Here is a 70552-nt window from a genome sequence, read left to right as displayed (position 1 = left end):
TCAGAGTACTAAAAAAAGGGTATAATTGTACGCATCATTCTTGCAATCAAATTGAAACCCTGTAAAGTTATTCTGATTGCTATCTCAAAGAAAAAAATGCAGCACTGCTTTCTTCTTCATCTCAAGTTCAAAAATAGCAGGACAGGTAACTGGTAACTCGCGCTCACCTGTGAAATACAGTCCCAACTAGCGACCTCTTGAAACACAGATTCCTTCAGAGCACACCATTGATATTTTGGGTCTGTTATATCCCACGGAAAACGCCTCTCTTCAATCATCGCGATCAGGTCACTTTCCTGGCGGCACGAGTACGACGGCAGCATGTTCACGCGAGCAACTGGCACGCTCGTATGCCGGCTCCTGCTCGGGTGGTTCTCGAGCACAAAGCCGTCAAGAAACTTCTGGAACTCGCAGCCGAGACAGTCCCTGGAACAGGACATTCCTTTTGGCTCCCTACAGAACCGCGTTCGTCGGAAGTGTACGCTTGCTCACAAGAATGCGACGGGGATCGAACGTGCTTCTCCACGGCGGCCGCACCTGCCAGCCGACGGTGGCCAGGGCAGCCTTCCCGTCTGTATGCACCCGCCTGGAAGACGCCGTACCGCAGCAGACAGCATTACCACGAAAGGAAGCGCTCTTTTTTGCACTTTGCAAACGAAGTTCCAAGCACGAAAGGCACAAAAGCGGTGAATCACCGCAAAGTGCTTGGTTTGTTCGTGCGGTGTCGCCAGGAATATCGCCCGGCCGGCGAACAGCGCCAACCGTGTCCACGAACGCTGTTTGTTTGTTGTTCCGGTTCCCGGAAGCTGTCATACCGAGGGAACACCCCAGCAACCTGTCTCGTTTCCCTGCCGTTCGTGCAGTGTGACAAGAAGTTGTGGGACAAGTTGGTTGGGCGACTTGTTGACGGCTCGCTTGCGAACATGTTTGGTTCATGTCGTTGTTGTGTTTCCGCAGTGTGACTCGGGCTGTTGTCATACCGAGGGAACACCCCAGCAACCTGTCTCGTTTCCCTGCCGTTCGTGCAGTGTGACAAGAAGTTGTGGAACGGGTTGGTTGGGCGAGCCAAAAAACTTGTCCCACTACAATAATATTAAAGTGAACTAGATAGTTCACTATAATCACATGCTGCTGTTCACCGTTATAGTGCCGTTGTCGGACTAGTATGACCTTCGTCGTCGCTGTACACTGAAAACGAGCTGAGAATTTCGAATGCGTTTGGAAAGAGTCGTGTAGCCCCGCGGGAGTCCGTCGAGTTCGAATGGCATTCCAAGTCTCGACTGCCATTCGACTCAGATGTCATTCGAAAGTACCCGTGTAGCCCTTCAACGCGCATCCCCGAACTAATTGCCCTCCTCTCAAACCGCGACGTTCCTGCTCAGTTCTCAGAATCGTGTAGAAAGTGCAGCAGGGCACCAGAAAGAGAATTGTCACTAACAGCTGATGAGAGGGAAATGGGAGAACAGCGGCGGCGACGCTGCACGGCGGGGTCGGTTGAAGTGATTGCGGGAGGCGCCTCCTTCCCCCTCCCTTCTGGGAAGAAGCCCGGACAGTCAGCGCTGTCCCCGACCGTGCAGTTAGCCTGCGGGCGCGTTCACCCCGGGTTAAAAAAATTGCTTTCCTTGCATAGAAGCTAGCGCATACCAACGCCGACTCGCTTTTCCACCCAGAACGAAGTGCAAGATTTAGCGTTTGGGAGCATCCCATTTCAGCTCCGAACTCCGCAAAAATATGGCGGCTGAGGGGGTACAGGGTTGCTACGTAAATGATAATGTGGCCTTCCCATTGAAACGGGCGGCCGCCTAAAAAAAGTAGCCTGGCCGGATACAGCGAAAAAATTACCTACGATTACGTTACTTCCTAATGCGAAATTTGAGCGCAGCTCATCAACTGTTCCAGCTTTAAAGGGGCTGCGAAACACTGCTCGGGGGGATACCGGCTATACTTCAGGTGGATTCTTAATGTCACACAGATGCTGACTTATAAAGAATCACAGGAATCGATGGACAGGAACGGGAGTTATTCAATGAAGAAATTTCAAAATACAAGCAAACAAAACGCTGCCCTCAACTCGATTTTGGCGGGGCTTCCCATTCCTATTTCGCTCTCCCAATGACGGCACCTGGCGCAACCAATCAAAACAGCCTGCCAGAGCACGTCGCGGAAGTTTGCACTCCATGGTTGCCTGCTCTCTGTAACTCGTTCTTGATGAGGCTGGCAGCGTCGTTTCCATGCCAGAGCCCCTGGTGGTGTATTTTTATTTTACTTGCTTTGCAGGCCTTTTATCTAAGACGAACAAGTTGTTTTTGTTGATCTAATAGAAAAAGCAGACAGGTGACAAAATGTGTCTCTATTTATTCACACAATTTGCAGTATATTTACTGTTTGTTCAATCATCAAGCTCGCGCGAGGTGATGTCATATCCGCTGCTAAAACTCGCCACCGTGTGGGGACACTATCAGAGCCATGAATTTGTTTTTGGGAGGACATTAAAATATTAAAAAACGGAGTATACGCGGCATTACCGACTGTAATAGCACCATTGTAACTCACTGTATGCGATCAGCAGGCAAAACAGCAACTAAGATTGTGTTTCTGGGCCCCTTTAAGGTAGATTGAGGAAAAGAATTCACCGGCGGCGACGGTAAGCTTCTGCTTCGGCGGCACGCCCCTCCGGATTCTGGCTGTGACGGCGCTGGGCCTCTGCTCTGGCAGCTCTTTTAGCAGCAGCGGCAGACGAAGGACTTCCACCGGTTGCCTCGCTCATGGCTCACAAAGAACTGGCAGAGAATATCGATATAGTCAGGCGGTTCGCAGTGGCGAACGGCGGCGGCTATGCGCTTCGGCTCGGGCGGTGCACATATCGAGATCCGCCGCCACCGATCCGGCGCTCTAACTGTTGTTGTTGCGACTGAAAGAAGGATGAAAAGGAAAGTGCACGGTAGTGATGCAAAACTACCGATAGTTGAGTCACTATTGAGCTATCGATAGTAAAAAAGACTATCGATAGTGCTATCGATAGCCGTATCGATTTGTTATATATAGTACTATCGATTCTATAAAATCAACCACGCGTACTCGCTGCATTCTAAACTTTGTTTCCCGAGTGCGTGGTATGAATGTGATGGTATGACTAACTTAGAGGACTCGCCCGTTTTCGCGCCCTACGCGTCACCGAGCTCTGCAGACGTACGTTCCCTATGTAAAGTTGCTGGTTAAAATGTTAGCGCGCGAATGTCCTAGTTACGAAGAAAGTGTATGAAAGCATTTCTGCAGCGGTTACGTCAGAAAGACGACGTCTGCAGTGCATGATAGTGTCGTGTAAGCCAGCACAAACTAGTGTTGTTTGTTATTTCATCGGATGCAGCTCCAGGTATTTTTCCCAACTGTCCCTGTGCATGTTAAAGTACCACAGCTGGTCGAAATTTACCCGGAGATCTCCACTACGGCATCCCTCATAGCTTGAGTCTCTTTGGGGCGTTAAGCCTCATGAGACCGTGAAACCAATCAGGTATCGCAAATCTTTTTGCTTATATCGCTGGCCAAGAAATGTATAATATCGATATTCTCACTATCAACAGTCTTAACATCGACAGTTTCACTATCGATAGTCTTGCTATCGATAGCAACACTATCGATAGCAATACTATCGATAATACTATCGATAATACTATGGATAGTCTATCTATAGAAGCACTATCGATAGTTTAAAAAAACGATAGTTTAAAAAAACTATCGATGCTATGGATAGCCAATTTTCCGATAGTTTTGCATCACTAGTGCACGGGCCTGCCGACTGGCTCGAGCTGAGTCACAATCGCTGCCACGTGCAGACAGCGGAGTGGAAAGAAGTCAGAAGAATTATTCAAAGAAAAGACGCGCGTCGCAACAACCCCGTCCGCCGAAGCGACGACGCCGGCTGTACCCGCTCTGATTGCCACCGCACAGGGGCGGCATTGGAGAAGGAGCGAAGAGAGGAATTAAGTAATCGGGAGATCACGGGAGATGGCGCCAGGAGCGCGCGCAACTAGAGCAGCGCGCTGACCCGGCTGCGGAGCTGGCTACGAAACTATCAAACAAAAGCAGTTGGCTAAGTCGTACTAGCGTCCACCACAAAGTCAAGCGGCGCTTCGTCGCTGCGACTGCCGCTCTGTTTGCCGCGCCCAATGTGCCGTCCGCGTTGGGTGAGCAGAATCCCAGCTCCTGCTAGGGTTCCTTGATGTCCCGAGGCACACTAGCGCATGCGGGAACGTAGCGCCCACCTGCGATGGTGTTGACAGCTTCTTGCTGCACAGAGCAGTGTGTTGCGTTGTCTCGACCTACGTCCCGCGCGTCGTACACAGAGTACAAACTTTGGCCCACCTACACTTTTGCATCCTACGCCGCCATAGGCTATCTTGCTCCGTGCCTCGAAGACTAACCAGGCGAGATCACACTGCACAGCCTCATTAGCCCCATGACCATGGCACCCTGGCGCAAGACGTCCCACCGCTCTCTGGCTGCGCTCAAGCCATTCCCGTGTGGGCACTGTCAAGCTGACGACGGCTTTTTCAAACGTCACTGCGGGCACACTGAGTGCTTTCCACAACTCTCGCTAAAGCGATTGCAACCTGTTACGTGCCTGACTAATCTAGGATAACTCAATTAACCGAGGACTTCCTTTAGATGGGGATTATTGAACGTTTATTACAGTATGGGCTACATAGGTCTGATTAGGTGGAATACATGGCTGGGTCTGCTGCAGGGTTGCCGTTGGGCATATTATAAAAGGAGCCAGAACTGAAGCTGAAAGTGGCAAAAAGTAGCCATGCCATTCATTCTTATCGCCAAATTTGTAGACAGGTAGAAAAGAAGCGATAGTATGAAGTTTTATTCATTAGAGAGTTTTAGTATTGCGGGCTTTGCGTAATTGCGTGCATAGCGGAATAGCGGGTCCCGAGTGCGCATGCGCAGAACGCTAACGGGGAAATAGCGTTAGCGTACGAACGCAATTTTCAGAGGTTAGCGTTACGGCAGTTGCGGATTTTGCGCCCTTAGCGTGAAAACATGGCGGCGTCCTTTCAAGCGAGAGCCGCCCGCTTCAGCCGATTCAGCAGCTCTTGCGATTCCGGTCGGCGTGTTTAGCGGCAACTACTGGTGTTTTTGCTTTTCGCTATGACTTACCTTGCTTCTACGATAAAGTTTAAACTGCAATTCAGCCCAGTTTTTGAGATACGCTCTTGATTCTGGAGCGCGCAAGCCTAATGGAACCTCCAGCAGCACTGCTACCGTCTGCAACGGCCCGAAACGCAGCAGAAACCTAGCAAAACCGTCTAGAACAAGACAAAAATAGATTTGGAGGTTTTTCGCGGTTTTTATGGACTTAAATTATGTAAAGTGAGTTTATATTCAATTTACAAAAGTTTTTTCAACATTAGACGTCATGTGATGGCAAATATTCTTGCTCCAATGGCTTGTAGTTAACATTGCCTTTACTAGATGGCGCCACTGTTTTACGTTTTTATTTCATTTTATTTCAATTTCTGGGTCATTTCGCAGACGAAAATGAACGCTGCACTAATAATTCGTTTAAAAAACTCGAAAATATTATACTCTGGCAAGTTAGCGGCAGTGTTGACCATTTGAGAAGGACCGTTCACATGCACGTCAAGCAGATGGCGTTTAACGTTTTCAAAACGCCATACTAAAACTCTCTGTGGGGATAAGTTGCTTGCGGCACGCTAACGTAATTTCCCATAGGTCCGCTATCCCGCTAACGCTATACTAAAACTCTCTATTAACAATGAATAACATTTTCAACCAATACAGGAAAAAGAATAAAAAACACAACAGTTTGCCCCGGGGCTTGGTTCTTAAACTACGAAGTTTACGTCGAATCTCTATGCCTCTTCAACCGCCTTTTTTACAAATCTACTCCACCTTGGGGTATTCCCCTGAAGATTGGTCCAAGAATACTATCTATCGTAGACAAGTTTTGTGCACGCGCACTGCACTTTTAATTATTTATTTCTTTATCTACTTGCAGCGTCCCTGTGGTTTGAAGACCAAGCAAAGGGGCAAACTGTTGTGCAATAAAAAGCAACAGTTTGCCCCTTTGCTTGGTCTTTAAACCGCAGGCACGCTGCAAGTAGATAAAGAATTAAATAATTAAAAGTGCAGTGCGCGTGCACATAACTTGTCTACGATAGATAGTATTCTTGGACCGAACCCGCAGTCGCGCGCTATCAATTTCAGGTCGGTCAGAAAAAAGTCATCGAACTGCTCTTCCTGTTGCTGCATTCGTGAGCGGAAGACATATCGCGAGTGCAGTTCGTTATGCTTGGGTAAGAAATGCGCGTCGAGAAGGCTTATCACATGCGTGTAGTCAAATTCTGGGTGTGGTCTTGCTCCTGTTGGTTTCCCGAAGTCCAAAGTGTTATAAATGTCACGAAGCGTGGAGCCTCCGACGGTCAAAAGAAGTGCTACTTGCCGGTCGGACGGTACGTGCTTTCGCTGTTTTGGTTGCTTTGAGGTACAGAGTGAAGCTCTGCTTGAAGGCTCTCCGTTGTTCCGCTGCGTTGGCAATGGTTTCGAATTTCGCAGGTGGCGGAATCTTCTCCATGTTGAGGCGTTGGCGGTAATTTTAAACTTCTCACGCCATGTTACGTGCCTGTCTAATCTATGATGACTCAATTAACTGAGGACTTCTTTTAGATGGGGATTATTGAACGTTTATTACAGTATGGGCTACATAGGTCTGATTAGGAGGAATACATGGCTGGGTCAGCTGCGTAGCTGTTCAAGTGGGGACGCCGCGGAATCCAGTCGTCTGCCCCTTGCCTGTAAGAGGGTGAGGAGGACGCCGGCCGGAAGGTGCGTTGCCGCTACAGCTGGCGCCATCCACCGGAGCGTCTTGTAACACAACCCATAGGCACCGCTTCCCCAGTATGTTCCCCGTTCACCGTGCAGCTTTCTTCAGGTGATCCTCGCGTCTTGCTGCGTAATCGGGCTGCGTGCGGAACCGCCTAGTTCTTTGCGTTGAAGTTCAATCCAAGTGGTGTCATGGCTTCCGCGCATACGTTGATGAGTGCCCAGAGCTCTGCATTTGGTCCTGCCAAATGGGCGCGTTAAGTTAGCCTGCTCCGAGCTCCGAGGCGGAGTACTCGAGCGCGACACCTAGGAGCTCAGTCGGAGCGCAACTTAACGGCCATTTGATTCCCGTGCACGCATGAGCGCGCCACCTGACGTTTCCACCATTTCCGTTTCCGGGCAATATTTCGCGCGCATTTTGACCATGGCAGCAGTCAAGTGCAAGTTACTTCAATTCTTGATAGACGACGACGAACTCGACGAACTTGACGCCCGTAGGCGCAGGCAGCAGCAGCGGTTTACCTTCATGCTGCAAGCTGCCCGTGTTGCCATTCAAGGTAAGATTCCACTGCTTTATCGCATTACAGAATATTAACTTTGCTCTCTTCGTATGAAGACCACAGAATCGCCGAGAGGAGCATCCGTGGCATTGAAGGATACGTACTCAACGTAGTACCTCGGTACACAGACATGCAGTTCAAGGAGCATTTCCGGATGACCCGAAGCACCTTCGAGGTAAACGACGCGATCAATTTTGTTGTGCAGCGCTAAAGAACGACACACAGAGAAGCACAGGATGGTGCTGTGCTTCACTGTGTGCCGTCCTTGAGCGCTGCAACAGCTTTTAATAACTATAAATCAACAAGCCCAGCTGACAGTTTTGCTACAATTTTGTTTCTCCACCATGGCGAATACGAGTGTATGATTTGGGTGACCGGCGTCGCGGCCAACCAATAGGAGCGGGGCAGCGAGAGCGGTTTTGAGATTATTTTGGACTGGGCGCGATCCGTAATTCGGCCCCAGTGGCTCCCTAAGCACAAGCAAGCACTAAACACGCTCGTGAGTTACTTTATGACGGTAAAAGGGCAACACTTTCTATACATTTTGTAACTGCAGTGAGCTAGTATCTTAAAATGCACTGGCCCATTTTGTTGCTGATGAAATTCATTATATCTAAGCTCATATCTTGAGCAGGAGCAGCAACCACAGGACATTCAAAACTTTGTGGTTGCCATGCAGGTGCTGCTGAGAATCACGCAAGAGTGGCTCATCATGGAGAGGGCACCTCGAATACCTCTGCAAACTAAAGTCCTGATGACATTGTGGTTGCTGGGCAACCAGGAATCGTTTCGTGGAGTGGCAGATAGATTTGGGATCAACAAGGGCTTACTGTTTTATCTAACAGATCGCATTATAGAGGTCTGGGCACGTGCTGCAAAAGAACTCATCCGTTGGCCTGCAAACCTGCAAGATGTTGCTCGGGAATTTGCCCGAAAATGGCGCTTTCCAGGAGTTGTTGGAGCTGTGGACGGATGCCACATTGCAATCAAGGCCCCCGAAAACGAACAAGATGCATACTACAACAGGAAGGAATTCCACTCAGCCATCTTGCAGGGTTGCTGCGACAGCAATATGATATTCACTAATGTACACGCAGGCAGCCCAGGACGGATGCACGATGCCAGAGTTTTCGCCACATCTGGCCTTGAAGAGGTAGTAGGCAACTTGCCGCAGAATTTTCATATTCTAGGTGATTCAGCTTATCCCCTGTCAATGGGTCTCATGCGGCCGTACAGAAACAATGGCCACTTGACAACACAGGAGGTCAAGTTCAATGAAACGCTAGGGGCGGCAAGGTCAGTAATTGAGCGAGCTTTTGCTCAGCTGAAAGGAAAGTTCCGAAGGCTTAAGTACCTTGACATGAAACCCACTGTGAGAATGAGCAACTATATTGTGGCATCATGCCTCGTTCACAACATAATCCTTCAATGCAAAGACACATTCGGTGACGACGACAGCACCATCGAGGAAGAGAGTGATAAAGATCCACCTCTTGATGATGAGGACACAGAGCCTGCGGACAGCCACGCTGCAATGAAGAGGGTTTCAATAACACGCTTTCTGTGCAGAAAGTAGTGTTAAGGTTTACAACAGGTAGGGTACTTCCAGTCCCGAAGTACTATGCATGCAAGATGCATCACACGCACAAGCTCTATGCGGTGAAATTATTTATTGTGTACATGAGTTGATCATTTTTGGCCAGAAGAACTCTCACTGGCAATAAAATGTTGAACACAGTGTCTGCATGTTTTCTCTGAATAAAAACTAAACTGGGCGGTACTGGCCTGTACCACATTCACTGACTAGTATATAAACTGAGAAATTGCACAGTATACAAACAGCAAACGCATACAAAATGAACAAAGTTTTTGCCCCAACATGACACACAAAAAGAACACCACAAAGTTCACTGCTGCTTATCCAGTGCTGCGAGGCGTTTTAGCATACCCAGTTTAAGCCTCTGCATCTTTAATTGCTGCTGGTATCTTTTTCTTTCTTCATCCTGCCATGAGTGCAAGTTCAGCAGAATTTCCTCCAATACACCAGCCGGTGTTCGACGACGCTTCGCATTTGGTTTGCTTTTCTGGTCCGGAGCACCATCATTTCATGAGTTCTTTTCGCAGTGCACAGTTTCTTCTGTTGTCGGTGGTTCATTCATGCTGCCCGGGGTGGCCACAGCTAATGCGCAGGCAGCTGAGGTGGAGGGCTGTGGGAGCTGGCTTGACGCCACTGGAGCCTGGTACTCTATGTTATTTGCAAGCAAGTCATCCATCACCTGAAAAAATGGCCACTCCTTTCTTTCTCTTCCACTCTTCTTCTTGTGCTGGCGGTGCTTGTCATACGTGCGTTTGAGACCTTTGAACTTCGTTTCACAGTCCGCAGCAGTTCGCGTGTACCCGTGCTTGCACATTTCTTCACTAATTTGTTTCCAAATGTCTTTCCTCTTTCTCTTTCTATCACTGAAGTCTTCTTTATGATTCTCATAAGATGAAATCAGGAGAAGTACCTCGGCGTGTACCCAACTTGAACTTCCTTTTGGGAGACCTACAGCATAAAGGAGAGCTACAGCTTAAGCCCCCGCATAAGAGATTAGTAACAGAGCATGAAAACCATTTCAATTCAAAGAAAAGAGGCTTTACTCACTGTTGTAGTTATGGTCGTAGTCATCACTTTCAGCAGTCCAGAGGGAAAACTGGTCCTCTGTAAAAGTCATTCAGTCATGGTGTACATCAGCCTACATCAGGACTCATTTAAGAATTGACGCTAAAAAAGTGACAAAAAAAGAGGTCTTCGTCACCCTGTGCGTCAAAAATAGTGGCAGTGAATACCTCCAATAACCGCCTGTGTGCGAGTACAGCGGAGAATTAACCCGGCAAAAAGTGAAAATTCATATCATATCACAATTTCTATCACAGTGAAAATGCAACTCATGAAATTTAAACAGATTTCATATATTATAATATTCTCTCAAGAACCCTACTGTTGCAAGCACTTTGGCAAGAACGAGCGTTTGCCTGCACCAAGTACAACGTTTGAAGGAAGTACCGATTTCATGAATTTCCGAACGCGCTTTGTACTTATTTTCGCTAAGTGCGGCGACGTACAACACATCGCGCTCGACAACGTGCCATAAACTTAGCTACAGCTTTACAATAAAGCTGGCTGCGCTACGCCAGCAACACAAGGCAAAAGCAAGAATTTAGATTTTCAACGCAAGATTCCCGCAGTTGTCGCTCGTAACTGCTCGTTTTCTGGAAACGAACAGAACACTCTTGATGGCTCAAAGAACGAAACAAGGCATTAAAAACTCATACACACCTGAGTCGTCGCATTGAGCGGTTTCCGCGTAAACATCCGACCCTGTGCCCGCCGCATCTCCGCAAAGCTCAAGTAAGTCAGGTCCTACAGTCGCAGCAGCCGTATCAAGTACGAACCCTGCAAATGCACCAACGATTAAAACAAGGTCACCGACGAACTAGCAACAGTTTACGTACGTACCTGTGTTTGTGTTCACGACGAGCACAGACCGCTCAGCCATAACTGCCGTTAACCGCGAAAGGCGCCAAAAAGGAAGTAGCACCATAGTACCCGGAAATACGTCACGTCGCCAGACGAAACCAGACCCGCGCTCCCGCACACCGTCGTCGAGGGCGGAGCGCGTAGAGCGCGCTCTGCAAACACACACCGGAAGTCAGTTGTGGTCGTTTAGCTTACTTGGAGCGCACTCTGACGACTCGAGCGCGCTCGAGTCCTTTAACTTAACGCGCCCATTAACACCAGCCCATCGGCAAACGCCAGGCCTGGCAAGATCCATCGGTCTTTCACGCCGTCGCTGATGTGGCTGAGCGTGAATCCGAGCGGCGAGTTCAAGAGCAGCATTTTTTTAAAGGGAGCGAAAAGTCTTGGTTGGTGGCACGTGACCTCTTCAGCAGTGTTCGCTACACCGCCGAAATACACGGAATTCCGCGTTTGCGAGCGTGAAATGGGCCGATCAGGCAAGAAAAAGCACTTCGTTGTTGTTGTAAACTGGAAGTGTCTGTGTACTCGATGCCTGAGCGGAAGCAGGAATTGTGTGTCCCAATTCAGTGGTTGTGGCGTGACAGACCGGCAGTAGGCCTGGATGCCGGCAGGTAATGAGCATTGTGGTTTCACCTCCCGTAATTGTCACGAATAAGCTATACGGATTCCAATAAAACGCGCTTGTTTTAACTGCCTGCGACGCGAGTTCTGGCTGTAATAAACAGCTGCTGTGTTGGCTGAGCACTGAATCGTTAGAAGATGAGGAATAATAGTAGTGGTGGTTTTATTTAAAATAATAATAAAAGGAAGTAAAAGATTTTTGCTAGCCCCGGCATCTGCCATCTCTACGGGAAGCACCTGAGCTGGGGAGCGGAAATAAAGGGATAGCAGGCAGACTGGAGAAATAAAATGGAAGAGGTGAGGAGACAGGCAGAAAGGATGTGGGGGGCGAAGGGTACAATGTACAAGTAATCCATCTACACAGTAAAATATATACAGGTCGAATGAGGAGGCCTAAATGAGTGTTTTAGGGCGACTCTTTAGGTCATTTGATCCGCCTGTTTAAAGCAGCCAGGCAGGTGAATAATATATTTTGTACATAACGCTTTTATAATGCACCGGAACGCATTGCACAACGCGATTTCAACGTGTCGCTGCCGTTTAATACGCTTTAAGACTGAGCTCCATGTACGCGAAAAAGTAAGCGACGCGACGAGGCGGCGCGGCGATGACGGCTGGCTGTCGCTCCTTCGCCCACCGGCCAAGCTCCATGCATAGCGACAACGCGAACGCGAAACGGAGACGACGATCAGTGTTGCTGGCATAATACACCGCAAAGCTGTTTGCGTTTATAACAAGAGTCACATTATTTGCAAGGATTACAATTTTGGGCAGAAAAATGTCAAATAAAACGTGTTTACAGCTTTGTCATTGTATGTCATTGCATGTCATTTTATGTTATTGTCACGGGCGCCGCCATGTTGCCTGAACGTGGGGCGCACACCTGTTTGAACCTCGCGCGCTTTCTGACCTCAAACGACGCATACTCGCTAAGCCTAGCAGCACAGTAAACACAAGCAATCTGAAAATCTGGGGTGTTTTATCGCTAAAATTTTGTGGTTGACGCAAGTTCAGAGAAAGCGAAAGCTTCGTGAGTATTTAGTTTGCCGTGAACGTGGGGCACAGCGTAGCGACAACGACGAATCGGTGGTGAAGCAAGACTCCCGGCCAGAGCCAGCGCCATCTTTGCCAGAGCCGGCAAGAGGCTCGGTAGTGACGTACCTGCCAGGTTAGCTGCTATTGGCTAATCGCGTTGGCAACTTCCGAGCGACGAGCGAAATTTTCTGTGAGTGCAGATCCGAGCGACAGGACAAGCGACACGGGTATTTCGCTTCGCGCGACGGTGCCGCTCGTCGCTTGCCGCTGTCGCGTTCGCGTTCGCGTGAGTTTTCGCGTACATGGAGTTCAGCCTTCAAATGCGATAGTATATATACGCGAACTCAAATCTGGTTTGTTTGAGCACAGGATATCCAAGATCACCTGCGCCTGGTCACAAACGTAAATATTAAGTAAATTGGGCCGAAAATTGATTTTACTGAATGCATTAAAGGCGCACGTCTATTATCGCCAAGCACATGCACCACGCGCCTGGCGACCACGCGGTATGCAGCTATTTGGAGGGGTGGAAATTTTTGCCTACAAGGAAGGGAATGCTTGGGACTAGTTTTTTTTTTCACACCTCGCCGTGTTTCTCGCCCTGTAATTCAAAGGATATATGCGGCAACAGAAATAATTCATCTCGTTGGCAGTTATGTGGTCTGGCAACCCGGAAAACGCGGCGCGATAACGCCGCTGCGTTGTAAGGTATTTGCAAATGCCGCTTCGCTCTACCGATCATCGCGTCACTTCGTACAATGCACCCGGCCGTTGGCTGCCTTAGCCGAGAACAGTGGGGAGCCGTTTGATAATGGCGAACCGTGATTCACGATAACCGCAGTTAAGTTCGGCAATCACGGTTAGGCACAACCACGGTTAGACTGCCCCTGTGAATTAAGTTCCCACTCAACCCGACCCTGTCGTGTTCGTGTAAACGCCGCTATGGTCGCATCCCGGCCCTCAGCTTTCCTGGTCACTGAAGCTTATAATACGCAAAATAAATATTCCCTCTTCCCCTTTTGTGTTCAGAACAGGGGGCGCGAAAGCGAGGAGCAGCTCGAGATCGTACATTGGTGCAAGAGAATTGTACCCTTTCAACAACTGCACTCGACTTCGAAAGCTGGCGGCAACGTGTAGGGTTTCAGGTTCACACAGATTAAGGGACATCCCCCCTCTCCTTTTCTAGCAAGAATATAATGGGGGGCGGCTGACTCACCTTCCCTCGCTTTAACCACTCCTGTTGGCAGAGCAAGAAGTGAAAACGCGGTGAACTAGGGTTTTTGGTTAACCACGGCTATACGCTGCTAACCGCGGTTATCGTAAACCGAGCTCGTCGACTTGGATTTGTGTCGTTAGCTTAGAAAATGGCGGCGTCCGAGTGCAAAAAGCGCACAAGTTGGTCCGAATTTGTCGCAGAAAATCATGTTTAAAAAGGCAGTGTGTATAGAGATACCACCCGATGGCGCAGCAACAGTGTACTGCAGCGTACTCATGGTCTACTCATGGCACTGCCTCACCCACAACCCAACTGTCTCATATTAAAAGAAAGATATATGATGGATTCCAGCGATGTGCCATAACAATGGAACTGGCGTGCTGGCAGGTCGGATCAGTCGCGCTGTATACCAGTGGCAGAGGTTTGCGTTGCACAAGGAGGATTCGTTTTAAGCATGCGTTTATATAAGGGCTTATCACTTACGAGAAGTTTAGCGCGTTTTTCTGAAGCTGGCACAGCTTCCCCGCCGCGGTGGTTCAGTGGTTACGGCGCTCGGCTGTTGACCCGAAAGACACGGGTTCCATCTCAGTCGAATTTCGATGGAGGCGAAATTCTCGAGCCCCGTGTACTGTGCGATGTCACAGCACGTTAAAGAACCCCAGTTGGTCTAAATCTCCGGAGCACTCCACTACGGCGTCCCTCATAGCCTGTGTCGCTTTGGGACGTTAAACCCCAATAAATCAATAAGCGAAGCTGGGGCAATTGCATCCGCTGTAATTATGTTGCCGTGGCGCGGTCGGCTCGCGGGTGGCGCGGCGATGTATGTACGGCGGTGGAGGCAGAGCTGTCACCGGACGGCGCCGTCAGACGGCACTCCAGACACTGCGTTGCAAGATATTTGCAAATGACTCTTCGCTCTACCTTTCGTTGTACTCAAGGGGTCGTTGGTTGCCGTAACCAAGAACGGCGGCGAGCTACAACGGCGAACCGTGGGTTAAATTCGGTAACCGCAGTTAAACTGAACATGTGGCTTTCCTGCATTCTTGCATTTCTGGAGGCTATGCGCACGCGTAGGACATTACTGGAGAAAAGGTCGTCAGTCCTGTCGGCTGGTCGATGGCATTGCACCAGATAACACTGCAAATTTCTGCTTCTGTTCCTGCTAAAAAAAAATACAAACGAGGCTACGAGAGCACCCAGTCAGAGCTATCGACTATGCGATATCAGACCCTGTATCCGAGTCTAGAAGAACCTGACAGCACCATGGCAGGCAGCACAAGACGAACTCTGTGTTGCTTATCTAGTCCCCCGAGTGATAACAGGCCGGTCGCATCGCGCATGTTAATCGTACAGACGCATAAGCATACATCCTATCGAAGGAAGCAAAAAAAAATATTCTGGGTTGTTTGTGTTGTGTTGGGTTTAATGGCACATAGGCAGCTAAGCCCATCATGCGCCAAACACGAGGTGTAGAAAAGTTTTGTGCAGATTTTTATAAAAGTAAAATGTGGTCGGTGGTGTCGAGGGCCTAAAACGTTAGCTATACTATCTAGTGATGCCAAATGAAAGACATTTTAAAAACGGTCCGTAGTAAAAGCTTTAAAAATGTTGGGAAACCTCTGCGACCACCCTTGGCTGGGCAAGGATGTCGAGGCTCCCAACGAGTCGAAAGAAAAAAGCTCAGCCTTCTTCTCAGGATTGAAAGAGTGGCTGAGGCGTGGGTAAAACTTCTGTTTGTTGTAGTAAATTGAATATATTTTATTAAATATACAATTTGTTTAAAATGCATGTTCTCTTTAAGAACTTAAAAACCTGTGATATGTCAACAAGTGCATCTTCACCTAAGAGCAAGGCTGGATGAAATTATATGTGTTCATTGTAAAAAACTGCAGAATGCTTTTTCGTAAGTGTTCCGAGTTTTTGTAGGAAAATAAAACATGTTTTACTGTTAGCTGTTAGTCGCATAATTCACACTTGAGCTTGTCTTGTTGTGTCAGTAGGAAATTATCTGTGAGCTGTGTGTGTCCTATACGAAGACGGCAGATGACCACTTCTTTGAAACGTTCCTGGTGGATGCAGGAATTCCATTAATCTAAAAATGGTTTCACAAAGTGAAGTTTGTTATTTGCTTCATTGTTCCAAGCGGATTGCCATTTTTTTCTTACTTTACGATGTACTAAGTTCATGCAGTCTCTAACGGAAATATTTACTATTTTAATTTGTTTGCCACGAGCTTGGGCGGCGCAGAAGTCATCTCTCTCGTTGCCTTTTATTCCGATATCAGTCGATACCCAGCAGAGTTTTATGTTTTTTCCTTGAGTTGTGGCTATTTATATAATGTCGTCAAATATAGGAGCGATTGTATTTGTGGAGTTTAGAGATGTAAGTATAACTTAGAGAGTCTATGTAAATAATAATGCCTGTGAGGTTCTCGTTCAATATATTTTTAACAGCTACACAGACGGTTTAACATTTGGCAGTGAAGATGGATGAACACTGTGCGAGCGTTACTATTTCACTCCAATTCCCTTGTACCACTGCGCTTCCAACATAAACATCTGTTCTTGGACTAGATCTGTATAAAAAGCTGTGAAATCACTGTATTCTTCCTCGAGTGCAAGAAATTCTTGTATTATATGTTGCGGAGTTTGTTTCTCATGAAACTGCGTAAGAGTGAAATCACAGATTGCAGGAATATTGTACCATGGAACAAGTGCATCTCGTCTAGCTCTGAGCAATTCCAGGAAATGTGTCTAGAACGCCGAGGTTGTGACACATCTCTTGAAAATGCAAGAGCAGTGGCCTGGTAGTTTGCGGTTTATTGTTAAATAGCATTCTGGGTCGTCCCTTTGTGACAAACGGTGAGTTAAATTCGGTAGCAGCAGTTAAGCGTAACCACTGTTTAACTAAACATGTGACTTTCCTGCATTTCTGCAGGCTATGCGCACGCGTAGAACGCTACTGCAGAAAAGGTCGTCAACCCTGTCGGCCGCTCGGTGGCTTTGCACCAAAAAACACTGCAAATTTCTACTTCTTTTCCTAACAAAAAAAAAAGATAAGATATAAACGATTCTACAAGGACACCCAGTCAGAGCTATCTACTATGCGATATCAGTCCTGTATCCTAGAAGTACCAACAGTATCATGACAGGCATCACAAGACGAATCCTGTGTTGCTTATTTTGTCCACCAAGTGATAACAGGCTGGTCGCATCCGCATGTTAGTCATACTGACCCATCGTCATACATCCTTTCGCGGAAGCAAACAAAAAATAGAACCTATGCATTAAGCCAAAACAGTTATGCGAATTCATTCAATTCCGCGTCATAACGAAAGCGTCGAGGTTATCTATTGTGCCGGAGCAATCTCCTTGGAGCTGGGCTCTGCACAGCATCAAGCACTGAGATTTACTCTGCACTGGCTCTCCATTGTTGGGCCCCAGCAGTCCTCTATGGTATTTCGATGGCTGTGGTATCGACCGAGCCAAAGAATGCGGGGCAGGTACCTAAAAATTGTGGACTGCACTCAGTTTTTTTTTGTCTTCCTACAGCGTATAGCCAAGCGGTTAAAACCTTGGCACACGAAGAACAGTTTACTGAATGCTGGACACTGCCTCGGTCTGCATTAGCGGTTACACCTTCTCAACTAAAACTGTTCCCTGCCGAACTAGCGCGCGCGTTTTTCCGACACTGAATTTGCAATTTTGCACATTTCTGCAGCTTTTAGTGAGGACAACCCTTTATTACAACGATCCTTTCATGTAGACTATATTTTTTTTTGTTTTTTTTTTTTTAAAACACCCGGTATATCTGCGTACTTTTCCCTTCGAAGGACCCGGGCATCCAGCCAATGGCGTCGGCCGATTCTCGTTGCCCATGCTACCGTCTAAATGTAGGAGGCGGCGCGACAGTTTAGGGAGTGGACTATCCCCTTTCACCTCCCACTACCTGCGTACATTGCCGCACCCAGGGTCGTAAGAATCGGCCAACGCCGCTGGATGGAAGGTGGGCCTTTGACGGGGAAAAGCCGCTTTGTTCTTGAGTTGTATCCGACTGCAGGTCTACTGCATGGCACAATACCGTTGAGTTACCCAACGTCCAAGTCACACTACGAAGCTTGTTTCTTTAGGTGACACACATTTTCGAACGGTTCTCTCACTTGGTTTCTCGTGCGAAAAGCCAGTGCGTCGCCATTAAGCGGCCGTGCAAAAAAAAATTACCGACGATTACGTTACTTCCTAATGCGAAATTTGAGCGCAGCAAATAAGCTGTTTCACCTTTTCGATAGATTGAGGCAAAGAAATCGAGCAACACATGTATGCGCTATCACAGAATTTTTTTTTTATTTTTCACACGTATTCCTTTAACAAAGACTGCACTAACAGTTCTTGACAGCCATGAAGGAAGCTTTGTGGTCGGAGAAATAGACTGATATATGTTCGACTTGGTACACCAATGCTTGATTCTCAAAGACGAGATCTATACAAGTGCCTCGCGAGGTTGTCACAGCCGTGGGACGCGTTACGAGTGAGAGGAACGGGATGTTCTCCCGCATAAGTGTTAGGAAATTGCTGTTTGTCTTTATGTCAACATTAAAGTCCCCCACTACTAACATCGGTGTGGATCGATGGACGGTTAATGCGAGTTGCAGGAAGTAGGCAGCTACTACCAGCAAGCCGTTGGGCAACTTTGCGGCGCACAGTTCGCCAACTTCATGTGACGTGCCAAATATTTCGACTGGTATTGCAGAGAGACCTGTGCGCAAGTAGATAGCGACTCCCGCCGCTCTGTTGTGGTCTCTGCGAGCACCACAGCAGTATAGGAAATCTATGATTTCGAGAGGCTCTTCGGGATCCATCCAGGTTTCAGCAAAGCAAAGTACAGAGGAATGGCGCAGAATGTGATCGTGGTGTACGTCCTTGGCATGTGCGGCAAGGGAGCGTACGTTAAGAATGTGGTTGTGAATGATGAATCAAGTGCTGCCAGCGAATGACGCGTCCATTGGCTGTCTGCGTGTGTTACTGATGTGTGGTTAACATGTTAAGCTTCGCCTGTAAGAGTGGAACGCGACAGCGTCTTGCAACGCTGCCAGGGAGTCCACAGAACGCCATCGCCAATTCGGCTGTACGCCTTGCTGGACGGTAAATTTATTTTTTGAGGAAAGGAAATGTATCTCTCTCTCTCGCATATCTGGGTGGACACCTGCACCTCGCTCTAAGGGAAAGGGGGAAGATGGGAGTGAACGAAGACGCCGTATTAGCTAGACGCGCCTTTGTTCATTCCAAACCATTCAGCTGGCATTACGGAGTGGCTAGCGTGCTCGTATCGCACTCCGGAGACCCTGGTTCGATTCCCCAACTTGACCAATTTTGTTCTCGGTTTTATTGATTTATGCGGTCTAACTAGAAAGGTTAATTAGGCTATTTCATATTTATATTATTGTATTTCTATCCATCGTGTTCTGTCATTAACCTGTCAATTGTTGGAACTGTCTAGGATGTTCGACACAACGTATATGAAACGAGCAACGTCTTACTGAGTGGGGAAGTGCGTGGTGGTGGAGGGAACGCGGCTTCGTACTTATGTTTTTTTTTCAGCAGCGTCTCCTTCCGCGGACGCTGTTGTCGCTGCGGCGCGCGTCTTTTCTTTTCTTCTGACCTCTTCATTCTCCTCTATATTAATTAGGCTAATTGATTAATTAAGCAATTAACTAAACTCAGTCCAACTTAGTTGCAGCATCACTATACGATCCCTTTGATTGGTTGCATGGTTACTAGCCAAAGTACAATTGGCCCCATTTGAAATTCGCGCACTGTGACGTCACGAGCATTTCGACCAATTGAAAAGCGTGACATTGGGGGCGGAGCTGGTTACGAGGCCGACGCCGACGCCGACGCCGACGCGAAACCCAGGAACGGACGCCAAAGAGCTGCGCTCTAAAATGGCTGAGGCTTAGCTTAGGTTAAGCCTAGTCAGATGCGAAGCATATTGTCGCCGAGTTGCATATCGAGCACGCCGCTTGGCTAGACGTTCTTCACGCTCTTCATCAGTCTCTGTAGCATGCCGCAACTATTGCTTCTCATTCCAACGAGCAGCCCTGGCTCCAGGAGGCATCTCTATCCCGTGTACGCCTAGCAGAGGCAGGCGCACCCCCTTGTATACCGCCGCTCCAGCATCACGTGTTCACTACAGCGCACCTAGAGGCAGAAGCAGGAAACACATTGGTCGCGACGCCTCGCGCGACGGCGCGAGCTGGGGCCCCATTCCTCCTATGTCGTTATGTCACGCATCACGTGGTCCTCCTTGGCCGCGACGCCTCGCGCGACGTCGCGAGCTGGGCCCCCGTTTCTCATCTGCTGTGACGTCACGCATCACGTGGTACGACATGGAGGTCACGAAAAGTCAATGGTAACGATACCGCCACGCTCGAGGAGCTGGGTTGGGCTATTTTAGTACCGTATTTTCCGGTGTATAAGACGCACCCTTGTATAAGACGCACCTGCCATATATACAAGCTGTCACTGAAAAAGTTCGTAGATAAGACGCACCCGTGTATAAGACGCACCCCAGTTTACCCAGTTAGGCTAGTGAGGCTTAATTAAACACGCTTGCGCGACTATCGCGAAATGCACCGTACCTGTGAGCAATTCTGAAGCAACGCTAAGTGATCGAAAAAGGCAACACTCACGCCATACCCTTCCACGTTTTAGCAAAAAAGAAAGAAAAATAGATACAGCTCCCCATATGTAGAGAACATTTTATTTCTACTTGAAACCTTCGAAGTCTTCATCTGCAGATGCGCTATCAAAAGGTTCACTCATTTCTGGAAGCAACTCGGCTGAAACATGCACTACGTACACGGAGCAATAAAAGTTGCAAAGGGTGACTAAAAAAGAACGCCGGCTTGTCTTGACAATGGCGAGAAACGCGATTGCCACCATCTTTTGGCGCTTCTCATTACTTTTGCTTGGGGCCTCCGAAACAGCCGCGAGTTTGTGATCCCGGAAGTCGTCATCCTCGCCGTTTCATGATAAAGATCACCTAGAATGTCGCGCACGGCAGTCCCGGTATTGAAGTATTAACCGTGTTACAACCGCGTTATTGGTAGTGATATTTTTTAGGTGAAAAAAGCTTGAGCATGAACCGGAGTAATCGATGAAGTCGCAAAAAAATGATGAAAAATTCGCATATAAGACGCACCCTTGTATAGGACGCACCAGCAAGATTTTCGAAAAAAAGCCGCGTCTTGTACACCGGAAAATACGGTATGCTTCGCATAAAAGTATCGTTCATGCACTTCGCTGCTCAGAGCTGCTTGAAAAATTCAGGGGGCACTTTGACTGTCTAAAGTGCGTAGAGACGAAAGCGTTTTCCGCACCACTTTGACTGCCTCTGTGGCACTGGTGGCGTCACATGTAACTGAGTACTAATTACTAAGCGACGACAAATCACTAATAATGGTTAATTACTGATTTGTGCCTGAATACTAATTAACTGCTGATTAATGACGCTTAAGCTTCGCCTTTAGGAGTGGAACGTGACAGCGTGTTGTAGCGGTGCCAAGGAGTCCACGGAGCACCACCACCCGTTCGGCACGATGCCTTGCCCTTTGAACGCTTTTTGAGGAAAGGGCGCAGTAATTCTCTGTCATCTCGGTGGACACCTGAACCGCACCGTAGAGGAAGGGAGGAAGTGGGAGTAGAAGAAGAAAGACAAAGATGGCCCGTAATGAAGAAAATGAAAATTGTCTTTGAGGAAAGGAAATTACGCAGTAACTGTCTCACATATCTCGGTGGACATCCGTCAAAATTCAGGGGGCACTTTTTTGACCTAAAGTGCGGTCACTGATGTGTGGTTAAGATGTTAAGCTTCGCCTCTGAGCCATGGAATGCGACAGCGTCTTGCAACGCTTCCAGGAGTCCATAGAACGCCATCGCCCATTCGGTTCTAGGCCTCGCTCGTCGGTAAATTGGTTTTTTTGAGGAAAGGAAAGGTATCTGTCTCTCATATCTCGGTGGACACCTAAACCTCGCCAGGAAGGAAGGGAGGAGGATGGGAGTGAGCGAAGACACCGTATTCACTAGACGCACCTTTGTTCTTCCCAAACCATCGAAAGACAAAAAAAAAAAAAAAAAAAAGCTGGCATGGCGGAGTGGATAGCATGCTCGTCTCACACTCCGAAGACCGGGGTTCGATTCCCGAGCTCGACCAGTTTCTTACTCGGTTTTATTTATTTATATTGCCTGACTAAGCTCATTCCCACTTGGCGAATCACTATACGATCCCTTCAATCGGTTGCCTGGTTACTAGCTAAAGTACAATTGGCCCCGTTTGAAATTCGCGCACTGAGACGTCACGACCGTTAACCCTAGGGTTAAAATAAATCTAAAGGAACCTTTCTTTTAAAATTTTGGACCTTCTAAAAAAAAAAACACCCGGTATATCTGCGTACGTACCATCGGGGGCAAAAGTAATAAATTCCCCCTCCAAGTTCCGACCCGTTCCGCTTTGCGTAGGGGCGCCACATGACATCGAAACGGGCCCCGAGCGGTCTCGACACCCATAGAGTTTCTTACTATTACCTAGATGGAAAAGTGACGGCCCGTCTATAGGAGTTTGCGTGGAGCTTCCTGATGACCACTTCAGCCATAGCAACATGAAGTTGCCGATGCGGACGTAAGCAACTCTTCAACCCGTAATTCAACCGGCTCTGTTTCACGGTCATGGCGGCAGCCTCAAAGCGGCCATCTACAAGCGCAGAACGAAGGGTTGGAAACTGAGGAAAATGAAGAGATAGTCAAAAATGAAGCAAGAGAATTTCAGAGTACACTTCCTCAAAATAACGTTTATTTCCCTCAAGGGAAAATACGTATACAGCAGAAAAAAAAGCGCAATCCCTTCGGCGAAGGCACCGGGACCATATAGTTCTAGGGTGACCGCCAACCTCGACGATCGCCGCATCGGTGACAACGATACTTGCATCCCGAAATGGCTCTTGAACGGATTTGACCATTCGCTCCCTTTGGCTACGATATGCAGCTAATGGGGATGTCCGGTCGCCATCGAGTTCAGCCACCGCACAGCGCCCAGCCATCGTGACGCGGCCTCGCCAACGTTGGCCACTTTTGCAAGCATAATACCGGAACAGCGGCTGGAACGCGTCCTGCTGGCTCGATCCACTGGACCTGCGGTCCCTTGCGTAGTTCCTTGTGGGCATCTGCACCCGGACCCTGCAGCCACATACAAGAGGGAGACACGAGCGTGAGGCGCTTCAGAAAAACCGGGCACACTTTAATCTCGCACCGGCATTACGGTTGGCGTTTTCATGCAATTATTCAGGCAGTCGACAAGAGCCGAAGAGGTGCTTGCTGACCGTGCAATGCAGCGGCCATTGAGGGTGTTTTGTTTGTAAAGGACGCAGTGAAATACCGTGAAAGGGTGTGCGTGCTAGAAAGAGAAGACACACAGACGAAGCAAAGTACCGTACGCTCACGTATGACTAGCGGACGTACGCTTTAGCAATGCCTGGGATAGTTTTTCCTGTGCCCCGCCGCGGTGGCCCAGTGGTTACGGCTCTCGGCTGCTGGAGCAAAAGAGAAGGGTTCTATACCGGCCGTCTATAGTGACTGAAAATAAATTTCACAGGTTCTCTTTCCTCGCACCAGAGGTGCCCCGCCAGAGATGGTTTGTTCACTTGAAGACTGAAGCGTTCCTTCGCATCAGGGGTGCCCCGCCAGAGACGGTCTCGTGATGAGTTGAGACGCAGGGGTAAGGCGAATACTTGAAGTTTTATATACAAATATTTACACCATACACAAGTTCAGGCACTGGAGATACATTAAACAGCAAAAAGATACACAACAACAAAAAGGTGGAACTGGCTAACACTAGGGGAGGCCCCTTACTCGGCATAGCCGAAGATGCATAGCACCTGACCTTAGCGCAGAACCCTTATTCCGGCCCCTGGGCCCGGTTTTAAAGACCTAAAGGCCCGGCCGACATTTGGTGGCTTCCAATCATGTTACGATGTTCACATGATTGGTTTATCGAGAGCCTGGCCAGCCCTCCAGCTTCCGTAGAGCAAAACGCCCTTTCTACAAACACAAAGCACGGTCGTGTCAAATAAAAATTACCGACGATTACGTTACTTCCTAATGCGAAATTTGAGCGCAGCAAATAAGCTGTTTCACCTTTTCGATAGATTGAGGCAAAGAAATCGAGCAACACATGTATGCGCTATCACAGAATTTTTTTTAAGCATGAAATGCTTTTAGCTCCCGTTGTCGGCAGTGTGGTGACGTCACGCCGAGACCGAGAGCCATCATCCGGGCACTGAAATCCACTCATCCCGGCTCTGAAACGAAAACATCCGGGCACCGTACGAGACTTAACGAGATTTAACGAGACTCTCTAAGCCCTCCTACGCGACCGGCATGCAAGCGCCGGTTGGTCTCCAAACGAGACAAAAAAATAACTGCTGCCAGTGCCTTCTCAATGTTTATCAAGATATCAGTGGAGCTGTGGGTTTGATAATGCACGGAATTATAATTTCCGATTTCTAATAACGCGTGCAAAAAGCACATAAATGCCACGTTACACTTCGTTCTCATACGTGATCCGGGGGAGAAGCGCTGCGTTCAAAGGGCAAGGCATCGCGCCGAACGGGTGGTGGCGTTCCTCCCTTCCTTTACGGTGCGGTTCGGGTGTCCACCGAGATGACATTAGGCCCGTAAACATTTCATGCTTACTCTACTCTCGTTTACGGGAGAGGCAGAGATTTTTTTATTTTTCACACGTATTCGCAATTTCGGCTCGGGCGGTGCACATATACAGATCCGCCGCCACCGATCTGGCTCTCTCATTGCCACCGCACAGGGGTTGCATTGGAGGAGGAGCGAAGAAAGGAATTAAGTTCGAGCCGGCGCTTTGACAACCGGAGACTCGCAGGAAGAGGGGGGAGGGGGGCGGCGTGTACACCCAGCGGCAAACGATGGGGGCAGAAGCGCGCGCAGCAAGCGGACAACACGATAAAGGGAGGAGGGAAGAGATAGCAGCGACTGACTGATGCCGATAGCGCTGGGGGGATGAAAGGGGGGCGGAGCTGGTTACGAGGCCGACGACAACGCCGACAACGCCGCGAAACCCAGGAACGGACGCCAAAGAGCTGCGCTCTAAAACAAACACAAATATACATTCGTGCCAGCACGTGCGTGAATCGGTACCGCGGGGCGGGGGACACCCGTACTTCCCGGCTCATTCGCGAGCGGCAGCGTTCCGAGAAACGAGACGCTTCGCTTTGAGCGCCCCCAGCCGCGTTCCGATAACCCCGCGTGCACTGCCGATCCCTTACACTGAAAATTGGCGATACGGAGCTACACGTTTGGAAGAATCTCCCCACAAGCAGCACAGATGCTGCAGAATTCTCCGCTGACACGGCGCACGCTTGAAATCTGGACGCCTGCTCATGCCTCCGTTGGTAATCAGACGACTCATAACCTAGCTCGAGAACTGTCCCGCCGAGCTTGTTCGTGCCGCCCGCGCTGTTTCCTTACAGCGAAATCCTGCTGCACTACAGGCTTGCAAGGCTCACATTCCCCCCAGCAGATAAAACGCTCTCCAAGCAACAGGCCAAAGCCTGGCGTAAACTTCAAATTAAAACCTACCCAAATCTCCAATTGTGTAGCTTCTATTCGGATCGATTCTACTCAGACAAAAGCAAAAATGTGATAGTAAAGCCGATCTAAATCACATGATTTAGAAGTCCCTACCCGCAGGTCACTTCATTACCGACCCAGGGAGACAGATCAAGCTCTACCAGCTATAGCTGAAGACGCCGCCGCTGCCCAAGGGATAGCGGCCGTCGATGGCTTCCGGTCGCTCCTCTGTATCCGCTGGTAATAAAGTTTCACCACCACCGTGGAACGTTTTGATTGGCGGAACATGTGCAACATTCAGCCCGTGCTCCAGGTGGCGCAGGAATGACCAAGATATCCCGCAAGCAACTCAGATGTAAGACCATCTGCGTTCCTTTGCCCGAGTCGAACACTACCGTTGAACAGCGATTTCAGAGACAAATGCACCAGCTTCATCGCTTTGTAACATTCCTGGAACGTAACCGTGGCCATCCAGCACTTACGAAATGGAAATAAATGGACAAAATGTAATCCACAATATATTGTGCATCGAAGAGTCAAAAGCCGGTCGTTTAGATAAACGCGAAGGTTGTACATCATATATTAAGGCGTACCACGTGCCATGGTGAGATACCAACAAGAACTGGGTACGATAGCAATGGAAAGCGGTACAATGTACAAAGATAAACCGCTGTGAGAGGTTCGCGAAGTGCAAGGAAGCATGGTTGCTCTCATTCCAGCTTGAAGGCACTGCGTATGAAAGGGGCTAAATGTTGTTGTTGTGACTGAGAGAAGGATGAAAATGAAATTGCACGGGCCTGCCTACTGGCTCGAGCCAAGCCACCACCGCTGCCACGTGCAGATAGAGGAAAGTTAACAGATCAGATGAAAGAGAAAAAGGAAAGAAAAGACGCGCGTCGCAGCAAAAACTGCGTCCGCCGGAGCGGACGCTGCTGAAAAAAAAATAGATAAGCTGCCGAAGCCGCGCTCGCCGAAGCGAGGACAGAGAGAAGTTTATTGCGTACGAACCAAAACAAAGAAACAATTCGGTACATGGCACACACACAGATGACAGTTATCTACAAAAGTGGTAGTCAGTGCTAAATGCAAAAACACCACAAGTTCTAGGTGACTACACGTAACAGCCCTTGGCAGAATGGCTTCTGATCTTTTTGGGAGGTGTTTTCAGGCTTGAAGTAATGCCTCCATTAAAATGAATATTACAAAACCCTCCCTCCCCTCCGCTCACACATATTCTTTATCATCGCGCATAACCAGTGCAAAAACGACAGGTGCCATATGAGAAATCAGGAAGTTTTATCTACGTGTGGTGACGATCCATTGCTGCAATCTTGAGCTCTGCCATGTCGATACCTGCTAGACTCATTTCGCCCTGCCCCCGCGGTGGCTCAGTCGTTATGGCGCTCGGCTGCTCAAAGGCCTGAAGAAGGCGGATGAGCGGCTCCTTCTCCGCCTTCTCACCAATACATTGCTGTGCCCGGCAGCGCTAAAACATTTTGACCCCTCCTTTAGCGGCAGCTGCCCACACTGTAGTGCAGTGTCTTCTGACACTTATCACATGGTGTGGGCCTGCCCCTCCAACCCCGCTATTCCCCCCATCCCCAACCCAACCCGGGAGGACTGGGAGGCGACACTGCTCGGCTGCCACGACTTACAGGCCCAACAAGCCTTAGTCGGGCGCGCCCGGGCGGCGGCAACCGCCACTGGGGTCCCATACCAGGGACCTCCACCTAGTGTTTGTAAGGATCGGTCCCTTACGGGCTGATCCAAACATACCTCCTGCTCATTCGTAATAAATGTTTTCACCACCACCACCCGAAAGACACGGGGTCGATCCCGGCCGCGGCGGCCACATTTCGATGGAGGCGAAATTCTAGAGGTCCGTGTCCTGTGCGATGTCAGTGCACGTTAAAGAACCCCAGGTGGTCGAAATTTCCGGAGCCCTCCACTACGGCGTCCCTCATTGCCTGAATCGTTTTGGGACGTTAAACCCCAATAAACCAAACCATAAAATCATTTCGCCCTGTCGGAGCTTCCACCCTTCCTTACGGCGCAGTTCAGGTGTCCACCGAGATATGCGAGACAGATAGTGCGCATTTTCTTTCCTCAAAAACCAATTTTTTTAAGTTTTCATATCTGTGGCCTGTCAAGACCATCAAAATACCTATGCCCCTCGAGGCTGCTTGTGGACACGACTGCTCACGCGTTCTTTTAGCACAAAGGGAAAAAATCTTTGCGGCGCCAACAACAACAAAAAAGGCTGAGGATTAACTTGGTTAAGCCTGGAGAATGCGAAGCATCATCGTGTCGCGTAATTTGGAGGCGCACAACCACAGCGACGGCGCGAGGTGGGCCCCCGTTTCTCCACTGTCGTGACGTCATCGTGTCACGTGGTGTGACGTCATGTATCACGTGATTTGGGGGCACACAACCACAGCGACAGCGCGAGGTCGGCCTCCGTTTCTCCACTGTCGTGACGTCATCGTGTCACGTGGTGTGACGTCATGTATCACGTGATTTGGAGGCGCATAACCACGGTGAAGGGCTGAAGTGGTAGCTAAAGTAGTATGCTTCGCATAAAAAAAAATTGGAGGCTTATCAAGGTTAAGCCCAGTGGATGTGAAGCATGTCAGCGTTTGGAGGCATCTTGACCGCATACACGCCCGGCGCAAAGACGCTGGCGCGGTTGCGGGCCCAGAGACTGACGCGACGGCGGGCGCGCGCCGCCTCATCCCTGGCGTGACATTACATATCACGTGATGCAGCGATGGTGGCGCCACCGCCACGTCGCGCGCGACGGCGCGAACCGAAGCGCCGTCGGACATCGCCAGGCGATGTCCGACGGCGCGATATGAGGCCCCATCTGCAGCCGGTGTGACGTCATCACGTGACGTCACATCATGTGCTCTCACTTCAAGGTCAATGGTGGCCACCGCCGGGAGGCGACCGACGGCGCGATATGAGGCCCCATCTGCAGCCGGTGTGACGTCATGTCACGTGACCTACTTGAAAGTCACTTGAAGGTCAATGGTGGCCACCGCCGGGCGTCGCGCGATGGCCCGAAACCTACGTTAATATGCTTCGCATAAAAAGATTACCGAAGTCACTGGGGAAATTCTAAAGTGTGATGGGCGCTGCCCGCACTGTGGAGAGATCTGCGATATCTTTCACATGGTGTGGGCATGTGCTCAGAATCCTCACCTTCCCTCCTCCCCCACCCCCACCCGAGAGGCATGGGAGACTGCCCTCCTCAACTGCTCCACACTGGAGTCCCAAAGGGCTCTGGTCAAGCGGGCGCGAGACGGGGCCTCGTCATGCGGTGTCCCGGACTAAGGATACCGACCATGCAGCAGGTTTTTTTTTTTTTAACCCTCAAGCTCTCTTTGATTAAAGTTTTTCACCACCACCACCACCCCGAACCGCTTGGCGCGTGGCGGGCTTCACGCACGAGCGGTTTTTATTGCCTTTGGCGACTACGGTCGCTATTTTTATTGTAGTGTTTCGCCTTTGGGGAAGGACATTCCCAAAGGTAGTGGAAAAGATTGGATATGGGCACGCCACAGGTGGTACAATCAGGTGGAAAAGTGGGCTGAAAGCATGCGAGACGGTGGAGGGAAATAAAGCAGCCTGTCTGTAATTGTCGCCATGTGGCGCTGGATGAGGGCGAGAAGGTACTGTGGGGTGGTGGCAGTGTCACGCGGCTGTTTGTAAAATGTCGTGATTTGGTGATTTGTAGAGAGGACCGATGGGGCTTCTTACGCAGGGTTGGGTGCCTGATCCTCCGGGGTCCGGGAGGAGTGTTCTCGGGCCAGCGCATGAACGCGCTCATTACCGGGGATCGAGGCATGCCCAGGGACCCACGACAGAGTAACCGTTCGGTCGCGATAGGTGACTGCATTTTACATGACAAGTGGCCAAAATTGCAGATGACCCAGAGCAATTATTGAATGAATAAGAGGCTGTACGTTTTAGGGGAAAAAATCTCAAGCCGGTGTGAGTAGGACATTGAATTAATTTTGACGAGGAGCCTAATGGATCAAGTGGATAGGCAAAGAATTGGAGTTGGCATAATAGGAAACGATGCCTTTCCTGTGATGCACGGCCTCTATCCTGGATGGAGGGTATGGCCAGGGGATTTCAAAGGCCCGGTTTTAAAGAAAGGTAATGACGCAGTAACTACCTCAAGTATCTCAGTGGACACCCGAACCGCGCTGTAACGGTAGGGATAAAGAAGGTAATGAAAGAATCGTCTTGTCTTGGGCTAGTTGGTTTTTCATGCTGTAGGTATTTGCAGCGCACACGAAACAAGGACGGACAGACAAGGGAAGGAAACACAGCGCTGACTTTCAACTGAGCTTTAGCGGAAAAATAAGCGACTTTTAAACAAAGAAATTTAACATGTGACTCAGAAGATGTCCAAACGTCCTACTACATGTGCTATCCAAAATCACTGACGTTTTTTATCAGGTTTTATCTAGAGTATCAGTGTGATTTTGGATGGCACATGACTAGGACGGTTTGACATCTTCCGAGTCACATGTTAAAAAAGATGCCCAGGCTTAGCTTGGTTAAGCCAAGAATGCGTTGCATATTGCGCGGTATTTTTGCGCGAGGTATTGCTTGGCGGCACTCGATTTTCTCAGCACCTTTTCCTCCATGACGTATGGATGGATGGATAGGAGCGCCCCCTTTGAAACGGGGCGGTGGCAACCGACACCATGCTCAGCCGTCGTTTTTTTCTTTCCTTTTTTTTTCATGTGTTTGGTGACGTCACGTGGTTTGGTTGGTGGCTGCCCGGCCGCCCCCAAGGGCTGAACTGAGTGATTGCAATATGCTACGCATAAAATTCTTTGTATAAATGTCGCTTATTTTTCCAATAAAGCTCAGTTGAAAGTCAGCGCTGTGTTTCATTGCCTTTTCTGTCCGTCCTTGTTTCGTGTGCGCTGCTAATACCTATATACAGTGATGAAAGAAGGAAGAGACGCCGTAGTGGAGGTCTCCCGAATAATTTAGACCACCTGGGGATCTTCACTGTGCACTGACATCGCACAACACATGGGCGCCTCTTGCATTTCGCCTCCACTGAAACGCGGCCGCCGTGGCCGTGTTCGAAGCCGGGAACTCCGGCTGAGTAGACGGAGCCCCTTAACAACTGAGCCACCGCGGCGGGTTGATCCGTAATCGTCCGTTTTCCGCTCCCTCTGCTTCAGTGCAAATCAGAATCATTATGAAATGTGCCGTACAGACCGCATTTGCATGGTCTTTGTGATGACCATGACAGCGCGATGCCCGCACATCAGCCTTATCTGGTAATTACGAAGCCATCGAGATGTCTGCACGCAACAGTTTCTAAAATCGCATCAGAAGGCCAACACACAAAGAACAAAAAAGAACGCCACGAGCGCCTGTGGTGTTCGTTTCTTTTCTTTGTGTTTTGGTCTTGACTATGAAGTCTATGAACCAACAAGCCCACAAAGCCACACTACTGATCTAAAATAACGCACAGCAAAGCCGAAGCAACAAGCGATCCTATTTACCTTACCGCCACGTCTAGCGTGTCGTGTGCAGCCGGTTGTCGTGGCCAGTGGGAGAGTGAAATCGGTAGAGAATTGAGGAGCAAAATGTTGGGGTCCGAGCTGACCAGCAAGGCCTCCCACCGCTCGGGAGAAGGAAGCTTTATCAACTCCGCCGGAGGCGGATCATCTGCGCAATTCCACAGAATGTGGTCGTAGGTGGCCCTTTCGCCCCATTTATGGCAGTTTGGGTCGTACTGGCCAGGGTACATGAGGGCAAGCACTGCCGGATTCAGAAGGAAGCGTGTTCGCAGTCGCCACCAGGTAACTTCCTGCGCTTTTGTTAACGATTTGTGGGGAGGGGGATATGAGCGCCTCTCCAGCCTAAAGTGATGGGTGATGCCATGAAATGAGATCAACCGGTCCCTCGTGTAATTCGGGGCGGAGGGCGCGCTCATTGCCCGGTCGACGAAACCTCGGGCTTGCGGGTGAGCCGCCCCGAGCGGGCTAGTGAGGTCGCCGCCAGCCATGGGCTAGCGGCCATCAAGTACCTGTCTCCTGCAGCCTGCTCTTGACAAAACAAATGTTTTACAATCCAAAAATGAGGAGAAAATGGCCGAAGTGAGGAGAGTGTCGCTACATTCAGCATGAAGGGGTTTTAGTTGAAATTATAGTCACTCTAGTTGGAACTTCTGAACTCAATCAGCAGTAAGTGTCGGCTATAGAACAGATGTTTAGTTTAGTTTATGGGGTTTAATGTCCCAAAACGACTCAGGCTATGAGAGACGCGGTAGTGGAGGGCTCCGGAAATTTCGACCACCTGACGTTCTTTAACCTGCACTGACATCGCACAGCATATGGGCCTCTGTAATTTCTCTTCCAAAGAAATTCAACCGCCGCGGCCGGGACCGAACCCGCGTCTTTCGGGTCAGCAGCCGAGCACCATAACCACTGAGCCACCGCGGCGGCAGAACAGATGTTTGTTTATAATCAAGAATCAAGATCTTCAGTTAGAAAGGGATTAAGCAATGAAATATGGGGAACAATGATGGCAGAAAAATTTTAAAAAAGAAGAAATGCTGCGCATAATTTATCAAAGGAGGATAGACCGGCTACTTCAATCGTTTCGCTTGGACGAAGAGAGTGGGGAAAGGCAGAGACGAAAGTTCCTATCGGCGGATGCAATAGACGATATGCGAAATGCGCAGCGCCATCTCTCGACGCTCCGAGAACTAAGTCCTCCATGTTGGCACGGTACAGAAAACGAAACCGCTGCCCAGCGTTGGGTTAAAACGGCTGCGCTTCGTTTGAAAAGTAAAATGCCGATGCAGTGTTGCGCTACCCTCTCCACTGTGAAAAGACACTACGATGCGTGCCAGAACTAGGTGCGTTCCAGCTTTTCGCTTTTCTATTTTTTTTACTCCGTCCCAACGTTTTAGTAACACAAAACGCCATGCGAGGTATCATGTGTCAGCGCGCGGATCAGAGCGCAGCTTTCGCTTTCTGCGCTGATTTTTGACAAATCTCTCGAGGTGATTTGCGTTTAAATTAAGATAAGGACCACAGCCTTTGTTGTCTCTGATCAAAATTAGAAGCCGATTTCGTGCATTTATCAACTCCCCGGTCGGGCGTGAATATATATAGACGCATACTTGAACAACGTAATAGAGAAGGTAATTTTTTTGAGCGGGCCAATCGCTCGTGCCGTGGCGAAATAAGTTCACTCGAAGAACCATATGCCGATTACTGCTTAGTTTGCTACGTGTTCAGTTAAGTTTTTCCCGCGTTCAATTAGTTTTAGAAGGGCCAGCAAACTCTCTGGACCATACGCATATGAAGCAATTTACACCCTACGTATAAAAACTGAGGTGCGAATGCTTTATTTCTTGAGGATTCCTATACCTTCCATATCTGCGGCGACGAAAATCTAAAAAAAAGAAGCGAATAATATAGCTACTTTATTATGAAAGAGGGACGCATTTCTAAGCTAGAAAGTTCGTGCAACAGTGTTCTGAAAACGCTTCAGGCCGTCAGATTTTATTATCGTTGTGGCAAGCTTCAACAGCTTGCTTCGCAACAAAGCCATTTGTACAAGTTTGGGAGTAAGCTAATTAAGTTTCGGAAGCAACCGAACATGCTAATTTCACCCCTGCACACACAACTTGACCAGCGTATAGAGTCCGTGCAGGCACCTACAGCTGTACGCTCTTTCTCTAATCAAGCCGCCGCGGTAGCTCAGTGCTTATCTGAAAAAAAAAAAAAAACTGCGTCTTTGCTTACATTTTGAAATATATATGCCCATTTTCTTCTTGGTAATATCGATTGACAACATCGCAATACTCGCTTCAACTGCGTCTTAAGCAAGACGCGGTTTCAACGAATTGCGGGGAAAATCAACCGACGCCGGGCTCTGAAACGGTGACGTTGAAAACCGCAGATGCGCATTGCACATTACAGTAAAGGAATCGAATTACGCAGCTGGTCGAGGGTCTTGTGTGATTATACTGCAATGCACGAAGCTCCTGGCGTCAGCGCGAACGAAATTTCGCACTATCACAGAAGTTTGTCAACACACGTGCGCACTTAGCGCAGAATAACCGCTCGCTACCCTACCAGATGAATTCACGTCCACCTGGGAATAAAATAGCCATGATAATGCGTGATGCTTGAACTGGTGCTTTAATGCGAGCATTAAAACGACAACTGCACACGGTCACGGTTCGACTTTCCAACCCACTTTCGAGTGCCGATTATTGCGATCATCAGCGCCAGACTTCAAGCGAAGCTGAAGACGCGGTAGGAGTAAGCTGGCGCTTATTGAAAGCACCTACATTTAGTCAAATATCAGCTGTGAAAACAACGCAGCAGCTGAAGCTTGCCTGTTGAAATTCCACTCGCAAGAAGAAAGTACGCATAGCAAACGATGCACCACCTCGACGAGCTCGACCGCGCCAAGATGGAAACCGGAAGTTGTGGGCGCGGTGTTGCCAGACCGCCAAGCAATTTCGCATATCGTCTATTCAAGAACGAAGCTGCTAGGACCCCCTTCCAATCAATGGCGTCGGCCGATTCTGATGACCCTGCTAGCTTTTTGTAGCGAGAGCTACATGACCCGCAGTCTCGCCGTTTCGCTGCGGGCCTTCGGCGCCACTTGTGCGCATGCGCGAGGAGCCAAGTGACGTCACAGCTGCCGGCGCCACCGCCAATCGCCTCCGACCATGGCGGCCAAGGACAGCGAGGCCGGCGTTGTGCGGCGGCTTGTCTTTCATGTCTCACTCGTAGCCACGACGATAAGCAAAACAAACAACTAGACGTAAACAGATATATACCGTACCTCTCGCTATCTATAAAGTGGCATAGACACACCAGATGAAGATGTAAGTTACAATGAGCTTCATGATGTCTTTACCATCAGATATAATCTGTGGCATAACTGGATGAGCGTGAGCTGGAAATACCGATAAGTCGTCTTCGGGTTAGCTTGTAAAAACTGAAGAAAAAAAGTTGAGAGTTATCATGTAAAGTTAGAGGCAAATTTTCTTCTTTTTGTTTTCAACCACTGTTCTTTTTTTACTTGACAATTAAAGGAGCAAGAGAACTTGACAATGAAGGCAGTGGTAGATGAAAAGGGATAAGTCCCTCTCTCCTCCCTGTATTGTCACGCCAGTAGGATAATGAAAATCGTCCGAGGGAATTGGATGAAGGATAGAATTTGAGGAGCGATTGAGAGAAAGGGGGGAGAAAGCAGTGGGCGAGGAAAGTTTGCAGTAACTTGTGCATGAGGAATGCCGACACACAACTGAGAAAGCGAACAAATAAATCCTGGACAGCAGTTTGGGCAAATCAGGAAACATCGGTCAAGAAAAAGTTTAAAGAAACAGAGAGGGGTCTGTGGAAAACAGGCATGCAAACCGAATCGACACTGGAAACAAACACAGGACTTCTGAGCAGGAAGTTTCCAAAGAATATATCCAGGTTAATTGTAGGGGAAGTTTTGTTCGAGGCCAGGATGAGAGTATTACCTACAAAGACATGGCGCCTGCGTGGTGGCTCAGCGGTTATAGCGCTCGGCTGCTGGCCCGAAAGACGCGGGTTCGATCCCGGCTGCGGAGGTCGAATTTCGATGGAGGCGAAACTCTAGAGGCCCGTGTACTGCACGATGTCAGTGCACGCTAAACAACCCCAGGTGATCGATATTTCCGGTGTCCTTCACTACGGCGTCCCTCATAGCCTGAGTCGCTTTGGGACGTTAAACCTCCTAAATCAAAACCAAGCCAAGACATACCGAGTCACGAACCACGAGATAGACACATTATGCGGTGCTAGAGGAGAGGAAGAGGACACGACTGAACACTTGATACTTTTCTCTAAAAGGCTTTAGCTTACAGATGAAAGCAACGTGTTTTATTTACTCAAAGTATTGGGGCCTAAAGACGGTCGAGGAAAAACAAATTTTAAACGTGCAGAAATCAAGATAAGAGTCAAATTTTACGAATCACAGCTAGGTGGCGTGAGCCGCCGCCCTGTTTAAATGTTCAAGCTTTATGCATCCGTCCGGCGGCAATTAGGGGAAAAGTGATCAGTTCGGAGAAATTGTTAAAGCCTCGGAGATTTGGTTGAACTTTAAGGGTTAGTTGGTTTAGACGTGTTTATGAGCCCCTTTGCCATCCGTGTCCCATTCGCGCAGTTCTTCCTGCGGAGATCTGGCGCTGATAAATGTGCAAGTGCAACTTCCATTCCTTTGTAATAGATGCAAGTGGATTTGCTTGCCTTGTCATGTTGATTGTGCCGTTGATGGCAATTTGTGTTTGTAGCGTATGGGCTTTGGTGCTCAAGCAGAAAGTAGGCGCTGGCGCTATATACTAGTTTTAGTCTGCGCTCGTACTGTGTGCTTCTTTGTCCCGTTCCTTACTAAGTTTTGATCTCTGTAAACTCCACATTTCTCCCCAGCATGTTTCTAAATATATAAGTGAATGCTTATAAGTTACGAGTGACGTAATGTCCTTGAGGAAACTGGTGTTCGACGTCGTCCATGGCTGCAAAGCAAACCATTTCCCAAAGGAAACGCTGACGTCTTCTCTCTTTTTATATGCAGAGCTCGAACATCATTAAAAAGGCGGATGCAGGCAACCGGTGACGTCAGCGGATTGTGAGTCATGTGACTTCAGACTTGGGGCCCCGGAAGTTCTTGCCCCAGCTTGTTTCAAGTTTAGCATGGGAAAGGGCCCCGGGCATGCCTAATTCCGCTTCTCGCCTTCAGCAAAGGTAAAGGCCACAGCGGGCGGTGGTAAGTGGATTAGGCACAGTCATGGCCTTTTTCACTGCATCGTCGATATTGATAGATACCCTAGTTGTAAGAAAAGGTCTGATACGGACGCACGTCTGCGTGCCAATGATGACAGCTTCTAAGTGACTGCATGGTAATCAATTTCAAAAGGGACTCCAACATAAAGAAAACAGTTTTCTGCTACGACGTCCGCAGTACAACGCATGGAACACTCCAGGCGGCTTTATGGAAAGGTTTGAGAATCTTCTGTCCTTACCCTCAACGTTAACCTTTTTATGCCAGCGTGAATGAAAGAAACAAAAGATTAAAAACACAAACGGTGCTCAAAGTTTGCCGTTATTTGTATTTAGTGTGGTTGTGGAGGATAATTGCTCATGGCGCAGAAGCGGTTCTATGGCCACCCCATACTAAAAAATTCAGGACAAAACGATTGTTGAACGCGAAGGAGTTTATCAACGAAATTTTTTATATATTTTAAAATTTAACTGTAACAATCAATATGGCCGCAGATGTCCAGGCGACAGGCTTGCATTTTCTTAATAAGTTTTCAAATTGGGCTAGTTGGTAGTTAACATGGTCACACATGATTGCGCCTTTAAAGTGAATTGGGACAACACTAACACTGGTGAGCAAATTGTCGACGGTAGTTTATTGCGTTGTGCACACATATATAAGCCGCACATGTCAAAACAGAAATTAAAAAAACGTAGTTATAGCAGCAACTTTGCAATCATATCAACAAGCATCGGGAAAGACTTTGTTCCAGCAGATCGGTTTACCTTCATTATTACTATTCCAAGAATTGCATTTCTTGTTTGGAAAGCAATACAGAAGGGTCATTTGCACAGGTCCCTTTTCCCGATTCCATCAGTAAGCTGCTTGATTGTCTTATCTCTGGATTTCAGCAGAATTGTGGTCTGTTGGAAGGGGGTTTGAAGCTATCGGCCCTGGCAAAATGTGCCGCCAGAATTGCAGGTTAGTTAATCTGGCGACAGCTGCGGTTGTGATCTCTAAGTCTTTCATTTAGACATCTGCCCGTCGGGCCCACATATGCTCGGCCGCAAGATAGCGGTGTCTTGTAAACCACTCCTTCACAGCACTCGACGAACCTGCTTGTGTGCCTGTCGCCACAAGACTGCTCTTCTCTAGGACTGGTTTCTTCATTTACCTTCGCGCACATTCCTTTTAGTTTTCTTGGTGCGGAAAAAAAATTGATGCGGCGTCAGGCACACAAACAGGTTCATCGAGTGCTGTGAAGGAGTGGTTTACAAGATAGCGCTATCTTGTGGCCGAGCATACGTGGGCGAGAAGGGCAGATGTCTAAATGAAAGACTTAGAGAAGGGTCTTGTGTAAGTACCCTTCAGTTTTGTTCTCCACACAAGAATTGCAATTCTTAGAATAGTAATAACAAGGATAAACCTATCAGCTGGGACAAAGTCTTTCTTGATGATTGTTGATACGATTGCAAAGTTGCTGTTTTAACTGCGTTTTTTGGGGCAATTTCTGTTTTTACACGTGAAACTTACATATATGTGTACACGGCGCAACAAATTTCGGTTGACAGTTTGCGCACCAGTGTTTGTGTCGTCCCTGTGTTCTCCCATGTAATTTCAAAAGCGCAGTCATGTGTGACCTTGCATTTTTTTTGCTATCGTCAAAAGCCCCTTTGATTTTCTATTTCACCAGCTACAAGGCAACTCAGATTCGAACTTTTTCTGTGGATAGATGGCAGCACCTGAGTACCCCAAAAAGGAGGGAAGTTCTATTGCCCCTCCAGGTGTGTAATCTACACCGCGACACGAAAGTATTCGTTCTTCCGCGTACAAAAAGTAGAGCCCAGAACTTTCTGTAGGTATGCGGCCAAAGTTCCGGAGACCGAAGCACAAAAAAGTGAACCCATCTCAAGCCATTGAGCACAGAAGGATGTCCGGGTCATACAATGGACCATTTCCCAGTAACCCACCAATTTAGCGTTTCCGGTTTGGGTTGCCTAAGGTCCCTTGAGTCTTTTCTGCGAAAATTCTTTTACAATGTTAGGGTAGGGTTCCTGGTTTCGCCTGAGCAGACAGGTGTGGTCGGTTAAAATGGCCAAAGCGAGGCTCGGTGCATCCGCAGGACATTACCCGGAAAAGGTTCCATTGTGTTGAACACCTATGTAGTTAGTCTCTAAATAAAAGGAAAGAAAGGAGCTCCTAGCACAAGGCCTCATGACTGGTTTTCTTCCCATTCCCGCGTAGCCTTCCTTACATAGCTACAGAAGCATGTCCTCGGTTGTAGTGACAGCCTGTAGCTTACTTTGCCTAGTCTCGTACGAGCCTTCTCAGCTCCGAACACCCATCTTCCGCTTCTCAGCACCAACAAGGCACCAAGCATATCAAAGTTGGATGAAACTTAAAAGGACGAGAAGTGAATGCGACAGCAGCGCATCGCATCAACTTTTTAGCGCATCGTATTCATGTAAACGGTGATAATATGCGCTAGGAAAGCGCATCGCATCAATGCGCCAGATGGGGGTAGATCTCGAATGGCAAGATCGACTTCAGCGGTGTATGGAAACAGGTTTGGAGGTGTCCCTCCTCCTTCTTCAACAAAACTTGGGTTGGGCCTAGTTGGTACATGATGTTGTGAAGGTGTGGGTTGCGCAACCACGGGATGAACCACGAAGAAAGACACACAGACGCTCTTGTGTGTGTCTGTGTGTCTTTCTTCGTGGTTGCGCAACCCACACCTTCACAACCTCCTCCTTCTTGTCGTGTCTATACAATACCCTCCCGTCGGATAACAAAGCAGACTAGGCTCAAGATGGGGGTCACAGGACCCCTCGGCCGCGTGGAATGGGCGAAGAGTCACTGTCCCGCCGGACTTGATGCTGTACGTGTAAACAGTAGCGCATCGGTCCACGGGATACGCTAGGAAATGCGATGCGCTGCTGTCGCATTCATGCAAACGCGGCTTAAGAAAAAAGTGTGCGCACGAACACAGATAAGCAAGAAGTTGGTGGTAGAGTGTAGTAGCGACAAAATAATTTGTCGCCAGCTGGAGCCACGTCGCACTAGTAAAATTTGTGCGCGAATTTCAAATCCCTGCAGAAAAATACATACACAACTTTCAGGGCCTGTAAAATACAAACACTAGGTTCGATATGGATAAAAATTGCGGCTTAACAATCAAGAAAGACAAAGGGAGAAAATTTTGCGGACGAAATTTTGATATTTGGCTTAGTTTATTCCCGAGATGACATGAAAATTCGACATATCTAAAAGCACCATTTTTCTGGAACTTTGCGTCTAATTGGTAAAAAAATGACACTTAAACAATAAAATCTGTCCGCAACATTTCCTCTATTCACTAAAGAAGAAAACGCTGCCACAAACCTCATGAAAATCTAGCCATGTTTAGACACAGTATAGCTTCTGAAAGTTCCCATGTATTTCCTATGGACACTGCCACTGGATCTTGCTACACATCGTAAGAATGGACCATTAACCTCAATATTTCTATAACATTACTTTTAAAATATTAAAAATATTGGCCAAGAATGTTGGACACGAAAGTGCTTAACGGAAAGAATGCCAGGTGGTCGGCATTGTCCAGAGCCCTCCACTACGGCGTCTTTCATAGCCTCAGTCGCTTTGGAACGTTAAACCCCACAAACTAAATATTTTGTTTTGCGGTCCTCCCCACCTCCCGCCGGTGGGACATTAGGTGTCCCACTGCGCCGCAAAATCAGCTTTATTTCAGTGAGCCTCAACATTATAGTGAGCCTCAACATTAAAGTCGCCAATTTTAAACTATTTTGCCGCTGCGAAGCCCGAACGACCGTGTAACTATGGTTATACATGACTGCAATACACACGCGCGCATAGAAGAGGTATATAAGAGAGATTTAGAATAGCGGGAACCAATCTATTAGGTAACAAACGGGGCGACAGAGAGCACGCGCAGGACAAGACAGGCCCACGTGTTAGTGTTCCGCCCATGCGCCCCGCTACTCACCTATCACCCAACCGATAGGGTCCCCCTATTCTAAAGCCCCTCATAGACTAAAGAAAAAGCATGCAGAAAAGAATCAGCACACTTCCCAGTTGTGGCGGATCCTGCTGGTGACCTTGAGCAGCTTTGCTAGGAGCAGCCACTTGCGCAGGTCCCCTCGACGACGCAGCCCCCGCATCTTGACCACGGCCAGGGCCTCGTTGACGTTCAGCGCCATGACGTAGCCACGAAGACAGCAGCTGCAAACACACCGTCACAGAGACAGGAGCAGACTGAGCAACGGGGTTTGGCGCGCACGCGGAGTAAGGGTGAGCACGTGACTATCGCAGCCAATCAGCGACGAGGACGGGGAGAAACTCCCCTCTTTCTTGCGTTCCGAAGCACTCCCAGCTTCCCTTTCTCCCTTCTTTCTCCCGAATCTGACACGCAACTGCGATTGGTAGAAAACCGTTGTCCTCCCTATTCCCACAGCCTGCTTGCTACCTTCGCGCCCGGAATTTTTCTGCGTTGCTGAATTTTCGTGCAAAGCTGCAGCAATTATTTGCATGCATTGCGGCAGCTTTGTGCTGTCTACTACCCCTGTCACACTACCAAATTTAATGTCATTGTAATCGAATGACATTAGCACCTTATGTCATTAATCGACTGCTACACGAGAACATGTAATGTCATTATGGCGAACGGCGATGGTCAATGATATTCGCCATCTAATGAATTACGGGAACTCATTCGGATTCGATCTCGAACCGTATGCGTACTCTGGACACCAGATACGCGGCAGAAACAAGCGACGCGAAAAAATAACTTGCACACTGCCAAACTTCGAAAGTGTATTTATTTAGTTCTGCTAAAAAAAGTTAATGTTGGTGTGAATCTTTTTACACTAGAGGCTGTCGTGGATAGCTATTACCCTCGTTCTGAGCAGCTGCCGAGCGTGAAGCAGCGTCTTTCCCGCGAACGTCGGTTATTTTGGGTGGCCTGTTTCTTGCTAGTTGGCGTGCCATGCTCGTTAAGCTCGAAAGTACTTAAAGACGTAACTGAGCAGTTCACCTTTTGGAAGTCCAGTTCACCTTTTGGAAGTCATTTCCATGCTTCGCGCGTGTCCGCGCGCCGCCATGTCAGCCATTTTGTTTGCATTACAGTGTTCTAGAACACTGTAGTTTGCATTTATCGGATTTGTGTTTGACTTTGTACTTGGCTTGGCTTTTTTTGGCTAAAGTGGTGCAGAATGGCAGGAAATAATATTTTGAGCTTATAATGCTGCGCACAAATGTTCTCAACTGCTTTTGAAAACACTGCACAACAATTACAAACATCTTTTATGCTCGCTGATGTCTTCCAGTTGTACTATTTTTTTTCCCTGATCGTCAATGCCATCATTTTTGAATTACATTATTGTTTTTCGTCCAGCGCTGAAAGAGACCGGATGACATTCGATGCATCGAATGCCATTAAGTTCGAATGACATTAAATTTGCTAATGTGACAGGGGTATAACTCCTCGCTGCCGTACCTCAGTTAGGATGGCGCGTCCTCTCGGCATCTGCAGCTCTCCTTTCTTCCTCAACCGCTTACTTCGAAGCCGATTGAGTGACCGTTCTCTTTTAACGGCAGTAGACCGGCTTCGCAAAGCCCACTGCGCATGCGCGCGTTTACCGGAAACAGTCCAGCGCCATCTTGGATATAGCCCGTCGCGGTGTCGTCATCACGGCAACTTACCTCATTTGGCGCCTTGACTCGAATTAGACCCGTTGGCAGCATCTTTCCGCCGTGTCATTTATTAATGTCAGCTAAAGGAAACAGAGGCGTTACTGCAGAGTTGAGAGGAATGCGGTGCTAATCGCAGCTGGTGCAGCGCTGAGAGGGAGTGTAGTTGCTGAATAGAGTCTGGTGACCGCGGCGGCAACGTTGCGCTTCTTACTCGAGCCTTCGTGTTTAAATCTTGCAGGGGACGGTGAAAACGTGTTTGACCGTCACTTTCACTCATTTTGTCAGCAGAACATTTCTATGCATAGCGATGCACGCTTTTGAGCGCCCTCATGATGTGCTTACATTTCGTGCATCTCGTTTTGCCCTGTTCATTTTCGAGGTATACGCCTCTATAGGCGTCCACCAGCCATGTCACGGAATATTTGTTGTCTTTATTTCCGCGTCATTGTTCTTGCCCAAAATGACCATGAGGCTCTTTTATTTGCTTAAACAAACATACAAATTCATTCACGCAGTGCTTATGGCTTTCCCTGGCGGTAGTGGAAGGAAGCCACATAGTTTGGGCAAAAGTTTTAGTTTCGAGCGTATGTCCCGCTATGTTCGATTATTGACAAAATAACTGGCCTTTTTGATTACGTAAATTTCTGTAGGAATGGGTCCGATTTTTTTCTTGCTGCATAATTACTGGAAGCTAAAATGTTATTTTGCGCTGCTTGAGAGAGAAAAAATTCCATATAACTGCGCGCAGAAGATTCAGGTTCCGGAAAAATATTACGTTTTGTCTCTTCGCGTAAATAAACACCCAATTTTGCGAAATTCCAAAGAGGACGTTTTGCATGTTTAGTCATATATGATTTTATATATGGTGGTATTAGTGATATATGATAGATATAGAAGAGAAAAATGGCAACCACAGCTATTGTAGACGACAATGGCGGAAATACCAGTGCAGGCCACATGGATGAGATCTGCACTGAGGTGGCCAGAAAAGATAAGGAAGTGGGTCAAGCGTGTTTGAATAGGAACCTCTGTTTCCAGGTGGTAGCTAAGAAGCCGGGAAGCGATAAATAGAAAGAGAAGAATGTAAATCCCAGAAAGATCATCTTCAGAGCAAGCAGGAGAACAGGGCAAAAGTGCCTGGGTGATAAGAGCAAGCAGACAACCAGGTCCTTATCGCTGCTGACTTAAACATTGGAATGTGCACAGGAGCTATAGTGGTTCCCATAAAGGATATGGCGAGTATCAGTTGGGGATTTTCCCGGAAGGACAATGAACGCGACGCTAGGGGAGACGAAAAGCAAACTGTCGGAGAGTGCGGCAGGGCGTTATCTGGGAACAGTAGCGGCGTGACTCAATGGTGTCCTCAACGGTGACGCCGCACACTTGTTGGAAAGATAAGCTGTGGGAGTTGACGATATCTACAGTCGGACACAACTCTAGAACGCTGCGGCTTTTCCCCATCAAAGGATCTCCTTTTAGCCAATGGCGCCGGCCGATTCTCATCGCCCTGTTAGGATGATAGAGCAGGGAGCGGCGCCAGAATGGAGAGAGGGGTCCACCCCCGACCAGAGAGGGAAGGGATTGTCCTCTTTCATCTACCACTCCCTGCTTTGTCACACCAGCAGGTCACGAGAATCTGCCGACGACATTGACTGGAAGGGGGTCCTTTGACAGGGAAAAGATGCTGCGTTCTTCATTTGTATCCGACTGTACTCGTGCAGTGGTTGCGGCGGGGGTGAATGATGTCCAGAACGGTGACGCCACATGCATGGTGGAAAGATTAACTCAGTGAGTCGACGATATAAGGACAGTAGTACAGCGGGTGCAGATCGTCGTGTGCACAGTATCGAAAGTGCTCGGACGGAATGCACCGAGGTCCTCGGAAACGGAGGACCAGTGCGTGCGTCGGGGCGTGCTCACGATTGCAACTGCCTTCAAGTATGGTCGAGAAATGTCCTCTTTTTCCGTGCAAATGCGTCGAGAAAGCCCCGCGTTAACTACAGCCACCTTGCACTGATCAAAAACAAAGAAATTCTATGCGATGTAAAAGAACGCTCCGAAGAATTAACGCCAGCACTACCTCCTTTAAAATAAAATAAAAAACAATTTAAAGCGTTCTTTTTTGCTTGCTCATAGGCGAACGCAGACAAAAGCAAGAGTTTGTAGCGAAAACTGACCAATAAGAATGACTTTTCACCAGGAGGGAAATCTTTGTGCAGGGTAAAAACATTTCAAGAGGAGGGAATAGAAAGGAACACTAAAAGTAAATACTTTCGCTCGATCTAAGTCGATCCAGGATAGCTGTTTTAGTCTTTGTTGCTCAGGCTAGCGGTTGCCGGGCACAGATACTTTTCGGATGACGACTGCTTAGCAAATCAATGGCAAGCTCGAACAAGTCATTTACGAATCACATAGTGTAGAATCACGCTAGGACGGACTCAGCCGAGGAGACAACGCATCCTCAGGAAGACACAGTAGCTCGCGTTTGTGGGCGATGCTCTTTGCATGCGAGTGGGACTGCATACTCATCACGAAAGGACGCAGAAATTCTACAGACGCCCTAGTGGTGGCGACAATTCCGGGCACGAAGTTGGAAACTAGGAGCCGAGGGAATCGGGAAAAAATTGGCGGGGGCTTAGCTTTGGTTAAGCCTGGTAGGTTGCGAAAGCAAAAGCGCAGCTCCTCCGACTGAAGGAACGCAGTGCGCCGCGTCTACAGGTCACGCGTGGCAACCGGCCGCCGCTGCGCGACGACTCAGTCTCTTCGGGTATTTTTTTATATTTTGTTTTTGATGCTGTTGCGACTGAGAGAAAGAAAACGTAATCTACAGCTCGTATAACGTCACAGCGGCAGTAGCGCCACAGGTGCGCAGCGCGGCAAACACACCGTAACTGCAGCCGGGCTCTCTGAAGGAGCGAGTTGGTCGCCCATAAACTACAGCTGGTATGACGTCACAGCGGCAGTAGCGCCACAGGTGCGCGGCGTAACTGCAGCCGGGCTATCTGAAGGAGCGAGTTGGTCGCCCATATTCACTCCGCTAAAGGTTAAACGTAACTGCGGTCAGCTCACGCGAAGGCTTGAAAGTGCGAGTAGTATTGCTTTCGCAATAATAACAGGCTTCTACTAAGGGCAGTTGCGTGTCAGGCTCGGGAGAAGGAAGGGAGAAAGGGCAACTGGGAATGCTTCAGAACGCAAGGAAGAGGGGCGTTTCACCTCCTCTCCCCATCCTCGTCGCTGATTGGTTGCGATGGTCACGTGCTCACCCTTACTCCCGTTGTTGTGCCTGAACCCTCACTCCGCTGGCCTGTCTGGGAACCAGAGCTGTGCGCCCGCCGTCGCGCAAAGCAGGCACGGACTCGCCGCCATGGCACGGCGTCATCCTGGCTGGCCGGCACAGACCCTTCCTTCTCCACCTCCTCTCTAGCGTCGGATCGAGCCAATCCGAGCGGTGGCCTGTGGCGTGACCTTATCGGAGAAGAGGAACGCCGGGTGCAGAGGAACGCAACGGTCACCGGCGGCTATAAGAAGAGAGCCGCACTGAGGAATCTGTTCTCGCTTCGGCGATCGCGTCTTCGGCCGCTTATCCGTTTTTAAGCATGAAATGCTTTTAGCCCCCGTTGTCGGCAGTTTGGGGACGTCACGCCGAGACCGAGAGCCATCATCCGGGCACTGAAATCCACTCATCCGGGCACTGAAATCCAGTCATCCGGGTATTGAAATCCAGTCATCCGGGCACTGAAATCCAGTCATCCGGGCACTGAAATCCAGTCATCCGGGCACTGAAATCCAGTCATCCGGGCACTGAAATCCAGTCATCCGGGCACTGAATTCCAGTCATCCGGGCTCTGAAACGAGAACATCCGGGCACCGTACGAGACTTAGCGAGATTTAACGAGACTCTCTAAGCCCTCCCACGCGACCGGCATGCAAGCGCCGGTTGGTCTCCAAAGGAGTCACAAAAAATAACTGCTGCCAGTGCCTTCTAAATGTTTATCAAGATATCAGTCGCGCTGTGCGTTTGATAATGCACGGAATAATAATTTCCGATTTCTAATAACGCGTGCAAAAAGCACATAAATGCCATGTTACACTTCGTTGCCATACGTGATCCGGGGGAGAAGCGTTCAAAGGGCAAGGCATCGCGCCTAACGGGTGGTGGCGTTCCTCCCTTCCTTTACAGTGCGGTTCGGGTGTCCACCGAGATGGCAGAGAATTACTGCGCCATTTCCTTTCCTCAAAAAACCTTGCGTTCAAATGGCAAGGCATCGCGCTGAACGGGTGGTGGCGTTCCTCCCTTCCTGTACGGTGCGGTTCGGGTGTCCACCGAGATGACATTAGGCCGTAAACATTTCATGCTTACTCTACTCTCGTTTACGGGAGAGGCAGAGATTTTTTAAGCATGAAATGCTTTTAGCTCCCGTTGTCGGCAGTGTGGTGACGTCACGCCGAGACCGAGAGCCATCATCCGGGCACTGAAATCCACTCATCCGGGCACTGAATTCCAGTCATCCGGGCACTGAATTCCAGTCATCCGGGCACTGAAATCCACTCATCCGGGCACTGAAATCCACTCATCCGGGCACTGAATTCCAGTCATCCGGGCACTAAATTCCAGTCATCCGGGCTCTGAAACGAGAACATCCGGGCACCGTACGAGACTTGACGAGACTCTCTAAGCCCTCCTACGCGACCGGCATGCAAGCGCCGGTTGGTCTCCAAACGAGAAAAAAAATAACTGCTGCCAGTGCCTTCTCAATGTTTATCAAGATATCACTGGAGCTGTGGGTTTGATAATGCACGGAATTATAATTTCCGATTTCTAATAACGCGTGCAAAAAGCACATAAATGCCATGTTACACTTCGTTGTCATACGTGATCCGGGGGAGAAGCGCTGCGTTCAAAGGGCAAGGCATCGCGCCGAACGGGTGGTGGCGTTCCTCCCTTCCTTTACGGTGCGGTTCGGGTGTCCACCGAGATGGCAGAGAATTACTGCGCCATTTCCTTTCCTCAAAAAACCTTGCGTTCAAATGGCAAGGCATCGCGCTGAACGGGTGGTGGCGTTCCTCCCTTCCTGTACGGTGCGGTTCGGGTGTCCACCGAGATGACATTAGGCCCGTAAACATTTCATGCTTACTCTACTCTCGTTTACGGGAGAGGCAGAGATTTTAAGCATGAAATGCTTTTAGCCCCCGTTGTCGGCAGTGTGGTGACGTCACGCCGAGACCGAGATCCACTCATCCGGGCATTGAAATCCACTCATCCGGGCACTGAAATCCACTCATCCGGGCACTGAAATCGAGTCATCCGGGCACTGAAATCGAGTCATCCGGGCACTGAAATCGAGTCATCCGGGCACTGAATTCTAGTCATCCGGGCTCTGAAACGAGAACATCCGGGCACCGTACGAGACTTAACGAGATTTAACGAGACTCTCTAAGCCCTCCTACGCGACCGGCATGCAAGCAACGGTTGGTCTCCAAACGAGTCACAAAAAATAACTGCTGCCAGTGCCTTCTCAATGTTTATGAAATATCAGTCGCGCTGTGCGTTTGATAATGCACGGAATTATAATTTCCGATTTCTAATAACGCCTGCAAAAAGCACATAAATGCCACGTACACTTCGTTGTCGTACGTGATCTCTTAGGGGCTTCGCGCATCGAAGCAAAGCTGCGCAGGTGCACAGGGGCCCGGGGGAGAAGCGCTGCGTTCAAAGGGCAAGGCATCGCGCCGAACGGGTGGTGGCGTTCCTCCCTTGCTTTACGGTGCGGTTCGGGTGTCCACCGAGATGGCAGAGAATTACTGCGCCATTTCCTTTCCTCAAAAAACCAAATGGCAAGGCATCGCGCTGAACGGGTGGTGGCGTTCCTCCCTTCCTGTACGGTGCGGTTCGGGTGTCCACCGAGATGACATTAGGCCCGTAAACATTTCATGCTTACTCTACTCTCGGTTACGGGAGAGGCAGAGGTTGTTTTTTTTTGAGCAGCGTCCGCTCCGGCGGACGCAGTTGTTGCTGCGACGCGCGTCTTTCCTTTCCTCTCTCTCCTTCCTCTGATCACTTAACTCTCCTCTATCTGCACGTGGCAGCGGTGGTGGCTTGGCTCGAGCCAGTAGCAGGCCCGTGCAATTTCCTTTTCATCCTTCTCTCAGTCACAACAACAACGAGACGCGGCAGCAGACGGGCAGCAGGCACGCCATCGTGCCAGAGGGACTCTCTCCGCAGGGCCTCGTCCTCGTCCTGGCCCGTTGTGCTCACGGCCCTTGTACAATAATGTAAAAAGCCTTGTAAATATTGTACATAAACGTCAGTTCACTAACCGTCGCGTCGACCGTTCTTCGCTCAGGTCTACTGAACAGAGGCAGCAGACTGAGACGCACCAAGTCGTAACAGTGGTGGCAGCGGTGGGATGCACCAATTCGTAACAGTGGATGGCAGCTGCGGGATAGACCGGCGTCAGCTACCTCGACGCGGTGAGTGCCTGATGTTTTCCCCTCAATTCGCCAGACTGCTTTAGCACACGTGATTGTAGTCTAGAGTAGGGCTGTGTGTAGCACTGTAGCTTTGCTGTTTCGAGCCAAGTCGGAGTGCTATGAGATGAAAGCTAGTGCACAGGGAGTTAACAAGGCTTTGTTGTAAAGAATTGCTTGCGCGTTTTATGCTAGTAGTGCTATAGTAGTGAACGGCAAGAGAACTCAAAGAAAAGGGCGAACAGCAGGAGGCTATTGTGTGCGATGGAGGACCTTAAAGTGAAGGAACTCATAGAAATTTGCGAAGAGTTGGGCATTGATTTGGGCCCCACGAAACGAAAACGTGCGATCCTTGAGATCATGCGGGCACAGGAAGTAACGGCTGAGGAAGCCAACGTGGCCTGGGATGAGATCAACGAACGCCGTGACCGCGAAGACGCAGAGCGGGAGCGACAACAACGCCGTGAGCGCGCAGACGCAGGAAAACGGAAGCAGCTTGAGATAACGGCGTGCTCGCGTTAGGAAACTTATGGACCTTGAGCTTGAAGCGCATCGGATAAGTTGCGAGAGAATTGAAGCATTATCCGTTCTGCATGAGTCCAACGGCCGGCAGCCGAGAGACAGGCCACGGCCCTTCGTGATCGCCGAAGATATGGCGAACTATCTGGCGGAGTTCGAGCGCGTCTGCGAGAGAAAGCGCGTTGAGCGGAATAGTTGGGCACAGGAGTTGGTAGCGCTTCTTTCCAGCGAAGCTTATGAAGTTATCAAGCGCCTGTTGGACGGCGGCTTGGCAGACTACAATGGGCTGAAAAGCTATTTACTGATGAGATATGACGTGTCACCGGCGGACCTTCGCCAAAGGTACCAGCGAGAGGAAAATAATACCAAATCGTTTTACGATTTTCCCTACCAGCTAAAAGCCGACATTTTAGAATGGGTGGAAAATGCGGAAGGTTCGGACGATCGTGACACAGAGGTGGAGTGCATAGCTGTGGAGCAGCCCTGCCAGTGCGGCACTGAGGAAGGTAGTCCGTACATGGCAGATGTGACTGCTGCTATAACAGTGGAAGATGCCCCACATGCACGAACTGAGGAAACCTCTCTATCCTAGGATAAGGTAGCCACAGCATCGGACGATGCGGTTACAGAGGTCTCGCCTATTGTGATTGGAGCGGAGTTGAAGGAAATTGGATCTCCTAGCGTCTCAAAAGCAGGAGCAGTTGCAGGGAATGGCAGAGAGGATGTTCGGCTGGACATTAATGAAAAGGCCAGTGCCAGCTTTAGCGAAGTCAAACAGGATGACACACCGTGTTGTGCATCGCGTTCAGCAGAAACCTGAAACTTTCGGTCAGCGTATGCGGACGCATATAAGAGTTTGCGGACGCTAAGTTGGACGCTAGTGTTTGCGGCGACCGATGCAAGACTAGTCTCGTGCTTTCGCAGCGCTGTGAGCTTAGTCACATTCCAGAAATCAGCTGCAGTGGCGGAAACGCCGCAACTGAGTGCAAGGCAGACCGTCATCTGCAATCGGCTGGAACGCGTCCGGAGCATGACGAGAGCTGCGTGCCAGCACTCATGTGGGGAGTGAACGCTAGTTCGTCTGCGCCTGAAGTTGCTAAGGTGCTGGACGGTAGTGGACTTCAGAACCATCCAGACGACATGGGGGTTGTAAACGTCATTCGATCCGAGAAAGATGAGGACGGATGTGTACTCAGGGACTCTGAGGAGGAAGAGCGGAGGTTTCAAGAATTTGCTTAAGGTGCCATAGATAGACGTGAGCCAGGTAGCGCACGTGAATCAGCTGACAATCAGAGTAATATTATCAGAGAGCAGCAACCTAGGCGAAAGAAGGAGCAGACGCTTCCGCAGGAGAAAATTAAAGGAAAGCTCAAGCTAGAAAGCTGCAACCTGGAGGAAAGGAACCGCCAGTTAAGGAAAGTGAACTATCACCACAAGGTTATGAACAAACAGGAGAAACGGTGGTGCTGCCGAAAGCAGAGGAAAGGCAAGCACAAGAAAGAGAGTTGCCACCGAAAGATGAAAGGCAGGCATAAGAAAGAGTGGTGCCTCCGAAAAGAGAGAAAGGGCACGCGCGCAGAGACGCGTTGCCGCCATCGGAAGCACCAGCGTCTCCGGCAAAATGTCTGCAGCAAAGTCCGTCACTTTGTCAACCCCGAAACTAGCGTTAGAATCGGAGCTAAAGAAATGTGCGAGGGCACAGGTTGTCATGCAGGCTATCATTTGCCGCTGAGGTCACGGGAGAAACCACGGTCCCACAGAAAACGGCACGCGCGCGCAGTGAAAACGCGCGTGTGGCTCATGAAGCGAAAGATTGTACGGGGCCGTAGTGACAAAGGTAACAAGTTAACTGGCCAGAAGGAAGCGTCTAAGCGCTCCGCCAAGCATAGTTATCGCGATGGACAGCCGCGAGTTGAGACGACGCCATTTTGTAGGCCTAAAATCAAAAGGCCGGGTAGATGCGGAACTCGCATCGAGCGAAAAGGACCGGTGCGCGTGAAATTTAAGATTCGTGAAATGTCTCACTTGCCGTCACGAACAAAGAGAAAGAAAGAATGGTCCCACCGGAAGCGTTGCGCACTTGGAAATGAACGCCGCGACTGGCGTGAGAAGCGTAAGGAAAGGGACAAGTTGTCAGTGAGGGAAAATCGTTCTTGTCTTCTTCCCGTAGAAACTGGAAGGACAAATACGGAGAGAGAGGAAAGCGCAGCTACAGCGAAAGAGGCAGGGACATTAGCTTGCACGGTAGTGAGTATTGTCTGACTTCCGTTAGAAGCGAGTTAAATGCTGACGTAGACGCACTAAGCCCTGCGTTCTGAGCAAGGCTGCCTTCGACCTCCTCGTGACTTACATTTCGTCACGTTCCGAACAGCTGTCATGTTCGCTCTTAGATCGGGGAAAAAAATCTCTGCCTATCCCGTAACCGAGAGTAGAGTAAGCATGAAATGTTTACGGGCCTAATGTCATCTCGGTGGACACCCGAACCGCACCGTACAGGAAGGGAGGAACGCCACCACCCGTTCAGCACGATGCCTTGCCATTTGAACGCAAGGTTTTTAAGCATGAAATGCTTTTAGCCCCCGTTGTCGGCAGTGTGGTGACGTCACGCCGAGACCGAGATCCACTCACCCGGGCATTGAAATCCACTCATCCGGGCATTGAAATCCACTCATCCGGGCATTGAAATCCACTCATCCGGGCATTGAAATCCACTCATCCGGGCACTGAATTCCAGTCATCCGGGCACTGAACTCCTGTCATCCGGGCACTGAATTCCAGTCATCCGGGCTCTGAAACGAGAACATCCGGGCACCGTACGAGACTTAACGAGAATTAACGAGACTCTGTAAGCCCTCCTACGCGACCGGCATGCAAGCGCCGGTTGGTCTCCAAAGGAGTCACAAAAAAAAAATTACCGACGATTACGTTACTTCCTAATGCGAAATTTGAGCGCAGCAAATAAGCTGTTTCACCTTTTCGATAGATTGAGGCAAAGAAATCGAGCAACACATGTATGCGCTATCACAGAATTTTTTTTTTATTTTTCACACGTATTCCTTTAACAAAGACTCCACTAACAGTTCTTGACAGTCATGAAGGAAGCTTTGTGGTCGGAGAAATAGACTGATATATGTTCGACTTGGTACACCAATGCTTGATTCTCAAAGACGAGATCTATACAAGTGCCTCGCGTGGTTGTCACAGCCGTGGGACGCGTTACGAGCGAGAGGAACGGGATGTTCTCCCGCATAAGTGTTAGGAAATTGCTGTTTGTCTTTATGTCAACATTAAAGTCCCCCACTACTAACATCGGTGTGGATCGATGGACGGTTAATGCGAGTTGCAGGAAGTGCACGACGTCTTTCGTGAGTGCGGTAGGGGCGAAGTAGGCAGCTACTACCAGCAAGCCGTTGGGCAACTTTGCGGCGCACAGTTCGCCAACTTCATGTGACGTGCCAAACATTTCGACTGGTATTGCAGAGAGACCTGTGCGCAAGTAGATAGCGACTCCCGCCGCTCTGTTGTGGTCTCTGCGAGCACCACAGCAGTATAGGAAATCTATGATTTCGAGAGGCTCTTCGGGATCCATCCATGTTTCAGCAAAGCAAAGTACAGAGGAATGGCGCAGAATGTGATCGTGGTGTACGTCCTTGGCATGTGCGGCAAGGGAGAGTACGTTAAGAATGTGGTTGTGAATGATGAATCAAGTGCTGCCAGCGAATGACGCGTCCATTGGCTGTCTGCGTGTGTTACTGATGTGTGGTTAACATGTTAAAGGGACCCTGAAATGGTTTCTTTAATCATATTTTATTGCAACAACTCTGTAGAGGTGGTCTCTGCGAGTATTCTAGTCTGATTCAGAAAGCTGCGCGTGGAACCAATAATTTACAAACAATTTTTCAAACTTGCCGTTCACAGCCGATTAGGGCGACACCTCACCGCGCGTTTTTACCCGCCCCTACCACTTGACGTAAACTGGGCAGCCTTGGCCATGGACTGGGCGACCCTTCTCATTGGTTCTGCCAATTGACGTCACGCGCAATTTTTGCAACATTTCATTTGAAACTGAGCACTGATGCTCCTTGAAATATTATTTTATTGATTGCTTATTATTTTTTAAAAACATACGTATACAGAGGTAAGAATCCAGCGCATTTCTTGAAATTAATGTGGTACTTCCGGTAAAGAAGGAAATCCGTCTGCTCACAAAAGCATGTGTTTTCGTCAAATCTCGGCGCCCGCCTTTGCGAGTTTCCTAGCTGCGCCGACGAGTCGGTGCTATAGTGTACTAGAATTATATATATCGCTGCTGTCGTCGCCCTGTGGGTCTCGGTATGGCGTGTACTGAAAGGCTCGAAGCCCATCTCAGCGGTGGCTGCACGCAGCCGCGCTTCGAGCTCCGGATCCATGCTGTTCGAGCAGCAATCAGGAGGCAGATGTGCGAAAACTTGGACGGCGCGGCACCGATCATCAGAAAGACTGCCAGCTATACTCGGGCAGCGACAAAGCATGCCTGCTTATGTTGGGAGCTTTCGGCAACGGCACCGCTCGCGGGCTCTCCGAGCGACGAGCTCTGCTGCTGCCTGGCTGTCGTGGTCGTCGCTAGGCCTATAGCTCGTTTCGCGTCGAAGAGGCAGCGGCCGCCGGCCGGCGCTTCGGAAGTCGCCTGAGCTATAATAAAAGGCTTACTCTACACATCGCTTTACAGTCAACAGCATCATCTCACAATAAAGTAACAGTATGGTCACTTTCCGCGACGCCTTCAGCCGCGAAGCGAGCGGGCGCCAGGTGAGCCGGACCCCAACGTCAGGCCAGCGGCAGCTGCAAGGCGGTTGTGGCCAGAAATTTGCTCGTATCACAGTTGTTACCTTTACCAGCAGCTCAGTATTGGTCAGCGATCCTCAAAAATGACACATTTTTCACATTTCTTGGCCTAGGGTTTATTATTTACGTCAAGAACACTCTTTAGCTCATTTTTTATGACGCCGGCAGACCTGATCCAGGCCGGTCGGCCGGCCGGCATGCTCGGCGTACTTGACATTTGCACAAGGAAATACAAAACAGCCACTCTACCAGAGATGATGCTTTCTAGATTCGAGCAACGACAACATGTCTGTTAAAAAGTGGATCTTTCGGCAACGACACCGACTGCGGCAACGCCGGGCGACGAACTGCGCGCTGGTCCCAGGCTGCCCTAGTCGTCGCTAGGCCTAATGGTTTCGCATCGCTGACGGCGCTTCGGAAGTCGCTTGCGCTATATCAAAAGGCCTACTCTTCACATCGCTTTACTGCGAACTCGTCCCATAATAGAATATATATTCGATTTCCACGACGCCTTCAGCAACGGAGCTAGCAGGCGGCAGGCGAAGCGCCGCAGCAGCGCCAAAGCGGCTATGGGATGAAATTTGCTAGTATCGCATTCATCACTTGTACGATCAGCTCGGTATTCGTCAGAAGTTATGCATTTTTGACATGCATCTATCCCAGGGCTTGCTATAAACGTGAACAAACAATACTAGCGCGTTTTGCACTCGCCGGCGGCCGGCGTCAAGGCTGGCAGGCCGGCCCGGTGTGGCTCGGCCCCGAGCGCCCTGAGGAGCGCGCTGACGTCATCACGACGCTGCCGCTCTCCGTGCTCGCTTTGGCTCCCGCTTCTCGTCGTTGCGTCTGCCGCGCGCGGCTCGTCGTTGACATCTAGCAAGTTGCACGCAGGCGACGAGCTGCGATCGGACGTTGCGACGCCGTTCGCAACAGCGCACCGCAGTGAATCGCACTCACTTTCGCACATGTGTCTGCGACCACCGGAAGTAAACAAGCAGAGCGCCATTGCCTGACGTATGCATGGGCGGAGCATCGGCCCGTCTTTTCTTTTTTTTTTTCGGAGGGGGCCCTCGTGTACGAGTTGAGGGTGGTATGTGGGGGAGAGGAGGAACATCATTTTTAATCGGCGATATCTTCGGTGTTGATGGAGTTCGCTTAACAATTTTTGCGGTGCGGCGACAAGTGATGGAATACCGATCTCTCGTGGGCTTTTGCTAACCTTGGCAAAGAGCTTTTCAGGGTCCCTTTAAGCTTCGCCTGTAAGAGTGGAACGCGACAGCGTCTTGCAACGCTGCCAGGGAGTCCACAGAACGCCATCGCCAATTCGGCTGTACGCCTTGCTGGACGGTAAATTTATTTTTTTGAGGAAAGGAAATGTATCTCTCTCTCTCGCATATCTGGGTGGACACCTGCACCTCGCCGTAAGGGAAAGGGGGAAGATGGGAGTGAACGAAGACGCCGTATTAGCTAGACGCGCCTTTGTTCATTCCAAACCATTCAGCTGGCATTACGGAGTGGCTAGCGTGCTCGTATCGCACTCCGGAGACCCTGGTTCGATTCCCCAACTCGACCAATTTTGTTCTCGGTTTTATTGATTTATGCGGTCTAACTAGAAAGGTTAATTAGGCTATTTCATATTTATATTATTGTATTTCTATCCATCGTGTTCTGTCATTAACCTGTCAATTGTTGGAACTCTCTAGGATGTTCGACACAACGTATATGAAACGAGCAACGCCTTACTGAGTGGTGAAGTGCGTGGTGGTGGAGGCAACGCGGCTTCGTACTTATCTGTTTTTTCAGCAGCGTCTCCTTCCGCGGACGCTGTTGTCGCTGCGGCGCGCGTCTTTCTTTTCTTCTGACCTCTTCATTCTCCTCTATATTAATTAGGCTAATTGATTAATTAAGCAATTAACTAAACTCAGTCCAACTTAGTTGCAGCATCACTATACGATCCCTTTGATTGGTTGCATGGTTACTAGCCAAAGTACAATTGGCCCCATTTGAAATTCGCGCACTGGGACGTCACGAGCATTTCGACCAATTGAAAAGCGTGACATTGGGGGCGGAGCTGGTTACGAGGCCGACGACGACGCGAAACCCAGGAACGGACGCCAAAGAGCTGCGCTCTAAAATAACTGCTGCCAGTGCCTTCTCAATGTTTATCAAGATATCAATCGCTGTGTGTTTGAAATGCACGGAATTATAATTTCCGATTTCTAATAACGCGTGCAAAAAGCACATAAATGCCACGATACACTTCGTTGTCGTACGTGATTTCCTAGGGGCTTCGCGCATCGAAGCAAAGCCGCGCAGGCGGACAGGGGCCCGGGGGAGAAGCGCTGCGTTCAAATGGCAAGGCATCGCGCTGAACGGGTGGTGGCGTTCCTCCCTTCCTGTACGGTGCGGTTCGGGTGTCCACCGAGATGACATTAGGCCCGTAAACATTTCATGCTTACTCTACTCTCGTTTACGGGAGAGGCAGAGTTTTTTGAGGAGAGGAAATGGCGCAGTAATTCTCTGCCATCTCGGTGGACACCCGAACCGCACCGTAATGGAAGGGAGGAACACCACCACCCGTTCGGCGCGATGCCTTGCCCTTTGAACGCAGCGCTTCTCCCCCGGGCCCCTGTGCGCCTGCGCGGCTTTGCTTCGATGCGCGAAGCCCCTAAGAGATCACGTATGACAACGAAGTGCATCGTGGCATTTATGTGCTTTTTGCACGAGTTATTAGAAATCGGAAATTATAATTCCGTGCATTATCAAACGCACAGCGACTGATATCTTGATAAACATTGAGAAGGCGCTGGCAGCAGTTATTTTTTGTGACTCCTTTGGAGACCAACCGGCGCTTGCATGCCGGTCGCGTAGGAGGGCTTACAGAGTCTCGTTAAATCTCGTTAAGTCTCGTACGGTGCCCGGATGTTCTCATTTCAGAGCCCGGATGACTGGAATTCAGTTCCCGGATGAGTGGATTTCAATGCCCGGATGAGTGGATTTCAATGCCCGGATGAGTGGATTTCAGTGCCCGGATGAGTGGATTTCAGTGCCCGGATGAGTGGATTTCAGTGCCCGGATGATGGCTCTCGGTCTCGGCGTGACGTCACCACACTGCCGACAACGGGGGCTAAAAGCATTTCATGCTTAAAAGCATTTCATGCTTAAAAATCTCTGCCTCTCCCGTAAACGAGAGTAGAGTAAGCATGAAATGTTTACGGGCCTAATGTCATCTCGGTGGACACCCGAACCGCACCGTACAGGAAGGGAGGAACGCCACCACCCGTTCAGCGCAATGCCTTGCCATTTGAACGCAAGGTTTTTTGAGGAAAGGAAATGGCGCAGTAATTCTCTGCCATCTCGGTGGACACCCGAACCGCACCGTAAAGGAAGGGAGGAACGCCACCACCCGTTCGGCGCGATGCCTTGCCCTTTGAACGCAGCGCTTCTCCCCCGGATCACGTATGACAACGAAGTGTAACGTGGCATTTATGTGCTTTTCGCACGCGTTATTAGAAATCGGAAATTATAATTCCGTGCATTATCAAACCCACAGCTCCACTGATATCTTGATAAACATTGAGAAGGCACTGGCAGCAGTTATTTTTTGTCTCATTTGGAGACCAACCGGCGCTTGCATGCCGGTCGCGTAGGAGGGCTTAGGGAGTCTCGTTAAATCTCGTTAAGTCTCGTACGGTGCCCGGATGTTCTCGTTTCAGAGCCCGGATGACTGGAATTCAGTGCCCGGATGAGTGGATTTCAGTGCCCGGATGAGTGGATTTCAGTGCCCGGATGACTGGAATTCAGTGCCCGGATGAGTGGATTTCAGTGCCCGGATGATGGCTCTCAGTGTCCGCGTGACGTCACCACACTGCCGACAACAGGAGCTAAAAGCATTTCATGCTTAAAATTGATGTCCCCATTTGTGGCCTCCGCTGAGCGTCTTCTGAGCCAAGTGATCTTAAGAGACCAAATTTATTTTGCATTCATTCATTCCGTTTGTCACATGCGTTTGACACTTGAGTTAACTACTTTAGAGTTCTTGTATCCCACATGTGCCTCTTGTTGAAGAGGGAGCAAAAAGGGGACAGACATATAGTTAGTAGAGTTTTTTTGTGGCATTGAAGTCTGGCGTTTTGAAGGGGTCGCAGAGGGCAGTTGCTCGTGTTGGGTGTTGTTTGTTGTCGGTCGGTTCTTGCCAAGATGCAGATCAACGACCGGTGCTAAGAGGCAAGCTCTTCCGAAGGACCGAGCGATGCTGGTCCAGACACCTGGGCGACAAGGCGGAGGAACACCGATCCTGTCCTGACGAGCGGGGCCTGTTCGCGGAAAGGAGCAGGGAGCCACCTGCGGCTGAACACCGGACGGGAACTTGGAGCGGCCTGGTGTTCGAGCGCGCCCACATCCGAGCCACGCGGAAGCAGCTCGTCATCGTGGCGCATTGTCTGGCGGCGGGGGTGCTGTTGTGCCTGAACCATCATTCCGCTGGCCTGTCTGGAAACCAGAGCTGAGCGCCCGCCGATGCGCAAAGCATCGCCATGGCACGGCGTCATCCTGGCTGGTCGGCGCAGACCCTTCCTCCTCCTCCTCCTCACTAGCGTCGGATCGAGCCAATCCGAGAGGTGGCCTGTGGTGTAACCTTATCGGAGCAGAGGAACGCAACGGTCACCGGCGGCTATAAGAAGAGAGCCGCACTGAGACGCAGTAGCAGACGGGCAGCAGACACGCCATCGTGTCAGAGAGACGCTCTCCGCAGGGCCTCGTCCTAGCTCGTTGTGCTTACGGCCCTTGGACATATCTTGTGAAAAGCCTTGTAAATATTGTATATGAACCTCAGTTCACTCACCGTCGCATCGACCGTTTTTCGCTCAGGTCTGCTCAACAGAGGCAGCAGGCTGAGACGCTTAAATCCCAACAGCGGTGACAAGTCGGGATGCCCAAATCCCAACTGTGCACCCACGTTCTGTCAGGATGGCCGAGAGGTCCAAGGCGCTGCGTTCAGGTCGCAGTCCGGTCTTCCGGGCGTGGGTTCGAATCCCACTTCTGACATCACTTTTTTTATGCCTGCAAGACCAAAAAGGAATGGTTCACTCTGCGCCGATCTCAATGCACCCACGTTCTGTCAGGATGGCCGAGCGGTCCAAGGCGCTGCGTTCAGGTCGCAGTCCGGTCTTCCGGGCGTGGGTTCGAATCCCACTTCTAACATCACTTTTTTTATGCCTGCAAGACCAAAAAGGAATGGTTCACTCTGCGCCGATCTCAGTGCACCAGCGTTCTGTCAGGATGGCCGAGCGGTCCAAGGCGCTGCGTTCAGGTCGCAGTCCGGTCTTCCGGGCGTGGGTTCGAATCCCACTTCTGACATCACTTTTTTTATGCCTGCAAGACCAAAAAGGAATGGTTCACTCTGCGCCGATCTCAATGCACCCACGTTCTGTCAGGATGGCCGAGCGGTCCAAGGCGCTGCGTTCAGGTCGCAGTCCGGTCTTCCGGGCGTGGGTTCGAATCCCACTTCTGGCATCACTTTTTTTATGCCTGCAAGACCAAAAAGGAATGGTTCACTCTGCGCCGATCTCAATGCACCCACGTTCTGTCAGGATGGCCGAGCGGTCCAAGGCGCTGCGTTCAGGTCGCAGTCCGGTCTTCCGGGCGTCATGGGTTCGAATCCCACTTCTGACATCACTTTTTTTATGCCTGCAAGACCAAAAAGGAATGCTTCACTCTGCGCCGATCTCAGTGCACCCGTGTTTTGTCAGCATGGCCGATCGATTCTACTTCCGGCCACCGAGCGTGACGGACGCTTGTAGAATGGGCTCCACTGGAGCAGCGATTGCGGCCCGTGCCGGCCGCGGAAACAGGATTGCTGAAACTGCCGATAACGAGTATAAGGTTCTTTTGCCAACTTTGCCTACCGGACGGGTGGTGTTAAATACTGTTTTTCTTCATGGCGATGTGCGACTGCGGCCTTTCAAAGTCGAAGACTTCCGTGATGCCCTGGTCAAGAACGGAACTCTCCCTGACGTGATAGCGGTAGGGGCGTACCAGGTTAACCACGTATGAGCGATGACCCTCAGCACTCCCGAGGCAACCAAGCGGCTGCTCCCCGTGAAGGAAATGCAAGTGAAAGGGGGCCGGTGCATGATAATCGACCCTGAGGACCAGCACGCCAAACTACGGCTTCAATGGATGCTGCCCGGCCTCGATGACGAGGACATCAGAACGACATCTGCAGCGTTCGGAAAGATCACCGCAGTGACCCGCGAACGGTGGCGAGTTCAAGGTATGACTGAAAAGGCCTCTACTACAAGGACTGTTCTTTGAAGATGAAGCCAGGCGTTACAGTCGAAGACATTCCTCATCAGCTGAGGGTGGCGGGAGAGCTGGCGCTTGTGGTTGTGCCTGGTAGGCCAATGCAATGTCTGCGGTGTCGCGGCACTGGACACGTACGGCGGGAATGTAAAATTTCTCGCTGTCAGAAATGGAAGCGATTCGGTGATGGTGAGGCTGATTGCATTCGCACCTACGCATCGGCCACGGGAGCTGCGTTGGAGGACGAAAAGGCGGAGCTGCAAATGGATGCTGCTGAAGCTGAGGAGGCGGCTAAGGGGGCAGGGGGGGGGGGGGGGGGCGGGTAAGGTATCAGTAGCCATCGTCTCCTCACCTGCTTCTGCAGAGGACACCGAGAAGCCCAGCGACCAAGGGAAGGAACCTGAACTTCCAGGGGCCGTGGTGACCGAAACGGCAGAGGACGGCGGATCTGCAGGTGCTTCAAAAACCGAGATGCCCGAACCTATGTGCAGCGACGAGGGCAGGGATGACGGCGACGGCCGCATGGCGACCTTTAGTGCTCCCGTCAAGCGTCCTCACAATCTGACCAGTGCAGAGGAGCCTCCAACGAAAGCTGCGCAGGCCCGGAGGCCTGCATTCAAGCCACGCCCGAACGTTTCATCTGAAAGACGAGTCGCCGCAAGTTCACTTTGCGGCAAGGCCACGGCGACCGACCTGAGGACCCTGGCGTCAAACAAAGCGTCTAGCGATACGCTGGACGTGAGAGGTAAGCGCCATGCTCTCGGTCTCTACACCTTTTTGTCGAAATGGCTCCGCTATGTTGTCTGAAAGTTGCCACGCTTAATGCAAGGGGGTTGGCGGGGAAAAGAAAACAGAGTCAAGTATATCGACTAATAACAGACTATGAGATTGACCTGTTGGCGATACAAGGAACTAAAGTAGACGGGGAGGAAGAGACCGGGAGCATGGTGCAGCGTTTCACGTGTAGGTATTACGCAGTAGTGGCTCATGCAGCTGGAACGCCGGCTGGGTGTGTGCTCTTCGTCAAAAAGCTGCTGGGCCTGGTTGTTCAGGATTATGCAACATGTTCCCGTGGACGATTTATTGTGCTTGATTATGCTTACATGAATGTGGAGTGGAGAATAATCTGCCTTTACGCACCTAACAAAGTTGACGAGAGGGCAGCCTTTTTTGGAGAAGTTAAGGATTACTTCACTGTCGAAAGGCAAATGATCGTCATGGGTGATTTCAACTGTCTTGGCTGCGCGTGACAAAACAACTGATAGAATATTCAGAGACAGAAGTACCGAAAGACTGTCCGAGGTAGTGGAAAAATGGAATATTGAAGATGTTGCTGACTGTTTAGAGAGTAAGCGGGATGTGCAATTCACGCACTTTCAGCGGACGATGGATGGATGGAAAACTTTATTAAGCAAGTGAGTTTGGACCGTACAAGATCTCAGGGCCACCGCACAGCCCTCACATTACGCGCATGTGTCCAGGCCACGTAGGGCCATGGCACTGGCACCCCGGTTCACACAGCGAAGTTGCGCGTCCGGGTCCTGCGATGCAAGGAGGGCCTCCCATTCCTCCCATGTACAGATGGCGGGCTGTCCCTGCGGGGGAGGATCGGCAGGGCAGCCGAAGAGGATGTGGTCTAGGGTGGCGTGCGGTTCTCCGCAGAGAGTGCACTCTGGGGAAACATGGCGGAAGTGGGATAGAAGCTGAGGGGTAGGAAGAGTTCGGGTCTGGAGTCGCCTCCAGAGGATTTGTTGGGAGTGCGATAGGCGGGGGTGGGGAGGGGGATAGAGTCGACGGGCAAGGCGTGCTTGTTGAGTTAGTTCTGAGAACGTGTGTGCCCGCTCCCTCGAGAAATCCCGGCTGGGGTCGCCATTTGCCCGGCAAATAAGTCCTCGGGCTATGTTATCGGCGGCCTCATTTCCGGGATTGCCAGAGTGAGCCGGCACCCACACGAGCTCAATACGCCTATCGGGATTTAGGGTGCACATTCTCAATATCTGCCACGCGGGGGGATGGACGCGTCCGCGTGCGAAGTTAAGAATGGCTGTTTTGGAATCGCTTAGTATATAAGCCGCATTGGTTTGGGCAATGGCTATTGCTATAGCTGCTTCCTCTGCTTCTTCCGGGGTACAAGGTGGGTCTATGAAATGGGTAAATAGGGGGGCTGCTGGATGGTAAGCCACAGCTACTGAACGGTCTGTACCACACGCGGCGTCCACCCAGCGCACATCCTCTAAAGTGCCATATTCTTTATGGAGAGCTCTGGGTCGCGCGACTCGGCGGGATTGATGGTATTCAGGGTGGACATTTTTAGGAAGGGGTTTCAGGATAAGCGCGGAGTGTATGGCGCGAGGGAGAGAGATGAAGTCTGTCGTGTGTGCCGGTATGCGAATTCCCAGAGAATCCAGTATATATCGTCCAGTTTCCGTGCCAGCCAGACGAAGGTACTGTGTGTAGCGATGTGCATCTATAAGTTCTTGTATAGTGTTGTGCATTCCTAATTTTAAGAGTCTGTCCGTGCTAGTGCTCTTTGGTAGGTTTAGCGCTGCTTTGGTAGCCATGCGGATAAGAGCATTGATCTTGTCTTTATCCGAACAGGAGAGGTTTAGGTAAGGAGTGGCGTAAAGAATGCGGCTAAGCACGAACGCATGCAGCACCTTGAGATTATCTGCTTCGTCTAGACCGGCTCGTGAATGTGAAACCCTTCTAAGAAGATGGATGACGGAGTAGGTGGACTGTTTTAGTGCTTTCAGTGTAAGGTTGTTTTTCCCCGTGTCCTGTAAATGCAGGCCAAGAATGCGGAGGGTAGGTGTTTGCGGTATGGGAGTGTCATGCAGGTAGATAGTGATGGGGGAGGTAGGGACGCGCCGCGGGCGGATTATGAGGAGTGCTGACTTTGTGGGGGAGCATTCAAGCCCAATGTTTGCCGCGTGAGTAGCGATAGTTGTAGCGGCTTCCTGAAGGGTCGATTCTATGTCGCCATCCGAGCCGTATGTGGTCCAAACCGTTATATCATCCGCGTAAAGTGTGTGTCCTAAGTGCGGGATGCGGCTGAGAGCCTTGGCCAGGGGGGTGAGGGTGAGGTTGGAGAGGAAGGGAGATAACACCGCCCCTTGCGGGGTACCAATGTTACCAAGCGTGAAGGGGGGGGGGGGGGGGGGGTCTGTATATCATCTATATGCAGTGAGGCTGTGCGACCGTTTAAGAAGGCCCGGATATAGTTGTAGGTCTTGGGCCCCAACTGCAGCTCTTGGATGCCCTGCAGGATGGCGCTGTGCGTAACTTTGTCGAATGCTTTGGTGAGGTCGACTGCCAGGATTGCTCTGGTGTGATGTAACATGTCATTGAGGATAGCGTGTGAAATCTGCAGTAAAGCGTCCTGTGCCGAGAGGTGGGATTGAAATCCTACCATAGTATGTGGATATAGTCCATGGGATTCCATGTGTTGCGTGAGACGGGTGAGGATGACATGCTCAAACAGTTTGCCCAAGCACGAAGTCAGCGAAATGGGACGGAGGTTTTGGGCGTTAATGGGCTTGTTTGGTTTAGGAATGAAAATTATTTTCCCGTGCTTCCATTCAGCAGGTAGCGCCCCCATTTCCCAGCACTCATTGAAGTAGTCGGTGAGAAGGGAAATTGAACGGTCATCTAGATTTCTGAGCATGACATTTGTGATTTGGTCCTCCCCAGGGGTTGAGTTTCGGAGCTTGATAAGGGCTGCTCTGACTTCAACCTCCATAATGGGGGCGTCGAGGGAGGGTTGATCGGGGCCCACATAGTCGGGATATGATACAGCTTGGCCCACAGTGGTATAAGTTGATTGGAGTTGGCGTAACAGTGCTTGATGATTTTGACGATTTTTATGGGTAAGTCTTTTTAGTGTGAGCCGAGTTTGCTTTTTAGCTTGAGTGGGGTCTATCATATGTCTCAAAAGATGCCAGGCCCTGGTGGAGGAGAGATTACCTCGTAATCCGTCAGATAATTGGTGCCAGTTAGATTTACTGAGTGCGGCACTGTGTTCTTCTATTTGTTGCTGTAGTTGCGCTAATTTTAGCTTAAGTTTCCGATTTTGCTTCTGGGTTTTCCAGCGTCTGAGGATACTGTTTTGAGCCTGGAGTAGGTGCGCTAAGCGACTGTCTGCAACGGGAGTCTCAGGGGTGGCGTCTAATGTTTGCGTGAATGCCTGGACATCCTGTTTCAGCTCTGTCATCCATGTGTGGAGGTTAAAGGGGAATTCTAATGTTTTGGCCTCTCTGTGCTTCCGAAGATTATCCCAGCTGGTAATCCTGACACGGTAGTTTTTAGCTTTTTTGGCGAAATCAAGCTGTATAGTTATGATATAATGATCACTGCCCAGGGCCTCATTTGAGTTTGTCCACACCGGTGTGGGAAGGTTGCGACCAAAAGTAAGATCTGGGCTTGTGTCGGCAGTGACACTATTACCGATTCTTGTAGGTGTGCTCAGATCATTATATATGGACAGGCCGTGCATCTGAAGGGTGTTGCGCAATTCCGCTCCTCTCTTGTTAGTGCGTGTGTACCCCCAGTCTGCATGTGCGCAGTTGAAATCCCCTAATATAATGAGGGGGTCCTTTTTTGCAGCGTTGGAGGCGGCTTTAATTAAAGAGATTAAATCTGAGACCGGTTGCCTCGGAAGGAGGTAACAGTTGAGGATGAAGAGGGGTTGAGATCTGTGAGTGGAGGGGATTAATTCTAGGAATGTGTGAGCTACCGGCGAGGTTAGTACATGACAAGTGTATGGTAGGAAATGTTGGAGATACGTGGTAACCCTGGGGTTTGGAGTGGTGTCGGAGGGTACCAGAGCGTATCCTGGCAGCGATAAATTTGTGCCAGCATCCTGAAGTGCTACTATATCAGGGGGTGTGGAGGAAGCAGAGAGGAGCTGCTGCAGGGGGTCTCGTTTGCGACGAAACCCCCTGCAGTTCCATTGCAGGATGCTTAATTGGAGATTATTGCCCGTCAACTGGGCCATGCTGGAGGGTGGGGGGGCGGAGGATGGGAGCAGCTATGGGGTTGCTAGCTGGGATATGTGAAGACATTCCAGCAATTATTTGTGGAATTTGTTGTAGAATAGCAGAGGTTACCTGACTGATGATAGTTTCTGTAAGCTTAGTGATGGCGGCTTCAATGTAATTTTGAGTCTGAGCCAGAATACTGGCTTCGAGCTGTTGGGCAAAGTTTTGTAATTTAGAATCCATGTCTGGAATGTCTTCTGGTCTGCGTTTCTTTTGTGGAGGGGGTGTGGAGGGTTCGGTTGTAGGTGAAGAGGTTTGGGGTGTTGGTGAAGGAGTGGGTGGAGAAACGGTAGGAGGGATGGAATTAATGGCTGCCCTAAGATGCCTTACCTCTTCCCGCAGGAGAGCTATCTCTTCCTCCCGCTGTGAGGTTTGGGGTGTACTGGTGGGTGTGGTCCAGGCTCGCTGGTGATCTTGATGAGGCACTAGCGGTGGAAAGTCCTTTGGCGTGGGCACTGGTTGCTTGGGTTTCGGCGCGGTCTGTCTACGAGGTGGAGGGGTCCTGGCTTTGCACGAGCCGGTACCGGTAAGGTGGGAACCACCACAAAGAATGCAGCTTGGCGTGCATGCGGTCTCTTGAGGGGTGTGCTTCTCGCCACACTTCGGGAGAGGGCACACGTCGTAGCTGTGTCCAGGTTTCCTGCAGTTTGTGCAGGCATCGGGGCTTCCCTTGTATTTGGTGCAGCGGTGTACCACACACATATATTTAATTGTGTGAGGCACGGGACCTGAGGCAAAAGTTATTAAGATGGACGTTGTTTTACCCATGCGTCGGGCCGCTATAATGTTAGCGTCCGGGTTTCTGTACTGTAAGTCAGTTAGGATTTGTTCTGGTGTCTCGTTCCAGTAGGGCCGGGAAATGACGCTCTTGACTGCCGCTGGAGGGGCCGCGATGTACGCGGCTACCGGGTATTGTAGTCCATCTAAGGTAATTTGCTGAATTTTCACCAATGCCAGAGCTGTTGCCTCAGCCACCGTCGCCACTGTGAAGGTGTTGTTAGTTGGGTGGATTCTTATGTGCAACTCGGCAATCACTGAGCAGCTGAGCGTCGAGTGAAGTGCCTGCAGGATACTGGGAGCCGGGATCTTCTCCAGGGAGAGGCCGCCTCGCGGGCGAAAGACGACTCTGATGGTACCCGCCGGCAGTGCGGCGAGTTGCTTGCTTCTATGGACGACGGCGCGCGTCATGCGTAGGAGCTGTGGCGTCTCCTTGAACGCGCTTCGGGTGTTCCCAGATGCAGCGTCCGGTGGCGCACCGGCGTTGCTGGCGCTTGGTTTAGGCTGAACGGTGGCCGATACCGGGTGTTTTGGGGGCGAATTCGAATCCGTGGTCCGATTACGGTATGCATGGAGCACAGTTTTCCACTCACCAGGGTGGCAGTCCAATGGGTTCAAGGTCTCTCCATCCACGGGCTCCTCCATGGCTGTTGGGGAGTGAGGAACGCGGCGCGCAGGCGAGGCTCGCCTCGATGAGGCGAGGCTTAGCGCAGCGGAGTGGCTGCCAGAGACATTTTCAACAGGTAGCTCACCGAGGTCCTTGGGCACATCCAAAAGATGGTAGCGATTGGGGTCCGTGAACCTTCCAGGATCCGTTGAGGGCCTTGGTGGGTCCTAGAAAGAACTTAGCTGGGCACAGGAACCAGAAATTGGCGGAGCCGATAATTAACGCGTCCGCGAGTCACGCACGTCTAGACCGTATTTATAAAGCGGTAGACCTGCTTCCAAAATGCAACAATTACAAGGTTGAACCTGTGTCCTTCTCGGACCACTGTTTGGTACAGTGTAGGATACCCAGTAAACCATAAAACGTCACATAGACATCAGCGAGATATTTACGCTGGACATTAGACACCTCCACTAGACATCCATTTTAGTACCGTTTACGAAAAATCTACGTACCTACTACATGAAAATTGGAGTCCAGTTCACGTTGTAAGTACGTACTGCAGACATCACGTTCGACATTTATCAGATATTTGTGAACATGTAAGTACGCCCAGTCTACATAGTCTAGACGTCTATATAAAGAGAATATGACTATACATAGATCAATGCCAAGCTGAAAATTTCTAACTGGTTTCAGTCCAACTGTTTTAAGGGACACATTTCCAGTTGTTGCAACTGGAAATTTGTTCCTTAAACCAGTTGCAACTGGAACCAACTGCAATACGAGATGCAGCTGACACCTGTTAAAGTTCCAGATGGAACGGAGACCTACTGCATCCCAGCCACAGACTTCTCTATGGAGTCGTCGGGACGTCCAAGCACTCCAGCTAGCTCAAATACAGTTGAGTAAGCGAGTACATGGCCATCACGGGAGCCCAAAGCACTGCAGATGACTTCCGAGTGCGTCAGTGTTTTATTGCGCTCGGCGCTTTCACGGAATCTTCTCTTTGAGCATAATCGTCAGGTTTACAGCTGCGGTGGCATCAATACTCTTCTGCCGAGCCCAATAAGTCAGGGTTGCTGCAAAAGAAAGCATAATTGTTCACTTTTACAGGTGACAAGAGAATAGCACAGCAACCACAACAAACAAACCCAGTAATTTACGCCACTTTTACCGACGCAAGTCTATGAAGCTTCAAAGGTTGCCCTTGCAGCGCTAAAAGGCAGTCGTGCTGAGCGGAGTGTGCTTGCACACGCACTTCGGCACACCATCCGAACGCATGCCCACATTTCGGTAGCAGAGGCCAGTTGCATACATCACCAGCCTTTCTTTCAATACACAGCGAGTTTGGCAAAACAGCCAAACGAGTGAGCGTAAAAATATAACGTGCCGATAAATGCGTTAGAATTTTTTCATTACGAACTCAAAAATAGCCTAAAATACACTTCAATGAGTAAACTGAGACTGAGTACGCACCAGGAAAGGTCACGATTCCAGCCGGTGAAAAAGACTTGTAGTCCTAATTCGTACTGACGGGTCCACTTCGCCGAGTAGTAAAAGCAAGCAAACTGTCTTCCTTCAGCTCCATCAAGGAAAGAACGGTTGAACAACCTCGCCAGCAATAATAAGGGAATAATTAATTCTGTGTCGAGGTTCTTCAAACACAATGTTTCCACGGAACACGATGAGAAATCGCACACGCCGTGCGCTCTACCACTGCCGCCATGGCTGAACCTAGCCTCGTGCGGATGTGCGAAACTGACACATATTTTGTATCGTCTGTTTTTGATACTTAGTAGCAGGCTTGCTGTGGCACGAAAAATAAGTTAATATTTTTAAATTCTAGCATATTACTTTTTTCACAGCTGCAATCGCCATGCGCAGTTTGCGCCATTATTGATAAAATACGATACGAACTACAACGCGATGGCGGCGTAGACAATTCACCGCGCTTTCCCCGCCGCCGCCTGTCCGCGGCACAGAACAGGCATATGGGCAGCGCATGTAGCATGAAGGCAAGATAACCAATTATCATTAGGGTAAAGGGCTGGATTCAGAGAGAATGCAAGCACAGCAGAGAGGATCAGGGCAGGTGGGCAGATGAGGTTCGGAAGTTTGCTGGGATAAGGGGGCCGCCGCTGGCACAGGGTTAACTGGAGAAATTTTTGGCCTGCAGTGGACATGATTACAGTGTTGACATGATGATAAAAAGCGGGACTCAAGAAGTTTGTTCTCAAGAAATATGAGGTCACACATTGTCACAAAATTCGGCGCATTTTAGAAACAAACAAAGAAAAACCGCCGCGCGCACGGCGTCTCGCCGGCGCGAGACGAACGGGAGAGAAGGAAAACCCCCGCTGTGCGCGTGGCTACCTCCACCACCGCTCACCGACACGGCGTGCGCCGAGGGAATGAGTCATCCATGCCGAAGATTTCTCTGGAACATCCGAGTTGCTTCTACAGCTGACGGGGGGAAAAGGGCGTAGCCTTGCGTGCACTAAGCCACGTCCCCCTCGCCCGTCGGCGACGGCGCCACTCCAGAACACGCTCGAAACTTCGAGATGCGACCCCCGTCCTCTGACCAATGGGGACGCGCGGCCGGTGAGAAGAGGGAAGGGAGACAGCACTGCCGATGCTGTGTATGTGCGCGCCTGCTCTGGCGCATAGAACAAACAGACGTGGAAGCGAGCCTATAAAAGAAGGCGTCGACCGCTATCAGATTAGCCCGGACCGCCGTTAAACTTCATCGAAGCGCGCCCGTCCGACTCCCGGGAAAACACCACTCGGCCAGCATCCGACCAACGAGGCAACGTTCGCCAGTCTGCGGGACGGCATCGTCGTGGAACTCTGGTCATCGGACTGCCGCAGTGCCCGGTGAACAAATTGTGTTTTGTTTGTTTATCTCTCTCTCCTGTGTTAGTGCACTTTAGGTGCAATATTGCCTTTGTATTGCATTCTCTCTCGAGTTTAACTTTGCACGAGTTGCATTGTTTCGTTAATCACTGTGTATGTGTTTGTACTAGTGATTGTGAAATCCTCTGTATCGTCTCTTTGCTGCATAAACTTTGGTTTGCTTGTGAACCTTTGGCTCCGACCCATTCTCTGGCTTGCGGCCAGCGAAAGCTGGGCACCGAACGCCCAAAAACCTCTTGTCACTTGGCAGCTGGTCTCCGCTGAGTTTGCCACGCTGAGTCGAGGGCATCTCCTTTGAGTCCGAGACCGCTGCCCCCACACGCTCTAAGGGTGTCTGGGAGCTTCCCACTAAAAGTGCGCGAAGTGTGGGTGACACACATTCAGCTACACAAACGCCTAAGCTTTCCTCAGTTCAACATTCCAATAGTTAGTTATTATTGCTAGTGCGTTTAGCAGATTTAACACATTTTTGAGATAAAAATAACTCCCAAAAATTGAACTGAACTAATTTTTGTACTTTAGATAGTTGGATAAGTTGAATAAAACATGCTTAATCAGAAAAAATGGTTATTATTATAGTCCTGGCTGCTAAATAACAAAAAGTTTTCTACTACGTGTGTCCTCACTTTTCAGTGTGGTTGAGATAGCTTACAGGTTGTAGCACAAGGTATAAATTGAATGTAAGAATAGTAATGAAATAACAATGAGAATCCTGACCAAAGTGACTGGCATTTCAAACCAACTGCGTACAGTTGAGTCAGAAACCTGATGCGTGTGCATTCAGATTTGTCTTTACTACTTCCCGTATTTTTCGTCTTTCTAACTATGTTGCCGTGAAGCGAGCACGAAAAAACACAAAAACACAGACAGCGCTGGTCATGCCTCCAATTTGTAGTCAACAGCGATTTCCAACTTTAAATGCAGTAAGGCAACACGAAATATCGAACGATTGGAAAATATGGAATTCTTAAATTATATATCTCACTTACATATACCCAGGACGTGACAAGTATACGAGGAGTCTAGGTTAAGGCAGATATAACGTCGTGGGTGCGTCTCCAGCTTTTCCACGAAAAAAGGTTGTTAGATAAGACATCTGAGAGATTTTGCTTTGGTACATACACGTTCAGACTTAATCTGGACATCT

General features: G+C 49.8%; 1 protein-coding gene, 3 long non-coding RNA genes, 5 other non-coding genes and 1 pseudogene across 10 annotated transcripts; 7 read left to right on the top strand and 3 right to left on the bottom strand.

Annotated features, from left to right (window-relative positions):
• The first annotated feature begins 7319 nt into the window (after nucleotides 1-7319).
• LOC149362905 (uncharacterized) lies at nucleotides 7320-9197 on the top strand. The gene is made up of 3 exons (XM_089569838.1): nucleotides 7320-7406; nucleotides 7466-7584; nucleotides 8089-9197. The coding sequence occupies exons 1-3, from the start codon at nucleotides 7376-7378 to the stop codon at nucleotides 8983-8985; spliced, it is 1047 nt and encodes a 348-aa protein (XP_089425964.1). The 5' UTR covers nucleotides 7320-7375; the 3' UTR covers nucleotides 8986-9197.
• LOC149362904 (uncharacterized) lies at nucleotides 9065-10934 on the bottom strand. The gene is made up of 3 exons (XR_016288539.1): nucleotides 10729-10934; nucleotides 10054-10110; nucleotides 9065-9954 (listed from the first exon to the last, which is right to left on the bottom strand). It is a non-coding gene; the product is annotated as an uncharacterized LOC149362904 (long non-coding RNA).
• An 11692-nt stretch (nucleotides 10935-22626) lies between these two features.
• LOC149362903 (uncharacterized) lies at nucleotides 22627-31724 on the bottom strand. Its single transcript, XR_016288538.1, has 2 exons — nucleotides 30993-31724; nucleotides 22627-23031 (listed from the first exon to the last, which is right to left on the bottom strand). It is a non-coding gene; the product is annotated as an uncharacterized LOC149362903 (long non-coding RNA).
• An 8456-nt stretch (nucleotides 31725-40180) lies between these two features.
• Nucleotides 40181-46085, bottom strand: LOC149362902 (uncharacterized). The gene is made up of 2 exons (XR_016288537.1): nucleotides 45254-46085; nucleotides 40181-40488 (listed from the first exon to the last, which is right to left on the bottom strand). It is a non-coding gene; the product is annotated as an uncharacterized LOC149362902 (long non-coding RNA).
• Nucleotides 46086-47938: 1853 nt separating this feature from the next.
• On the top strand, nucleotides 47939-61148 carry LOC149362896 (uncharacterized; annotated as a pseudogene). The gene is made up of 3 exons (XR_016289059.1): nucleotides 47939-48231; nucleotides 48303-48429; nucleotides 58010-61148. The product of XR_016289059.1 is annotated as an uncharacterized LOC149362896 (transcript).
• Nucleotides 58729-58812, top strand: TRNAL-CAG (transfer RNA leucine (anticodon CAG)). Its single transcript has one exon. It is a non-coding gene; the product is annotated as a tRNA-Leu (tRNA).
• On the top strand, nucleotides 58885-58968 carry TRNAL-CAG (transfer RNA leucine (anticodon CAG)). Its single transcript has one exon. It is a non-coding gene; the product is annotated as a tRNA-Leu (tRNA).
• On the top strand, nucleotides 59041-59124 carry TRNAL-CAG (transfer RNA leucine (anticodon CAG)). The gene has a single exon. It is a non-coding gene; the product is annotated as a tRNA-Leu (tRNA).
• TRNAL-CAG (transfer RNA leucine (anticodon CAG)) lies at nucleotides 59197-59280 on the top strand. Its single transcript has one exon. It is a non-coding gene; the product is annotated as a tRNA-Leu (tRNA).
• Nucleotides 59353-59439, top strand: TRNAL-CAG (transfer RNA leucine (anticodon CAG)). The gene has a single exon. It is a non-coding gene; the product is annotated as a tRNA-Leu (tRNA).
• Nucleotides 61149-70552: the final 9404 nt, after the last annotated feature.

This window comes from Amblyomma mixtum, chromosome 2 (genome assembly GCF_055824585.1).
Source record: "Amblyomma mixtum isolate Tamu chromosome 2, ASM5582458v1, whole genome shotgun sequence".
Lineage (NCBI taxonomy): Eukaryota > Metazoa > Arthropoda > Arachnida > Ixodida > Ixodidae > Amblyomma > Amblyomma mixtum.
Note: the sequence above shows the minus strand (reverse complement) of the source record. Positions and strands in the feature narration are given on the sequence as shown.

Coding starts and splice junctions, on each gene's coding strand:
- LOC149362905 (XM_089569838.1), top strand. CDS start 7,376: ATGCTGCAAGCTGCCCGTGTTGCCATTCAAG. Junction 7,407..7,465: donor TGCCCGTGTTGCCATTCAAG/GTAAGATTCCAC, acceptor CTTCGTATGAAG/ACCACAGAATCGCCGAGAGG. Junction 7,585..8,088: donor TGACCCGAAGCACCTTCGAG/GTAAACGACGCG, acceptor GTTGCCATGCAG/GTGCTGCTGAGAATCACGCA.